Genomic DNA, 56,849 nt, shown 5'->3' with positions numbered 1-56,849 from the left:
GATGAGTGTTTCAGACAGCGGGGTTACCCAGAGGAACGGCTGGATGAGGGTTTCAGACAGCGGGGTTACCCAGAGGAACCGCTGGATGAGTGTTTCAGACAGCGGGGTTACCCAGAGGAATGGCTGGATGAGTGTTTCAGACAGCGGGGTTACCCAGAGGAATGGCTGGATGAGTGTTTCAGACAGCGGGGTTACCCAGAGGAATGGCTGGATGAGTGTTTCAGACAGCGGGGTTACCCAGAGGAACGGCTGGATGAGTGTTTCAGACAGCGGGGTTACCCAGAGGAATGGCTGGATGAGTGTTTCAGACAGCGGGGTTACCCAGAGGAATGGCTGGATGAGTGTTTCAGACAGCGGGGTTACCCAGAGGAACGGCTGGATGAGTGTTTCAGACAGCGGGGTTACCCAGAGGAATGGCTGGATGAGTGTTTCAGACAGCGGGGTTACCCAGAGGAACGGCTGGATGAGTGTTTCAGACAGCGGGGTTACCCAGAGGAATGGCTGGATGAGTGTTTCAGACAGCGGGGTTACCCAGAGGAACGGCTGGATGAGTGTTTCAGACAGCGGGGTTACCCAGAGGAACCGCTGGATGAGTGTTTCAGACAGCGGGGTTACCCAGAGGAATGGCTGGATGAGTGTTTCAGACAGCGGGGTTACCCAGAGGAATGGCTGGATAAGTGTTTCAGACAGCGGGGTTACCCAGAGGAACGTCTGGATGAGTGTTTCAGACAGCGGGGTCACCCAGAGGAATGGCTGGATGAGTGTTTCAGACAGCGGGGTTATCCAGAGGAATGGCTGGATGAGTGTTTCAGACAGCGGGGTTACCCAGAGGAATGGCTGGATGAGTGTTTCAGACAGCGGGGTTACCCAGATGAATGGCTGGATGAGTGTTTCAGACAGCGGGGTTACACAGAGGAATGGCTGGATGAGTGTTTCAGACAGCGGGGTTACCCAGAGGAATGGCTGGATGAGTGTTTCAGACAGCGGGGTTATCCAGAGGAATGGCTGGATGAGTGTTTCAGACAGCGGGGTTACCCAGAGGAATGGCTGGATGAGTGTTTCAGACAGCGGGGTTACCCAGAGGAATGCCTGGATGAGTGTTTCAGACAGCGGGGTTACCCAGAGGAATGGCTGGATGAGTGTTTCAGACAGCGGGGTTACCCAGAGGAACGGCTGGATGAGTGTTTCAGACAGCGGGGTTACCCAGAGGAATGGCTGGATGAGTGTTTCAGACAGCGGAGTTATCCAGAGGAACGGCTGGATGAGTGTTTCAGACAGCGGGGTTACCCAGCGGAACGGCTGGATGAGTGTTTCAGACAGCGGGGTTACCCAGAGGAATGGCTGGATGAGTGTTTCAGACAGCGGGGTTACCCAGAGGAATGGCTGGATGAGCGTTTCAGACAGCGGGGTTACCCAGAGGAATGGCTGGATGAGTGTTTCAGACAGCGGGGTTACCCAGAGGAATGGCTGGATGAGTGTTTCAGACAGCGGGGTTACCCAGAGGAATGGCTGGATGAGTGTTTCAGACAGCGGGGTTACCCAGAGGAATGGCTGGATGAGTGTTTCAGACAGCGGGGTCACCCAGAGGAATGGCTGGATGAGTGTTTCAGACAGCGGGGTTACCCAGAGGAATGGCTGGATGAGTGTTTCAGACAGCGGGGTTACCCAGAGGAATGGCTGGATGAGTGTTTCAGACAGCGGGGTTACCCAGAGGAATGGCTGGATGAGTGTTTCAGACAGCGGGGTTACCCAGAGGAATGGCTGGATGAGTGTTTCAGACAGCGGGGTTACCCAGAGGAACGGCTGGATGAGTGTTTCAGACAGCGGGGTTACCCAAAGGAATGGCTGGATGAGTGTTTCAGACAGCGGGGTTACCCAGAGGAATGACTGGATGAGTGTTTCAGACAGCGGGGTTACCCAGAGGAATGGCTGGATGAGTGTTTCAGACAGCGGGGTTACCCAGAGGAATGGCTGGATGAGTGTTTCAGACAGCGGGGTAACCCAGAGGAATGGCTGGATGAGTGTTTCAGACAGCGGGGTTACCCAGAGGAATGGCTGGATGAGTGTTTCAGACAGCGGGGTTACCCAGAGGAATGGCTGGATGAGTGTTTCAGACAGCGGGGTTACCCAGAGGAATGGCTGGATGAGTGTTTCAGACAGCGGGGTTACCCAGAGGAATGGCTGGATGAGTGTTTCAGACAGCGGGGTTACCCAGAGGAATGGCTGGATGAGTGTTTCAGACAGCGGGGTTACCCAGAGGAATGGCTGGATGAGTGTTTCAGACAGCGGGGTTACCCAGAGGAATGGCTGGATGAGTGTTTCAGACAGCGGGGTTACCCAGAGGAATGGCTGGATAAGTGTTTCAGACAGCGGGGTTACCCAGAGGAACGGCTGAATGAGGGTTTCAGACAGCGGGGTTACCCAGAGGAATGGCTGGATGAGTGTTTCAGACAGCGGGGTTACACAGAGGAACGGCTGGATGAGTGTTTCAGACAGCGGGGTTACCCAGAGGAATGGCTGGATGAGTGTTTCAGACAGCGGGGTTACCCAGAGGAACGGCTGGATGAGTGTTTCAGACAGCGGGGTTACACAGAGGAATGGCTGGATGAGTGTTTCAGACAGCGGGGTTACCCAGAGGAACGGCTGGATGAGTGTTTCAGACAGCGGGGTTACACAGAGGAATGGCTGGATGAGTGTTTCAGACAGCGGGGTTACACAGAGGAACGGCTGGATGAGTGTTTCAGACAGCGGGGTTACCCAGAGGAATGGCTGGATGAGTGTTTCAGACAGCGGGGTTACCCAGAGGAATGTCTGGATGAGTGTTTCAGACAGCGGGGTTACCCAGAGGAATGGCTGGATGAGTGTTTCAGACAGCGGGGTTACCCAGAGGAATGGCTGGATAAGTGTTTCAGACAGCGGGGTTACCCAGAGGAATGGCTGGATGAGTGTTTCAGACAGCGGGGTTACCCAGAGGAATGGCTGGATGAGTGTTTCAGACAGCGGGGTTACCCAGAGGAACGGCTGGATAAGTGTTTCAGACAGCGGGGTTACCCAGAGGAATGGCTGGATGAGTGTTTCAGACAGCGGGGTTACCCAGAGGAATGTCTGGATGAGTGTTTCAGACAGCGGGGTCACCCAGAGGAATGGCTGGATGAGTGTTTCAGACAGCGGGGTTATCCAGAGGAATGGCTGGATGAGTGTTTCAGACAGCGGGGTCACCCAGAGGAATGGCTGGATGAGTGTTTCAGACAGCGGGGTTACCCAGATGAATGGCTGGATGAGTGTTTCAGACAGCGGGGTTACACAGAGGAATGGCTGGATGAGTGTTTCAGACAGCGGGGTTACCCAGAGGAATGGCTGGATGAGTGTTTCAGACAGCGGGGTTATCCAGAGGAATGGCTGGATGAGTGTTTCAGACAGCGGGGTTACCCAGAGGAATGGCTGGATGAGTGTTTCAGACAGCGGGGTTACCCAGAGGAATGTCTGGATGAGTGTTTCAGACAGCGGGGTTACCCAGAGGAATGGCTGGATGAGTGTTTCAGACAGCGGGGTTACCCAGAGGAATGGCTGGATGAGTGTTTCAGACAGCGGGGTTACCCAGAGGAATGGCTGGATGAGTGTTTCAGACAGCGGGGTTACCCAGAGGAACGGCTGGATGAGTGTTTCAGACAGCGGGGTTACCCAGAGGAATGGCTGGATGAGTGTTTCAGACAGCGGAGTTATCCAGAGGAATGGCTGGATGAGTGTTTCAGACAGCGGGGTTACCCAGAGGAACGGCTGGATGAGTGTTTCAGACAGCGGGGTTACCCAGAGGAATGGCTGGATGAGTGTTTCAGACAGCGGGGTTACCCAGAGGAATGGCTGGATGAGCGTTTCAGACAGCGGGCTTACCCAGAGGAATGGCTGGATGAGTGTTTCAGACAGCGGGGTTACCCAGAGGAATGGCTGGATGAGCGTTTCAGACAGCGGGGTTACCCAGAGGAATGGCTGGATGAGTGTTTCAGACAGCGGGGTTACCCAGAGGAATGGCTGGATGAGTGTTTCAGACAGCGGGGTTACCCAGAGGAATGGCTGGATGAGTGTTTCAGACAGCGGGGTTACCCAGAGGAATGGCTGGATGAGTGTTTCAGACAGCGGGGTTACCCAGAGGAATGGCTGGATGAGTGTTTCAGACAGCGGGGTCACCCAGAGGAATGGCTGGATGAGTGTTTCAGACAGCGGGGTTACCCAGAGGAATGGCTGGATGAGTGTTTCAGACAGCGGGGTTACCCAGAGGAATGGCTGGATGAGTGTTTCAGACAGCGGGGTTACCCAGAGGAACGGCTGGATGAGTGTTTCAGACAGCGGGGTTACCCAGAGGAATGGCTGGATGAGTGTTTCAGACAGCGGGGTTACCCAGAGGAACGGCTGGATGAGTGTTTCAGACAGCGGGGTTACCCAGAGGAACCGCTGGATGAGTGTTTCAGACAGCGGGGTTACCCAGAGGAATGGCTGGATGAGTGTTTCAGACAGCGGGGTTACCCAGAGGAATGGCTGGATGAGTGTTTCAGACAGCGGGGTTACCCAGAGGAATGGCTGGATGAGTGTTTCAGACAGCGGGGTTACCCAGAGGAATGGCTGGATGAGTGTTTCAGACAGCGGGGTTACCCAGAGGAACGGCTGGATGAGTGTTTCAGACAGCGGGGTTACCCAGAGGAATGGCTGGATGAGTGTTTCAGACAGCGGGGTTACCCAGAGGAATGGCTGGATGAGTGTTTTCAGACAGCGGGGTTACCCAGAGGAATGGCTGGATGCGTGTTTCAGACAGCGGGGTTACCCAGAGGAACAGCTGGATGAGTGTTTCAGACAGCGGGGTTACCCAGAGGAATGTCTGGATGAGTGTTTCAGACAGCGGGGTTACACAGAGGATTGGCTGGATGAGTGTTTCAGACAGCGGGGTTACCCAGAGGAATGGCTGGATGAGTGTTTCAGACAGCGGGGTTACCCAGAGGAATGGCTGGATGAGTGTTTCAGACAGCGGGGTTACCCAGAGGAATGGCTGTCTGAGTGTTTCAGACAGCGGGGTTACCCAGAGGAATGGCTGGATGAGTGTTTCAGACAGCGGGGTTACCCAGAGGAACTGCTGGATGAGTGTTTCAGACAGCGGGGTTACCCAGAGGAATGGCTGGATGAGTGTTTCAGACAGCGGGGTTACCCAGAGGAACTGCTGGATGAGTGTTTCAGACAGCGGGGTTACCCAGAGGAATGGCTGGATGAGTGTTTCAGACAGCGGGGTTACCCAGAGGAATGGCTGGATGAGTGTTTCAGACAGCGGGGTTACCCAGAGGAATGGCTGGATGAGTGTTTCAGACAGCGGGGTTACCCAGAGGAATGGCTGGATGAGTGTTTCAGACAGCGGGGTTACCCAGAGGAATGACTGGATGAATGTTTCAGACAGCGGGGTTACACAGAGGATTGGCTGGATGAGTGTTTCAGACAGCGGGGTTACCCAGAGGAATGGCTGGATGAGTGTTTCAGACAGCGGGGTTACCCAGAGGAATGTCTGGATGAGTGTTTCAGACAGCGGGGTTACCCAGAGGAATGGCTGGATGAGTGTTTCAGACAACGGGGTTACCCAGAGGAATGGCTGGATGACGAAAGGGATCGTAATAAAAATACAGTGGTGTAAAAAGTACGCAATATACATTGTACTCAACTGCGTCCAGTCAGCAGATGTGACAAACTTTGCTGCCCTGTTTCCAGTTGTCCACATGGCTGGAAGAACCTATTCAAGTAAGTAAGTAAATAGATTTTGAAAATGTAAAAAAAACGATGTATTATTAGTTAACTAGCAGCATTGTCGAAACTAAATACGTTACAAAGGAACGTCTTGATTAGTGTTATGTTATGTTAGCTAGCTACAAAGTTGCTTTTGTATAATAGCCAACCTCTACCGACTAGCAGCAATGTAGAAACTATTACATTACAACGGAACGACTTGATTAGTGTAGTGTTGTGTTAGTTAGCTAGCATTTTCGTCACTTTAGTCAATAAGATTTTCGCAACGTAAGCTTAACTTTCTGAACATTCGAGACGTGTAGTCCACTTGTCATTCCAATCTCCTTTGCATTAGCGTAGCCTCTTCTGTAGCTTGTCAACTATGTGTCTGGCTATCCCTGTTCTCTCCTCTCTGCACAGGCCATACAAACGCTTCACACCGCGTGGCCGCTGCCACTCTAACCTGGTGGTCCCAGCGCGCACGACCCACGTGGAGTTCCAGGTCTCCGGCAGCCTCTGGAACTGCCGGTCTGCGGCCAACAAGGCTGAGTTCATCTCAGCCTATGCTACCCTCCAGTCCCTAGACTTCCTGGCGCTGACGGAAACATGGATTACCACAGATAACACTGCTACTCCTACTGCTTTCTCCTCGTCTCCCTACGTGTTCTCGCATACCCCTAGAGCATCGAGCCAGCGGGGTGGTGGCACTGGAATCCTCATCTCTCCCAAGTGGACATTCTCTCTTTCTCCCCTGACCCATCTGTCTATCTCCTCATTTGAATTCCATGCTGTCACAGTTACCAGCCCTTTCAAGCTTAACATCCTTATCATTTATCGCCCTCCAGGTTCCCTTGGAGAGTTCATTAATGAGCTTGACGCCTTGATAAGTTCCTTTCCTGAGGATGGCTCACCCCTCACAGTTCTGGGTGACTTTAACCTCCCCACGTCTACCTTTGACTCATTTCTCTCTGCCTCCTTCTTTCCACTCCTCTCCTCCTTTGACCTCACCCTCTCACCTTCCCCCCTACTCACAAGGCAGGCAATACGCTTGACCTCATCTTTACTAGATGCTGTTCTTCCACTAATCTCATTGCAACTCCCCTCCAAGTCTCCGACCACTACCTTGTATCCTTTTCCCTCTCGCTCTCATCCAACACTTCTCACTCTGCCCCTACTCGGATGGTATTGCGCCGTCCCAACCTTCGCTCTCTCTCTCCCGCTACTCTCTCCTCTTCCATCCTATCATCTCTTCCCTCTGCTCAAACCTTCTCCAACCTATCTCCTGATTCTGCCTCCTCAACCCTCCTCTCCTCCCTTTCTGCATCCTTCGATTTTCTCTGTCCCCTATCCTCCAGGCCGGCTCGGTCCTCCACTCCTGCGCCGTGGCTCGACGACTCACTGCGAGCTCACAGAACAGGGCTCCGGGCAGCCGAGCGGAAATGGAGGAAAACTCGCCTCCCTGCGGACCTGGCATCCTTTCACTCCCTCCTCTCTACATTTTCCTCTTCTGTCTCTGCTGCTAAAGCCACTTTCTACCACTCTAAATTCCAAGCATCTGCCTCTAACCCTAGGAAGCTCTTTGCCACCTTCTCCTCCCTCCTGAATCCTCCTCCCCCCCCCCCTCCTCCCTCTCTGCGGATGACTTCGTCAACCATTTTGAAAAGAAGGTTGACGACATCCGGTCCTCGTTTGCTAAGTAAAACGACACCGCTGGTCCTGCTCACACTGCCCTACCCTGTGCTTTGACCTCTTTCTCTGGTGTTCAACCTTCCCAAGTTCTCTCACGTCACCCCGCTCCTCCGCTCTCTCCACTGGCTTCCAGTTGAAGCTCGCATCCGCTACAAGACCATGGTGCTTGCCTACGGAGCTGTGAGGGGAACGGCACTTCAGTACCTTCAGGCTCTGATCAGGCCCTACACCCAAACAAGGGCACTGCGTTCATCCACCTCTGTCCTGCTCGCCTCCCTACCTCTGAGGAAGCACAGTTCCCACTCATCCCAGTCAAAACTGTTCGCTGCTCTGGCACCCCAATGGTGGAACAAGCTCCCTCACGACGCCAGGACGGCGGAGTCAATCACCACCTTCCGGAGACACCTGAAACCCCACCTCTTCAAGGAATACCTAGGATAGCATAAAGTAATCCTTCTAACCCCCCCCCCCTTAAAGGATTTAGATGCACTATTGTAAAGTGGTTGTTCCATTGGATATCATAAGGTGAATGTACCAATTTGTAAGTCGCTCTGGATAAGAGCGTCTGCTAAATGACTTAAATGTAATGTAAACAATAGCCCATAATGACATCACAATACCCCAGAATGACAAAGCAAAAACAGGTTTTTATAAATGTTTCAATTGTAACAAAAACAACAACTGAAATATCACATTTACATACAGTACCAGTCAAAAGTTTGGACACACCTACTCATTCAAGGGTTTTTATTTTTACTATTTTCTACATTGTAGAATAATAATGAAGACATCAAAACTATGACATAACACATATGGAATCATGTAGTAAGCAAAAAATTGTTATATAAATCAAAATATATTTTATATTTGAGATATTTTGAAGCAGTCACCCTTTGCCTTGATGACAGCTTTGCACACTCTTGGCATTCTCTCAACCAGCTTCATGAGGTAGTCACCTGGAATTAATTTCAATTAAATGTACATTTTTGGAATTTCTTTCCTTCTTAATGCATTTGAGCCTATCAGTTGTGTTGGGACAAGGTATGGGTGGCTCTCATGAGGATTGCCACAGGAAAGGAAGATCGAGAGTTACCTCTGCTGCAGAAGATACGTTCATTAGAGTTTTAACTGCACTTCAGATTGCAGCCCAAATAAATTCTTCATAGAGTTCAAGTAACAGACACATCTCAACATCAACTGTTCAGAGACTGCGTGAATCAGGCCTTCATGGTTGAACTGCTGCATGCAAAAAACACTGTTTACAAAAGCTTTGTTATTAAAGAACAAGAAAGCCAGCACACTGTTTACAAAAAAAAAAGTTTTTCTTTCAAAAACAAGGACATTTCTAAGTGACCCCAAACTTTTGAACGGTAGTATACATCTACATGATGTATTGTTACACCATATAGGAGCAGTATAGACCTAGTCTGTTCATTATATACACTTACATTATGTATTGTAACACCATGTAGGAGCAGTATGGACCTAGTCTGTTCATCATATACATCTACATGATGTATTGTTACACCATGTAGGAGCAGTATAGACCTAGTCTGTTCATCATATACATCTACATGATGTATTGTTTCACCATGTAGGAGCAGTATAGACCTAGTCTGTTCATTATATACATCTACATGATGTATTGTTACACCATGTAGGAGCAGTATAGACCTAGTCTGTTCATTATATACATCTACATGATGTATTGTTACACCATGTAGGAGCAGTATAGACCTAATCTGTTCATTATATACATCTACATGATGTATTGTTACACCATGTAGGAGCAGTATAGACCTAGTCTGTTCATTATATACATCTACATGATGTATTGTTACACCATGTAGGAGCAGTATAGACCTAGGCTGTTCATTATATACATCTACATGATGTATTGTTACACCATGTAGGAGCCGTATAGACCTAGTCTGTTCATTATATACATCTACATGATGTATTGTTACACCATGTAGGAGCAGTATAGACCTAGTCTGTTCATTATATACATCTACATGATGAATTGTTACACCATATAGGAGCAGTATAGACCTAGTCTGTTCATTATATACATCTACATGATGTATTGTTACACCATGTAGGAGCAGTATAGACCTAGTCTGTTCATTATATACATCTACATGATGTATTGTTACACCATGTAGCAGCAGTATAGACCTCGTCTGTTCATTATATACATCTACATGATGTATTGTTACACCATGTAGGAGCAGTATAGACCTATTCTGTTCATTATATACATCTACATGATGTATTGTTACACCATGTAGCAGCAGTATAGACCTAGTCTGTTCATTATATACATCTACATGATGTATTGTTACACCATGTAGGAGCAGAATAGACCTAGTCTGTTCATTATATACATCTACATGATGTATTGTTACACCATGTAGCAGCAGTATAGAGCTACAGTAGCTGGCTACTTATTTATATGTTGTTTGACTGAATGAAACTGCCTTAAATGTGCTGTAGTAAACATTATTTTTCTCACTAATCAATCACCACATTCCTGTCTTTGTATGTCTCAATAGTATTATTTAATTAAATCCATGTAAAATAATCTTAGTCTGAAAATAAAATGTGATCCTCAACTGCGTTTCCCTCCAGTCAGCAGACGGCGATGTGCGTCTTTCAGGCGATGCTGCAGCGTGACGTATAATCTAGTGGACGGTTCTTCATAAACAGCTCGTCAACCACCTCGGTAGCTTGCTAGCCAACATAGCCGAAAGATTCAACCTATTTATACACTTTCGGTCTATATTACCTACTGTGTTTTAGACACACTTCTGTCGTATCTACTTGTTAACCTATTTAATTTAATATTACGTTATTGTTTATTAGTCAGCTATAGTAGCTGGCTGGTTAAGTTAGCATTAGCCTAGCCGCTAATGATAGCTAGCTAGCTAACATCCCCGAACATGAGCTCCCTAAACTACTCCCCTCCTGTTAAAGAAGAGGAGGTCTGCTGGACGGAGAAAGAAGCTCTGGGACTGAACATTGTCGTGAAAGAGGAGAAGGAAGAGGAGGATGTTACAGTAAAACAAGAAGTAGAGGGTGAGGCTGTTACAGTGAAAGAAGAAGAGAAAGACGTTTCAGTGAAAGAAGAAGATGCGTTCAGAGTGAAAGAGGAGGAGGATGTTACAGTAAAAGAAGAGGAGGAAGGGGAGGATGTTACAGTAAAACAAGAAGTAGAGGGTGAGGCTGTTACAGTGAAAGAAGAAGAGAAAGACGTTTCAGTTAAACAAGAGGAAGAAGAGGATGATGCTGTTTTTGGAGTGAAGAAGGAAGGAGAGATTACTGTCACATTGGAAGATGAAGAAGAGGAGACAGGAGATCTGAGTAACACCAGTAAGTACCGCCTTCAATTAGTTTTTATCTTTGGATATTCGGAGTTGGCTCGTCAATACCTCTTCAACGGAGGGTCCTGGGATGATGACTGATATGTCTAGAATCAGACGACTTAGAGAACAAGCTACCCCTTGTTTTCTCCGTTCTGTTTCCAAAAAGTGACTTAACATATATATTTGAGAAGGGTCTATCTGCTGACCGCAGACTGGGGGCCACGGCATGTAGTGATTTTAATGTAGTGATGTTTTACTACACACCGTGACCCCCAATAGAGCCATGTGAGAGTTGGGTTGGCTACACCAAAGATTATGGATATACTGACAAGATGTCTCTCCGCCCTAACAAGGGGAGTCGTTGTCCACAAAGCTGCACTGTGGGTTGTCTATCTCCTGCCTATCCTGTCTTTGGATTGGTGGATACATTTTATTATTGTAATCTATTATTTATATTCTATGAGGGTTGTTGACGTCAACCTCCTGTATTCAATGGAGAGAGATGCTAAGCTACTAGCATGAATATGCATAGCAATCTGGAGACAAATCCTATAGTGTTTTTATCAAAGTTGTCAGTATGTCAAGTGTCCACAAAACAACTTAATCATTACGAAACTTCTGTTAGATCAAGTAAACCTCACGGAGCAAATAAGCCATTCATTTTGTTGTTGACCAAATTCAACACTTTCCACATTGGGTTGATAATTGTTTCCACTTGGATACAACCAACTGTAGCCTACTGGCATGACCTAGAGAGTTAAAACCTACTGTAATCTACTGGCATGTCCTAGAGAGATACAACCTACTGTAACCTACTGGCATGACCTAGAGAGTTACAACCTACTGTAACCTACTGGCATGACCCAGAGAGATACAACCTACTGTAGCCTACTGGCATGACCTAGAGAGTTACAACCTACTGTAACCTACTGGCATGACCTAGAGAGTTACAACCTACTGTAACCTACTGGCATGACCTAGAGAGTTACAACCTACTGTAGCCTACTGGCATGACCTAGAGAGATACAACCTACTGTATCCTACTGGCATGACCTAGAGAGATACAACCTACTGTAACCTACTGGCATGACCTAGAGAGTTACAACCTACTGTAACCTACAGGCATGACCTAGAGAGTTACAACCTACTGTAACCTACTGGCATGACCTAGAGAGATACAACCTACTGTAACCTACTGGCATGACCTAGAGAGATACAACCTACTGTAACCTACTGGCATGACCTAGAGAGTTATAACCTACTGTAACCTACTGGCATGACCTAGAGAGTTACAACCTACTGTAACCTACTGGCATGACCTAGAGAGATACAACCTACTGTAACCTACTGGCATGACCTACAGAGATACAACCTACTGTAACCTACTGGCATGACCTAGAGAGTTACAACCTATTGTAACCTACTGGCATGACCTAGAGAGATACAACCTACTGTAGCCTACTGGCATGACCTAGAGAGTTACAACATACTGGCATGACCTAGAGAGATACAACCTACTGTAGCCTACTGGTATGACCTAGAGTTACAACCTACTGTAACCTACTGGCATGACCTAGAGATTTACAACCTACTGTAACATACTGGCATGACCTAGAGAGATACAACCTACTGTAACCTACTGGCATGACCTAGAGAGTTACAACCTACTGTAACCTACTGGCATGACCTAGAGTTACAACCTACTGTAACCTACTGGCATAACCTAGAGAGTTACAACCTACTGTAACCTACTGGCATGACCTAGAGAGATACAACCTACTGTAACCTACTGGCATGACCTAGAGAGATACAACCTACTGTAGCCTACTGGCATGACCTAGAGAGTTACAACCTACTGTAACCTACTGGCATGACCTAGAGAGTTACAACCTACTGGCATGACCTAGAGAGTTACAACCTACTGTAGCCTACTAGCATGACCAAGAGAGATACAACCTACTGTAGCCTACTGGCATGACCTAGATATATCTATATGTGTGTGTGTATGTATATATATATCACAGGTGATGAGCGTATATATACAAGCATTTCTAAACTTTTTTTCTCACTTTTATGGGGTATTGTGATGTCTTTATGAGGTATTGTCTGAAAATTGATCATTGAAAAAAAAAAATCAATTTTATAATAACCAAATGTGTAAAAAGGGAAGGGGTCTGAATGCATGTATGTTGTATGTTCTAGGGCAGATTTTTTAAAAAAATAGTATTTTCTTTCTACCAATTGATTGGTTGAAATGTTATGACGTGTATTTGTTCATATAGACACACCCCGTGTGTTTAATAAAATCAACTGTATGTGCAGAACTTGAACTGAACTGATGCTTCAAGCGTTTGATTAAATAATTAACACACACAAATGACTTGAGGAAGCCAGAGGTCAATATAACCAGAAGAAAATAACCCCACCTGCTGCTGGCCTTCGTTAATTCTGACGTTATGCTCCTGGAGTTTCCGGTAAAATAGGCAAACTTTTTCCATTTCCGTTTGAAGTGCCAATTTATCTTACCATTTCTACCGATCTGCATGCCAGTTACGAACGAGGTACAACACCTGTTTGGCTCCGCCACTTCCTGGGTCGGTGAAGTGAGGTATTAAATTTAAGGATTAAATCATTTAAGGAATATATCCAAGTCTCATGCTCATCACCTGTGGAATGCGGGGCTTCCAGCGAGGTGTGGATTTAATAGTATTAATAGTATGTTGTACCTAGTTTCCCTCCTTCAGGGAACAGTAGTTATAGTCATAACATGTGGATTTAATAGTATGTTGTACCTAGTTTCCCTCCTTCAGGGAACAGTAGTTATAGTCATAACGTTAAGCTTGTCATATGATGAACTTTAACTTAAATACTGGATCTTGCTGTCGGACAGTTTTTTTGTATTCAGATCTCAGAAATGCTCTCTACCTACGTAACATTTATTGTCTCCTTATGTTACGCTGGGAAAACAGTTTTCATGGGCACAGAAATCCTAAATCATTTCAGAGTTTGTTAAATCCAATGGTTCTAACCGAGAGTCACCTTAACTTTATTGACAACTCCCAAATGGATACTGTCATTAACGCGGTTCTTAAATAATTACACATAATACTTAATACTGTAGCTGTTTAGTTACAGTCACATGTTCAACTATCATCAGCTGATCCAGGAAATCATTTTCTGCATGCCAGTCAAATGTAGTTCTTCATTCATTACACCGGTAAAGACAGTTATGCCGTGCTCCACGTTGGATCCAACATCCCAAACAAATCGATATTTATAATGTGTTATTGTCTACTTGATTTACAGTAGGTTTTCGTTAGTCCGTTTGGAAACGGAGATACTTAGCTCATAATGTGTAGAGAACTGTTCCTTGGTGGATAGGCTATTGTACAACACACAGAGCTATTTTCCTTTATTCAGGACATTTAGAATGACAACACATTACAGAGTAGGCTAGTGGGATTATTCACAAAATTATCTGGTGATCAGGTTATGAATTGTCATGACAAAGACATTTTAGTCTCCTTGTTTCACCCAAAATATTAAATGATTTATAGTCCTAGGTCTATGTTGTTGTTAGGTGAAGTTATGGGTCCTACAGTAGGTCTATGTTATTGTTAGGTGAGATTATAGACCATTTTGGCATGCACTTAGTGGACAAAACCTCATTGTTAGGCTGATGTCAGGCTGATGGAAACCTAGCCAATGATCATTTTACTGGTTGAAGTCGTTTTTAAATATAAAGTAGTACATTTTCGACAATAACACAAACATTATATTAAATCAGGACATTCAAACGAGCCTTACAATTATAATCCAAAGTAGTGTCAATAGATAATAATAATCATAATCAACCTGGAAATGGAGGCTTTATTTGCTGTCAGCCTAAGAGAACTCCCCTGAGTTTTCCCCCACGGTGGTGAATTAGTGAATAGACACAGAGCTTAATGTGAGTTTCCTTGAGTAGCACTCCTGATCTTGTGCTGTAATATTCAGAATACATTGTGAAAACTAATCTTTGCTCACCATTTTTTAAATATATATATTTTTTTCACCCCTTTTTTCTCCCCAATTGGTACTTACAGTCTTGTCTCATTGCTGCAACTCCCATACGGACTCTGGAGAGGCGAAGGTCGAGAGCCATGCGTCCTCTGAAACACAACCCAACTCAGAATCTCTAATGGCACAGCTTAGGCCACTTGCTCACCATTTTTGCTCCAGGCAGATATACTACATCCATAACTAGCGGTTTCTGCATTAGCAGGGAGGTGTTTCTGCAATCAAATTGTGTGCGCATCGCCCTTGTCGCATTTTTAGCAAACACAGAAAGGTGCCTATATTTGAGAACAAAAGTGGCCTGGCACACTGCTTAGGAGTTCAACACCTTTTACTTATTTCTAGTTACTACTAATGTGAAAACAAGACTAAATATGACTATTGTTGCTCACTTGACTGTCTTAAGACAATTGTCAAGTAATTTTAACATTCATTACAGACGTCAATTGTTGTACAGTATCATGGCTACGCTGTTGGCATCACCTTTTTCAGTGGATTTCTGCTGTTGTGAGCCTTTAACTATCTGTCTGACTTGTTCACACAGGAGAGAGACGTGACTATCATGGATCCTCTGGGGAGCCTCAACATCATGATGCTAACAAGTCAGAGAAGAGTCTGTCCAGATTCTATCACCTCAAGAAACACCAGCAGAGACCCACAGGGAAGAAATCTATCTGCTGCTCTGACTGTGGAAAACATTGCAAATCTTCATCAGAACTTAAAATACACCAGCGAACACACACAGGAGAGAAACCTTACAGCTGTGATCAATGTGGGAGGAGTTTTACTACATCTTTCTCTCTGACTCTACACCAGAGAATCCACACAGGAGAGAAACCTTTTAGCTGTACTCAATGTGGGAAGAGTTTTACTTCATCTAGCCATCTGACTCTACACCAGAGAAGACACACAGGAGAGAAACCTTATAGCTGTGATCAATGTGGGAAGAGTTTTGCTGTATCTGGCTCTCTGACTCGACACCAGAGAAGACACACAGGAGAGAAACCTTATAGCTGTCATCAATGTGGGAAGAGTTTTACTACATCTGGCTATCTTACTCGACACCAAAGAACACACACAGGAGACAAACTTTATAGCTGTGATCAATGTGGGAAGTGTTTTGCTGCATTTGGCTCTCTTACTCGACACCAGAGAAAACACACAGGAGAGAGACCTTATAGCTGTGGTCAATGTGGGAAGAGTTTTGCTGCATCCTGCTCTCTGACTCGACACCAGAGAAGACACACAGGAGAGAAACCTTATACCTGTGGACAATGTGGGAAGAGTTTTACTACATCTGGCTGTCTGACTCGACACCAGAGAACACACACAGGAGAGAAACCTTATAGCTGTGATCAGTGTGACAAGAGATTCTCCGGTAAAAGACATCTGATCAAACATCAGAAAATACATGAATGAGTTGTTTCATGATATCAATGAATTAATGTCACAATGTAGAATGTTTTAACATTGTAGAAGGAGTATTTTAATGATGTCACAATGTAGAACCCTAAACGTTTGTCCCCTGTTCTATTGATTTCAACATGATATGGATATTAGCCTCAGGGGGAAAATCCAGGCTCTGAAATGGAAGAGTTACTATTTATGTGATTTAATAAAAAGTGACAAACACAAAAAGAGTTGTGTTACACTTACCACGTTGGTGACCCACTTGAATCACAATGTATCTGGCTGTTTTCTACAAATTGTCCTCTAACCAGGGATGTACACATTATTCCCAGATTCCGTGTGGTTTTTGAGCTTTTAGTTTTAACAGGACGTGCAACCTCATCTCCCTCCTCTCGGCACAATTGATTTCAATATGATATCGATGAGTTATGACAAATAAGTGTTGTGTTCCTTTGTTTAGCGACCCCTAAATTGAAATGCATCACTCCAAAATGTAGCTGACTGTCTTCTGCAGGTTGTCCTCTAACCTGTGAGGTAAAATATATCTCCCATTTCCATGTGTCTGTTTTAGTTGTTAGTTTCAACAGCACGAACAACCTGATTTCCCCCCTAATGGATATCAGTGATTTATTGCTACTTGTCAAAACAACAGCGTTTCTGGTGCTTGTGCAGTTTATAAGGTGCTTGTTTAAAAAAATACAAGTAATATGATTATTGTGGCAGATGTTTGTGTATATAGCACATTTTATGTTTAGGTTTTTAATTTATCACAAACTTTCTGCATATTGGTTATTGATTTAGACACGATAAAACTGTGTTTTGACAGTGGGGCTATCCCACCTAGCAAAATGTAATTGAAAAGCCGTTGAAAATAAGACTATGCAACCAAATATTTCATATTTACATTTCATGTAAGATTTGGTAATGATTATTATTAATGCAACCAACTGACCATTTTTTGGTACAATTATATTGACATTGTTGCCCTGCTTTTAGAATATCAGGGTTAATTCTCAGGGTTAATTCTCATTCTCAAATGTCCTTGTTAAGGACAACTTGGTTTCTGATTGTCTCAAGGGTGGGCAGTCACAAAGTTTTTTGTGTTTTGTGTTTAGACAGTGAGTTGCCATGGATCACAATTTATTTTGACTGCACGTTTTTCAGTATTGGAGATGAGTTTTGTTTGGACTCGTTCCAAGGGGACGAGAGTTCTAGAAGCCAGTGAGTTTTAGGTAAGACGAGAGTTCTAGAAGCTAGTGAGTTTTAGGAAGACGAGAGTTCTAGAAGCTAGTGAGTTTTAATAAGACGAGAGTTCTAGAAGCTAGTGAGGGAAAAAAAATGTTTTTCTTGTTTTTAATTGTTGACAGCCAGTAGACCCCATGTTTATATTGGTGAAGTTGAAGCATTGTAGTTGATTATAATGTGAAATGGAAGTTTTCTGTTGGTGGTGAGCATTCTCTTTTAAGTTGTTATAGTCTTTGGTTTTTCCATTTCTGTTAGTCAGTATGTGTTACACCGGTTGTCCATCTCGTTAGTGGGAAGGTGTTTCACCTGAGCTGGTCCAGGTTCTATTTAAGAGTGTCTGGCCCAGTGCTCCAGTTGTCTTGATACATGTGGAGAGTCAACACCTTTAGTTGCTCCACCTTTTTGGTTTGCTTCCTGTCTTTAAGTTTGGTGTGGGTTTTTCTTTTGTTTGCCTCTTCTTGGGCAGATTTAGTGGGTCTCATGGTGGGTGTCTTTTAGGTCCCAGTTGTTGTTACTAGTCAACTTTCAGTGGACACTGTGAGAGCAAAACTGAAACATTATGTTATATTATTTTATTGCATCAAATGGTTGTTTTATGCAACATAATAGAGGGTTCTTAGAACTATTGTCTGTGTGTTCTACTGAGGATGGGCCTCTGGGAGAAAACACTGACAGGTGATTTACAATGTCTTTTGGGTGATAAAACCTAAAGAGACTGCATTCCAGAGCATGAGTTAATGTTTCTGTTCTATATGGTACCAGGGAGAGATGACCCCAGGGCTAGACCCTGGTCTCTACACAGATTACTGTTTTTACAGCAGATACTGTCTGCTGAGAATTATAAGTATCTTTCATACAAATCTTAACCTTGTGACCCGTTCTATACATCTGTTGTTGGTCATGTAGGTTGAAAGGGGTGTATCTTGGCTGTAAAAGACCTTTGTACTTTTGTCTCGTGGCTCTCAACGAATCATCTGGGGTGATTCATCTCTCAACGAATCATCTGGGGGTGATTTGTCGACCAGCCATCATTATCGTAGAGCACTCAATTGATTCACCCTATATTTGTGCGTTGTATTGACCTGCTCCCTTATTAAGTGATTAAAGATTTAGTTTAAGAATAACTCTGACTTGTGTGATAAGTTTGTCTCAATTGATATTAAAAAAATTAACAACCACATTTGGGGATGTGAATCTTGACTTGGTGACCGCTCCTGATGACCTGGGTAAATGGTGCACCAGGGATCCCTTTAACTTGGGATCTCAGTGAGACCACACTTGGGGAACGGAGCAGATGAACCCACCTTTGATCTGAGAGGCAGCGAGCCGAGTGGATACCACATCTCCAACGTAGTTTAAAAAAGAAAGAGTTAAGCGACGCACGCAAAGTGTAGTTTTTAGAAAATCCTCGTAGGCTCTGAGTGTGTATTCCTGTGTGGAGGTGTTAACAGGGCCCAGTCAGAATCTGAGGCTGAGTCGGCTATCTGTGCAAACTGGATGAAAACTAGAATCTGTGTTTACTAGTTAAGACCATTTATGATATAGTATAAGATAGTAAGGTGTATCTGTAATTATTCTAAACCTGTAATTGTTTTAAACCTGGACCCCATTTTAGAAGTATTGAAAGATGTAAATGTATGAGTTATATTATCCTAGGAACTAACCATGACATAGAAATGTGAAAATATTCCTGCAGGTTAAAATATTGTTGAAAAACAAGTAATTGATTAGGTATGTTTGGGAATAGCATTGTGTGACTGTGATATGAGAGTTGTGTGACTGTGATATGAGAGTTGTGTGACTGTGTCTTAATCTGAAGTTTGGATAGTAACAGAGATCTGTAGTTCCTCACAGAGATCTATAGTTCCTCCTAGAGGTCTATTGTTCCTCCTAGAGGTCTATAGTTCCTCCTGGAGATCTATAGTTCCTCCTAGAGATCTATAGTTCCTCCTAGAGATCTATAGTCCCTCACAGAGATCTATAGTCCCTCACAGAGATCTATAGTTCCTCCTAGAGATCTATAGTTCCTCTCAGAGATCTATAGTTCCTCTCAGAGTTCTATAGTTCCTCACAGAGATCTATAGTTCCTCACAGAGATCTATAGATCCTCACAGAGATCTATAGTTCCTCACAGAGATCTATAGTTCCTCCTAGAGATAGATCTATAGTTCCTCCTAGAGATAGATATATAGTTCCTCATAGAGATAGATATATAGTTCCTCATAGAGATAGATCTATAGTTCCTCATAGAGATAGATCTATAGTTCCTCATAGAGATAGATCTATAGCTCCTCACAGAGATAGAGCTATAGTTCCTCACAGAGATAGAGCTATAGTTCCTCACAGAGATCTATAGTTCCTCACAGAGATAGATCTATAGTTCCTCATATAGAAATATGCTTAATCAGATGATTGACATGTGGATAATAAGCTTTGATATATCGTTATCTTGGGGTTCCTTCACTGCCCATCATAGAAGATCACGGGGTGGTATTGAGAGCGGGATGATAATTTAGAAAGCAGCAGAAGGTCTATTGTTCCTGGGAGGCTTGATTTTGCCGTGGTCTCTGGGAGGTTAGAGAACCGTTGACGATCCGGTCATTGTCCGGGAAACAAAAGTTTATTTTTTTGGTTCCGCTGGGAGGATGTTTGGAGAGCTGCTTCGTAGCTGTGGAGAGTCATTGAAAAAGCAAATGTAATGGTTGTCGTGACTACCTGAGAATTTCTTACGTTTTATATGGATTCTGTGAATATATGAAAATATGATAAAATGTATGTGTGTATAATGATTACTAGAGATTTGATGAAGTAATACTGGGAATATAATTAGATACAATTTAAACAACCCATATGTAGACGAACGTAGGTTTTGAGTTGGTATCTTTAATGGATCATTTGATAAAGAAGAGGTTTAAGCATTATTAAACTGTCTACAAAGTCTGGCCAGTTGTCTCAGAAACTGATGGGAGTGTGTCCACTTTAGGGTAAGTTACCCTAACGATGTAACTATAAAACGCTAATTGGACTTTCTCCATCCGGGTACTACATTTCAAATAAAACTGCCCTTAAGGCCTGAAAATTCAGGGGGGTGTCTTCCCAATATGAGAGGAGTTGCTATTGTATCAGTCTTCCGTCCCTGACGCACATCGCCATCTACTGACTGGAGTTGGTATCGGAGTTGAGGAAATACTTTCAGACAAAAAGCTAAAAAGCGACTGCCCCTACAAACCAACGACTCCCTTTGAAAACGGGCGATGCGGCATCAGAAACATTTATTATAGTGTAAAAATGTACTACAAAGTGTAGATAAATAGAATAACTTTGGTCATACCCAGTCAGCACGTGACGTCCAAGGACGTTGAATTATGGTCGATATCAGGTCTGTCTGTTGTGGCCACTATTTCACCCTAAAATAGTCATCCCAAAATGGGCTGTGTATAACTATGTAAATGTCTCTCGGACAAGGTGACTTTTATCAATATACACTCTAAAAAGTAAAGGTTCCTGGAATATCCTGTAGGGGTTCTTCAAATTGAAACTGTGGGGGAACCCCTAAAAGTTATTTGAAGAAACCCTTATCATGGTTCCTCAAATAACCTTTTGGGGTTCATTTTTTAACTCCCTGTCCACCTTCCCTCCATTATAAAAACATTTTAATAATAATAACAATATTGATTTAAATAATTCATTGTTTATTTACTGGCACCACAAATGTGAATTAATATTTACAAAACAATTTACCAAACAAAACACATTACAAAATTGCAACATTTCTGCAGACATGTCAGACCATAATAAATAATACATTTACTTTGTATAGTGCTTTTCATGACATTTTAAAAAAATACAAATAATGATATACAATAAAAACAACATTAAAAATGAATCATAGGTAAACTAACAATATTGTAGACTTGATGCTAAATACAGATGTTTCAGCTTTAGTGTGTATATCATATCCACTTAGTTATGTTAGGAAGTTTTCCATCTTTATGACCGGCCCTGGTAACTTCACCCCAACTTCTCTGATCCCCAGAACACAGTAACTTAACAACATAAGTATTTTTCTGACATTTTGTGTACAACAATAATAATGATGTACAATAAAAACATAAAAAATGAATCATAGGTAAACTACCAATATTGTAGACTAGATGCTAAATACAGATGTTTCAGCTTTAGTTTTAGATTTAATGTGTATATCGTATCCACTTAGTTATATTAGGAAGTTTTCCATCTTTATGACTGGCCCTGGTAACTTCACCCCAACTCCTCTGATCCCCAGAACACAGGAACTTCACCCCAACTCCTCTGATCCCCAGAACACATGAACTTAACAACATAAGTGTTTTTCTGACATTTTGGGGAAATTTTACAGAAAATAAAAAATACAGCCGTAGCAGAGCCCCAAGTCCCATGGGGACGGTCCTCGAGGGCCTGGATGTTCTCCCCATCAAAGGCCAGCGGGATTTCACTCTCATGGTGAAATGGATTTACACCGATGTGCAGTAAAGGAGTGAAGAGCGGTGAAATCTGTGTCAACAAAAGTAAGAAAAGATTAATACACAAACAATTAACAAAGAACATAACAAATGTTCAGCTGTAGTTTTATATAAGCATGCACACCTATGTTTATGAAGAAACAGATGATTGGTGCATAGACATACCTTGTCATGGACATAAAGGCCAGTCGGGTCCTCATTGAAGAGGTAGGGCAAGAGCAGAATCGCTGCTGTGGTCTCCAGTCCTAGTAAAGTAAAGCAATGATCTTACTACACTTGCTAATTTTATTACAAAATACATTAGAGAAAAGGAAGGAATAAGAGCAAATCCCTCTTCTGTATTGTCCTTCAGGGACTGTTAAAATAGCAGGATGATGTCCTCACCCCTGCCTCGCCTCTCTACCTCCTAATAGTCCTTGAATTATCTTTTTGTCTATATCCATTCCATGGACCTGATTCATTTCTGAGAAGAACTGAAAAGATAATTTGCACACATTTGTACGCTAATAGATTTCAGTTTGTATTGACTGCTATGTAGGTTAAATGTACACTTCAAATGCAGCTGTCCTACAACATATCTGTACCTTCTTCTTGAAAATTTGTCAAAGTCTAACAAGCATTAATATATATATATATATATATATATATATATATATATATCTATATATATATATACTTTGTAATTTGTAAGTCACTCTGCATAAGAGCGTCTGCTAAATGATGTAAATGTACTACATCAATATTTAAAGATAAATGGCATTGACATACAATGGAATGTAAAATAGATGAACATATTGGAGAAAGCACTAGCCAATACAGTACTGCCATACAGTAACAGTACTGCCATACAGGCCTAATCACATTTCAAGATATCTTTGTACACAAATTGTTCAATATTTTATCAGGCTGACTTGAAAGATTATATGCAACATTTTGCTGCGTGGCAATACTGTGTTTGGATTCTGAAGGGCATTCATACAAAAGAGGTAGTCTAGACACTCTATTAATACCATTATGCATTTGAATCCCATCTACAGCTACCATCTAAGATATTAATTTCCCTCCACAAGGGGGCGGACATGTAATGTTTCCAAAATGGGATAGTATTGTCCATGTAATGTTTCCAAAATGGGATAGTATTGTACATGTAACGTTTCCAAAATGGGATAGTATTGTCCATGTAACGTTTCCAAAATGGGATAGTATTGTACATGTAACGTTTCCAAAATGGGATAGTATTGTACATGTAACGTTATGCCCCCTTGTGAGTTAATAGTATTGCATGCTGTAGCAGGCTATATAAAGAGGAAGACCTCCATTGACGATTCAGTTTGTTGTAACATCTCGTCTGGACAGGTCACCGTCCTTAGTTAGTTAGTTAGTTAGTTAGTTAGTTAACGAAGCTAACGTTAGCTAGTTCATTATCACAAAAGTGAGAACTGCTCTAGATTGGAAACTTACGTTAATGAGTGTAAAGCCATGTTGGCTTAATGGACACGATATACAATATATGGGAAAGAATATAGTTGAGGAAATAATCCAAACCTAGTTGTGCCTAGTTAGGACATAACGTTAACTAGCTAACGGTACTGTACTGTAGCTCATACAAAGCCGACGGTCAAACCCGGCTTTCTAATATTTACCTTCATTAACTATAGTAACGTTATGGAAGATATTCACAGAAAACCATCATTGTCTTCGTTATTCATTATTAGTATGTTAAATTATTTCGAGACATATTCAGAGCCAAACATCAACCCAACTTAACCTTTTTAACTGTTGTCGCATCCAAACTTGTCACCATCGTTTTCAGTTGTAATTGCGAAGTTCCCGGAAGAAGTCCAGCAACAACGGAGGTTCCTCGATGAACCCACCTTCTAACAAGTTCTTTGAAGAACCTTTTGGGGCTGTTTTTCATTGACCAAGAACCCTACGGTTCTTAGGGGATCTGAGAACAACTCCAGTTGAACCCTTCATTTTTCGAGTGTAGTCGGCTCTATTTACTCTCAGATTCAAACATGATGATTAGCATCAACGATCAAGTCAGCTGCTGCTCCAATACAGTATGAGGTGAGACGGTGAACTGATGTTGAACTGGGCAGTCAGCTGCTGCTGCTCCAATACAGTATGAGGTGAGACGGTGAACTGATGTTGAACTGGGCAGTCAGCTGCTGCTGCTCCAATACAGTATGAGGTGAGACGGTGAACTTATGTTGAACCGGGCAGTCAGCTGCTGCTGCTCCAATACAGTATGAGGTGAGACGGTGAACTGATGTTGAACCGGGCAGTCAGCTGCTGCTGCTCCAATACAGTATGTGGTGAGGCGGTGAACTGATGTTGAACCGGGCAGTCAGCTGCTGCTGCTCCAATACAGTATGAGGTGAGACGGTGAACTGATGTTGAACCGGACAGTCAGCTGCTGCTGCTCCAATACAGTATGAGGTGAGGCGGTGAACTGATGTTGAACCGGGCAGTCAGCTGCTCCAATACAGTATGAGGTGAGACGGTGAACTGATGTTGAACCGGGCAGTCAGCTGCTCCAATACAGTATGAGGTGAGACGGTGAACTGATGTTGAACTGGGCAGTCAGCTGCTGCTGCTCCAATACAGTATGAGGTGAGACGGTGAACTGATGTTGAATTACACCTCTGTTGCTAGGCAGAACTTTAGTCACATGAGTTCTTCCTCACTTCACCTGACCTGACCTCGGCCTAAATTCCTCACTCCTCCCCACCTCACGGCTGTCCTGTTGACTTGTTCCAGACTGTGGCCCTTCTCCTCCCCACCTCACGGCTGTCCTGTTGACTTGTTCCAGACTGTGGCCCTTCTCCTCCCCACCTCACGGCTGTCCTGTTGACTTGTTCCAGACTGTGGCCCTTCTCCTCCCCACCTCACGGCTGTCCTGTTGACTTGTTCCAGACTGTGGCCCTTCTCCTTCCAGAGGATCCCTGACGTCTAACAATAACACATTCTGACAGAATGTAAACGTTCTACATTCCCCTCAAACAGTGACATGAATAAGGATATTTCATATTTTCAAGTTCAGAACCCATCACCTGCTATGTAAAAGAGAGAAGAATGCACAATGGTCAGTGCTATCTGGGATCCTTGGGACATCCCTACCCTAAACCCTAACCTTAACCCCTACCTTAACCATTTTAAATGTCAACTTCAACGGGCTAGGGACGTCCCAAGAATGTATCTCTACCTGAAATTACATGATCTAAGTGATTGATAGTTGGTATTCAGCAGTCATAAAGCCTTATTTACTTTAATGAACTACTAAAATAGTGATTTTGTCACAGCAGCTCCAAACTTTATTGACTGACTGATCCATCCCTCCTCAGCCTTCCTCTCCTCTGAAGGCCCAGTGAGGGTGGAGCTCAGTCAGAGAGCTGTTGAGGGACTGGTTAGGAAGAACACTTCTACAGCCAGAGAGGTGAGAGGTCACACATGGTTTAGATGGTAAATATTTATGTCCCCTTAGTGGTTCATCACGTCAGCAAAAGGGAATATGTTCCATCATCTATGTTTATTTACATTAGTGCAAATTGTCCACTGATATTGGTGTAATTTCTCACCCCTTTTGGCTGTATGAAAGTTAATTTCCCCTCATGCACACACATTTGTTCTTTGATATTATGAAGGTCATTTGTGTCAAATGTACCTTTCCCCACTCATTCACCCCATCTCTTTACATTGCTGATGCATATTTGGTGGCCTGACTGCATCCAGACTGTCAAAGGCCCATCCTGGTAGATCTGAACCTAATTCAGATTGGAGTGATCAGATGACAGAAGTCACATTTAGGTGCCAGGTGTAACTGAGGCCATAGATGCTCCATATCCATTACTTTGAGTGTTTTTATATAATATGACTAAATGTGTTTCTGTGTTGCAGGGACAGTCAAGAAATGGAACAACAAGGCCACAGAACATGGCATAAGCAGAGCTGTGGGAGACCACCTCAAGCCCCTGGTAGAGCCGGGGGTGGTGTTTACCACTCCACCACGCCTTCAGCAGGCTGGAAAAGTGGGATCGATCTGTTTGATCCATTTGTTTGTTTCTGTTTTCAGTAGTTGAATCCTTTGACATGGGATTGATACTGATTTTCATACTACCAGCGACCAAGAGTCTGTTGATTGGTCGGTCATAGGGTTCATTAGTTTTGCAATAGGATCAAATCAAGCTTTATTTATACAGCACATTTCAGACATGGATGCAACACAATGGCTTCACAGGAAAAAACAATGAAAATAAACAGAAATATTTAGTACACAAACATAAGAGGATAAAAAAAACTGAAGACTAACAACTGAAATACTAATGAGCATTCTAAGGAAATGCCATTGATTAAAATAATAATTGGATGCAATATCCAACCCAAAATATAAGCATGTTTTTTAGGAGGGGCTCTGAAAGACACTATGGGGGTGTCCACTGAAAGTTGACTAGTAACAACAACTGGGACCTAAAAGACACCCACCATGAGACCCACTAAATCTGCCCAAGAAGAGGAAAACAAAAGAAAAACCCACACCAAACTTAAATACAGGAAGCAAACCAAAAAGGTGGAGCAACTAAAGGTGTTGACTCTCCACATGTATCAAGACAACTGGAGCACTGGGCCAGACACTCTTAAATAGAACCTGGACCAGCTCAGGTGAAACACCTTCCCACTAACGAGATGGACAAGCCAGCACAGGTGTAACACATACTGACTAACTAGGTGACACCAATCAGTGCGTCCTACGGGCTAACGAGCTAGACGCGCTAACGAGCTAGACGGGCTAACGAGCTAGACGGGCTGACGGAGCTAGACGTGCTAACGAGCTAGACGCGCTAACGAGCTAGACGGGCTAACGAGCTAGACGGGCTGACGGAGCTAGACGTGCTAACGAGCTAGACGTGCTAACGAGCTAGACGGGCTAACGAGCTAGACGGGCTGACGAGCTAGACGGGCTAACGAGCTAGACGTGCTAAAGTCCAACCTCAAAACATAAATGGAAAAACGAAAGCCTGTAACACCTTAAGACAACCAATATATCCTATATTTTTGATGGACAAGTTTGCTCACCACCAACAGAAAACAACTTCCATTTCACATTATGATCATCTACAATGCTTCACCTTCACCAATATAAACATGGTGTCTACTGGCTGTCAACAATTAAAAACAAGAAAAACTCATATTTCTAAACAATAATATACCATCGTTTTATTTTCTCTCCTTTTTCTTTCGATAGAATCCTAAATCCCACTAGCTTCTAGAACTCTCGTCCTCCTAAAACTCACTACATTCTAGAACTCTCCTCTTTCTAAATCCCACTAGCTTCTAGAACTCTCATCCCCTTGGAACTAGCCCAAACAAAACTCATCTCCAATACAGAAAAACATGTAGTCAAAATAAATTGTGATCCATGGCAACTCACTGGCTAAACGCAAAACACAAATCTTTTTGACTGCCCACCCTTGAGACAATTAGCAACCAAGTTGTCCTTACCACGGACATGTCTGATTTCAAGAGGAAACTCCTGCAATATCCGTAGTAACTTTCCACCTCACTGCAGAGCTTCTCTCTCTTTTCAGGGTTCACTAGATAGGCATGTTGTTGGATCGGGGACCAGTCTCCAATGTCATGCTCTAGAACATTTGGGTTGGCACATGTGAGAATAAACCCTGATATTCATAAAAACGCGGCAACAATGTGAATATAATTGTACCAAAAAAATTGTCAGTTGGTTGGATAAATATATATCATTACTAAATGTTACATGAATTGTAAATATGAAATATTTGATTGCATAGTCTTATTTTCGACGTCTTTTCAATGACATTTTGCTAGGTGGGACAGCCCCAATGTCAAAACAAAGTTTTAACGTGTCCAAATCAATAACCAATATGCAGAAACAGTTTGTGATAAATTGAAAACCTAAACATAACATGTGCTATGTACACAAACATCTGCCACAATAATAATATTACTTGTATTTTTTAAAACAAGCTCCTTATAAACTGCAGAAGCACCAAAAACGCTGTTGTTTTGACAAGTAGCAATAAATCACTGATATCGATTAGGGGGGAAATCAGGTTGTACGTGATGTTGAAACTAACAACTAAACAAAAACACATGGAAATGGGAGATATATTTCACCTCACTGGTTAGAGGACAACCTGCAGAAGACAGTCAGCTACATTTTGGAGAGATGCATTTAAATGTAGGGGTCGCTAAACAAAGGAACACAACACTTATTCATCGATATCATGCTAAAATCATTTGTGTGACAGGAGGGAGATGAAGTTGCACGTCCTGTTAAAACAAACAGCTCAAAAACCACATGGAATCTGGGAATAATGTGTACATCACTGGTTAGAGGACAATTTGTAGAAAGCAGCTCGCTACATTTTGAAGTGTTGCATTTTGATTCAAGTGTGTCACCAACGTGGTAAGTGTAACACAGCTCTTTTTTTGTTAATCACTTTTTGTTAAATCTCATATATAGTAACTCTCTCAATTCAGAGCCTGGATTTTCCCCCTGAGGCTAATATCCATATCATGTTGAAATCAATAGAACAGGGGACAAACGTTTAGGGTTCTACATTATGACATCATTAAAATACTCCTACTACAATGTTAAAACATTCTACATTGTGACATTAATTCATTGATATCATGAAACAACTCCTTCATGTACTTTCTGATGTTTAATCAGAGATCTTTTATCAGAGTATCTCTTCCCACATTGATCACAGCTAGGAGGTTTCTCTCCTGTGTGTGTTCTCTGATGTGATACTAGGCTGGTTAGCCAAGCAAATCTTATCCCACATTGACTACAGCTATATTGTTTCTCTCCTGTGTGTGTTCTCTGGTGTAATTTTAGGCTGTCTGGCCGAGTAAAACTCTTCCCACATTGATTACAGCTATAAGGTTTCTCTCCTGTGTGTGTTTTCTCGTGCTTCTTCATATTCTGTGAAGATGAGAATCTTTTTCCACAATCTGAACAGTGGAATGGCTTCTCTCCTGTGTGTACTCGCTGGTGTCTAGTCAGATGGCAAGATGAAATATAAGTCTTCCCACATTGATCACAGCAATAAGGTTTCTCTCCTATGTGTGTTCTCTGGTGTACAGTCAGTTCACTAGATGTATTAAAACTTTTCACACATTGATTACAACTAAAATATTTCTCTCCTGTGTGTGTCCTCTGGTGTGATAACAGGTTGCTTGACTGAGTAAAACTCTTCCCACATTCAGTACAGCTGTACGGTTTCTCTCCTGTATGTGTTCTCTGGTGTATAATCAGATAGCTAGATGTAGTAAAACTCTTCCCACATTGATCACAGCTGTAAGGTTTCTCTCCAGTGTGAATTCTCAGGTGTACTTTTAGTGATTTTAATCTTAAGTAACTCTTCCCACAATCAAAACAGTGGTGAGATTTCTCTCCTGTGTGTACTCGCTGGTGTATTTTAAATTCTGATGAAGATTTGCAACGTATTCCACAGTCAGAGCAGCAGATATATTTCTTCCCTGTGGGTCTCTGCTGGTGTTTCTTGAGGTGATAGAATCTGGACAGACTTGTCTCTGCCTCGTTAGCATCATGATGTTGAGGCTCCCCAGAGGATCCATGATAGTCACGTCTCTCTCCTGTGTGAACAAGTCAGATAGATAGTTATAGGCTCACAACAGCAGAAATCCACTGAAAAAGGTGATGCAAACAGCGTAGCCATGATACTGTACAACAATTGACGTCTGTAATGAATGTTAAAATTACTTGACAATTGTCTTAAGACAGTCAAGTGAGCAACAATAGTCATATTTAGTCTTGTTTTCACATTAGTAGTAACTAGAAATAAGTAAAAGGTGTTGAACTCCTAAGCAGTGTGCTAGGCGACTTTTGTTCTCAAATATAGGCACCTTTCTGTGTTTGCTAAAATTGCGACAAGGGCGATGCACACACAATTTGATTGCAGAAACACCTCCCTGCTAATGCAGAAACCGCTAGTTATGGATGTAGTATATCTGCCTGGAGCAAAAATGGTGAGCAAGTGGCCTAAGCTGTGCCATTAGAGATTCTGGGTTCGAGTCCAAGCTCTGTTGCAGCCGGCCGCGACCGGGAGGCCCATGGGGCGACGCACAATTGGCCCACCGTCGTCCGGGTTAGGGGAGGGTTTGGCCGGCAGGGATATCCTTGTCTCATCGCGCATTAGCGACTCCTGTGGCGGGCCGGGCGCAGTGCACGCTGACCAGGTTGCCAGGTGTACAGTGTTTTCTCCGACACATTGGTGCTGCTGGCTTCCGGGTTGGATAGGCATTGTGTCAAGAAGCATCGCGGCTAGGTTGGGTTGTGTTTCGGAGGACGCATGGCTCTCGACCTTCGCCTCTCCAGAGTCCGTATGGGAGTTGCAGCGATGAGACAAGACTGTAAGTACCAATTGGGGAGAAAAAAGGGGTGAATTTTTTATTTATTTAACAAATGGTGAGCAAAGATTAGTTTTCACAATGTATTCTGAATATTACAGCACTAGATCAGGAGTGATACTCAAGGAAACTCACATTAAGCTCTGTGTCTATTCACTAATTCACCACCGTGAGGGAAACTCAGGGGAGTTCTCATAGGCGGACAGCAAATATAGCCTCCATTTCCAGGTTGATTATGATTATTATTATCATTTGACACTACTTTGGATTATAATTGTAAGGCTCGTTTGAATGTCCTGATTTAATATAATGTTTGTGTTATTGTCAAATGTACTACTTTATATTTAAAAACGACTTCAACCAGTAAAATGCTCATTGGCTAGTTTTCCATCAGCCTGACAATGAGGTTTTGTCCATTAAGTGTATGCCAAAATGGTCTATAATCTCACCTAACAATAACATAGACCTAGGACTATAAATCATTTAATATTTCAGGTGAAACATGGAAACTAAAATGTCTTTGTCATGACATTTCATAACCTGATCACCAGATAATTTTGTAATTATTGAAGAACCGCATTAATGACAGTATCCATTTGGGAGTTGTCAATAAAGTTAAGGTGACTCTCGGTTAGAACCATTGGATTTAGTAAACTGAAATGATTTAGGATTTCTGTGCCCATGAAAACTGTTTCCCAGCGTAACATAAGGAGACAATAAATGTTACGTAGTTAGAGAGCATTTCAGAGATCTGAATACAAAAAAACTGTCCGACAGCAAGATCCAGTATTTAAGTTAAAGTTCCTCATATGACAAGCTTAACGTTATGACTATAACTACTGTTCCCTGAAGGAGGGAAACTAGGTATTACATTACATTACATTTAAGTCATTTAGCAGACGCTCTTATCCAGAGCGACTTACAAATTGGTGCATTCACCTTATGATATCCAGTGGAACAACCACTTTACAATAGTGCATCTAAATCTTTTAGGGGGGGGGGTTAGAAGGATTACTTTATCCTATCCTAGGTATTCCTTAAAGAGGTGGGGTTTCAGGTGTCTCCGGAAGGTGGTGATTGACTCCGCTGTCCTGGCGTCGTGAGGGAGCTTGTTCCACCATAGGGGTGCCAGAGCAGCGAACAGTTTTGACTGGGCTGAGCGGGAACTGTGCTTCCTCAGAGGTAGGGGGGCCAGCAGGCCAGCGGTAGATGAGCGCAGTGCCCTTGTTTGGGTGTAGGGCCTGATCAGAGCCTGAAGGTACGGAGGTGCCGTTCCCCTCACGGCTCCGTAGGCAAGCACCATGGTCTTGTAGCGGATGCGAGCTTCAACTGGAAGCCAGTGGAGAGAGCGGAGGAGCGGGGTGACGTGAGAGAACTTGGGAAGGTTGAACACCAGACGGGCTGCGGCTTTCTGAATGAGTTGTAGGGGTTTAATGGCACAGGCAGGGAGCCCAGCCAACAGCGAGATGCAGTAATCCAGACGGGAGATGACAAGTGCCTGGATTAGGACCTGCGCCGCTTCCTGTGTGAGGCAGGGTCGTACTCTGCGAATGTTGTAGAGCATGAACCTACAGGATCGGGTCACCGCCTTGATGTTAGTGGAGAACAACAGGGTGTTGTCCAGGGTCACGCCAAGGTTCTTAGCACTCTGGGAGGAGGACACAATGGAGTTGTCAACCGTGATGGCGAGATCATGGAACGGGCAGTCCTTCCCTGGGAGGAAAAGCAGCTCCGTCTTGCCGAGGTTCAGCTTGAGGTGGTGATCCGTCATCCACACTGATATGTCTGCCAGACATGCAGAGATGCGATTCGCCACCTGGTTATCAGAAGGGGGAAAGGAGAAGATTAATTGTGTGTCGTCTGCATAGCAATGATAGGAGAGACCATGTGAGGATATGACAGAGCCAAGTGACTTGGTGTATAGCGAGAATAGGAGAGGGCCTAGAACAGAGCCCTGGGGGACACCAGTGGTAAGATTCTCGCCACGCCACCTGGTAGGAGCGACCTGTCAGGTAGGACGCAATCCAAGCGTGGGCCGCGCCGGAGATGCCCAACTCGGAGAGGGTGGAGAGGAGGATCTGGTGGTTCACAGTATCAAAGGCAGCAGATAGGTCTAGAAGGATGAGAGCAGAGGAGAGAGAGTTAGCTTTAGCAGTGCGGAGAGCCTCCGTGACACAGAGAAGAGCAGTCTCAGTTGAGTGACCAGTCTTGAAACCTGACTGATTTGGATCAAGAAGGTCATTCTGAGAGAGATAGCAAGAGAGCTGGCCAAGGACGGCACGTTCAAGAGTTTTGGAGAGAAAAGAAAGAAGGGATACTGGTCTGTAGTTGTTGACATTGGTGGGATCGAGTGTAGGTTTTTTCAGAAGGGGTGCAACTCTCGCCCTCTTGAAGACAGAAGGGACGTAGCCAGCGGTCAAGGATGAGTATATGAGCGAGGTGAGGTAAGGGAGAAGATCTCCGGAAATGGTCTGGAGAAGAGAGGAGGGGATAGGGTCAAGCGGGCAGGTTGTTGGGCGGCCGGCCATCACAAGACGCGAGATTTCATCTGGAGAGAGAGGGGAGAAAGAGGTCAAAGCACAGGGTAGGGCAGTGTGAGCAGGACCAGCGGTGTCGTTTGACTTAACAAATGATGATCGGATGTCGTCGACCTTCTTTTCAAAATGGTTGATGAAGTCATCCGCAGAGAGGGGGGGGGGGGAGGAGGATTCAGGAGGGAGGAGAAGGTGGCAAAGAGCTTCCTAGGGTTAGAGGCAGATGCTTGGAATTTAGAGTGGTAGAAAGTGGCTTTAACAGCAGAAACAGAAGAGGAAAATGTAGAGAGGGAGTGAAAGGATGCCAGGTCCGCAGGGAGGCGAGTTTTCCTCCATTTCCGCTCGGCTACCCGGAGCCCTGTTCTGTGAGCTCGCAATGAGTCGTCGAGCCATGGAGCAGGAGGGGAGGGCCGAGCCGTCCTGGAGGATAGGGGACAGAGAGAGTCAAAGGATGCAGAAAGGGAGGAGAGGAGGGTTGAGGAGGCAGAATCAGGAGATAGGTTGGAGAAGGTTTGAGCAGAGGGAAGAGATGATAGGATGGAAGAGGAGAGAGTAGCGGGAGAGAGAGAACGAAGGTTGCAACGGCGCAATACCATCCGAGTAGGGGCAGAGTGAGAAGTGTTGGAGGAGAGCGAGAGGGAAAAGGATACAAGGTAGTGGTCGGAGATTTGGAGGGGAGTTGCAATGAGATTAGTGGAAGAACAGCATCTAGTAAAGATGAGGTCAAACATATTGCCTGCCTTGTGAGTAGGGGGGGAAGGTGAGAGGGTGAGGTCAAAGGAGGAGAGGAGTGGAAAGAAGGAGGCAGAGAGGAATGAGTCAAAGATAGACGTGGGGAGGTTAAAGTCACCCAGAACTGTGAGAGGTGAGCCATCCTCAGGAAAGGAACTTATCAAGGCGTCAAGCTCATTGATGAACTCTCCAAGGGAACCTGGAGGGCGATAAATGATAAGGATGTTAAGCTTGAAAGGGCTGGTAACCGTGACAGCATGGAATTCAAAGGAGGCGATAGACAGATGGGTCAGGGGAGAGAGAGAGAAAGTCCACTTGGGAGAGATGAGGATTCCAGTGCCACCACCCTGCTGGCCAGATGCTCTCGGGGTATGCGAGAACACGTGGGCAGACGAGGAGAGAGCAGTAGGAGTAGCAGTGTTATCTGTGGTAATCCATGTTTCCGTCAGCGCCAGGAAGTCGAGGGACTGGAGGGTAGCATAGGCTGAGATGAACTCTGCCTTGTTGGCCGCAGACCGGCAGTTCCAGAGGCTGCCGGAGACCTGGAACTCCACGTGGGTCGTGCGAGCTGGGACCACCAGGTTAGAGTGGCAGCAGCCACGCGGTGTGAAGCGTTTGTATGGCCTGTGCAGAGGGGAGAGAACAGGGATAGACAGACACATAGTTGACAGGCTACAGAAGAGGCAACGCTAATGCAAAGGAGATTGGAATGACAAGTGGACTACACGTCTCGAATGTTCAGAAAGTTAAGCTTACGTTGCAAAAACCTTAGACTAAAATGATACAGTACTGCTGGCTGGTGAATTAGGCTAGCTAGCAGTGGCTGCGTTGTTGACTTTGTTTGAAAGTGTAGCTGGCTAGGTAACCTCGATAGTTTCAGTACTACACCTTATCATGATACAAAGGCAACTATGTAGCTAGCTAACATAACACTAATCAAGACGTTCCTTTGTAATGTATTTAGTTTCTACAATGCTGCTCGTCGGTAATAGTTGGCTAGGTTTGGAAAGTGGCGTCGCGGGGGACGAAAATAGCTGGCTAGCTAACCTCGATAATTACTCTAAACTACACAATTGAATCCTACAGACGAAGAACCGTATATGTGACATTTTTCAAAAAAAAGAGATATACATGAAAAATCCTTATTGGACATCCTTTTTCTATAGTGAACCGGTTTCACAAGCTTTTCACGCGCTAATTAACAATATTTTTTATATTTAAAGATAGGCTCTTGTGGAATAACCGTTTATGTGCACCACTCAGAATGGACGGACAAGCGCACAACTTTTCTGTTGCTGATGAAAATCGCCGAAACGTAAAACAAAACTAAAAGAATGGAAAGACAGGCAAAGGAAGATCTTACGGGATGTGGGAAAACCCTATACAAATCATAAGGCTCAAGAAAAAACTGGGAAAAGCTGTCCAAAAGAGGTTTGTGGAAGAACCGTATATCAAACAATCAAGCTAGCTAGCTATAGAGTACAGTAACTAACATGTATGTTCTGGGTTGTCTAATTTGTAACTATAGAGAAAACATATTAGCTAAAGTTCGTTGGCTACTAATTTATACACTATCGTTACAAATGTTATTGCTCGATTATAGAAGAAACATAGCTAGCTACTTTTTGTCCATCCACCGGATGATTCGACATGGCTACAGTAGCTAGCTAGTTATATGTAACGTTACACTGTATCCTGCAGGGAAGAGCGTGTTCCACGACGTGCAGAAGGATTGTGGAAAGTTGACTGATGAGCGCAAGCTGCATCTGTTCAACAGTTTCTACACTGTCCCATACGAGAAACAACAAGCGTTGATTCTCTCCGGCTTAGAACAGGTTAGAAATAGGACAAAACTCCTATTATAATAGCTATATTGAACACTTGCATAGTTTAACTTTGACAGTAATGATACGTACATTAACGTTAACTCTAAAAGTGCAGTGTTACACAATGGTGCAACACAAACTCATTCTGTGTATAGGTTGGGAGTGTGTGAAAGATGGAGGTCCTGATCAAGCAATACCCTGAATGTGCTACAGTATATTAAATTCTGAATTTATCATTGTCAATTTTTATTGCAGCATGAGGTGAAACGGAGACGTAAACCTGAGGATACAAAGGAGAACAAACGATGGAAACAAACCTTCAAATACCATGTACAGCAAGCAGGCCAGAGATTGAATGTGTGCAAGGTCACTTTCATGTCTGTGTTCCAGCTAACCAACAGCCGTCTTCAGGCAAGTGAAAATATGAATTAATGTCTATATGAATGTCAATTACAAACATATTGTATTCTTTGTACTAGTTTTTTTAGAACCTGCTAATTGAAATGTAATTGTTTTGGTCAGGTTGTTCAGGAAAAGTTAGGAGTTCAAGCTGAGGCAGGTGAGGTTGCAGGGTCTCCAGATCAGGCTACTGAGGCTAGGTCTCCTTTAGAAGATGGAAGAGGGAAGCATAGCAATAGGTAATGCGCTATGGATTCCAGCCTGGATTATTTCACTATAGCAGTGCTCTAAACAATCTTCTAAACATTAACATAGAGTATCGAATGGATGAATAGCGAATTCTGAAACAAAAATATAAAAATGTTTATTACTTTTAAACAAAATGATGGAAATTAAGCTGTCCAACTACAACCTGAGCATTGAGGACTGAGTGCCGATTACCTTCCCCCTCCCACCGAACGGCACTGGCCTAATTCTCGCCGCCCTACAGGACCCCCCGGCCACAAACGGCAATGGCGTGACCGGGATTTGTACCCCGGTTATAGCGACACAGTTGCACTCTAAGGCAGGTCCCTAGACCATTGAGAGAATACAAGTTCAACAACATCTTGTTGTCTCCTTACAGGCCACATCGGATACATGCTACAGTGAAAGAGGGCATCAAGGAGCACATTTTATCTTTCCCAAGAACCCAGAACCACTACTCTCGGATGAAGGGGGATGTACACAGAGAATACCTCAGCCCTGATCTGTATTTGTTGCGAATGTACCGACTCTACAAAGAGAAGAATACCACATCATCTGCAAAATTCTGGGTTTATAGGGACATTTCCAAACAGCAGAGTCTCAATTTCGGCCAACCCAGGAGTGACACCTGTGGCAAATGTGACGCATTCTTCACTAAGATGTCAGCAGCAACATCTGAAGAGGAGAAGAGGAAGATTGCAGTTGAAAGTGAGTTGCACCATCGAAAAGCCGAAAAGGCCTCTACACACAGCTTCAAAGTGACACTGAGTGGGCTAAAGCCAATGCTGACTGCCATGTCATTTCTGTGGATCTACAGGGGGTGATGTACAGGACATTTCTTGCCTTTAGCATGGGTTTAACGCAATTCAAAACTTAATTGCTGATCATAGTGTTAAACGCAAAGAGAATGGTTTTCTGAACGTTTTGTAATATTGACCTTAGGGACCTACCTGCATATTGGCACATCACATTGATCCATATTTGATATGTAGAAGTTGTGCTTCTTTTGATTGAATTCTATTTTTGTAGTTATTCTATGGTATGTTCACATTGAGGGCTTCATTTTAAATGAGACTAAGATTTCATGACTCAACTTTTAAGAAAAGTCATCAGTGCTAAAGTTGATAGACCACCTTTAAATGAACCTCCATACAAATTAATTAACTACATATTGCATTTAAGTTATTTACATGAAGGGCATCTGCACTTGAAAGTACTTAAAACATCATATCAGGTGTTAAAAAAGGACATCTTACAAGTGTCATGGAAAATGTCACATATACTGTTCTTCCACAAACTGAAATCATCACTAGAGATATACTGTTCTTCCACATTCTAAAAATTAAAACAGCAATAAAAAAAGTATTTTTTGAAATAACAAAAAAATATCAATTGTTGTTGGAAGATATGAGTATGGTGAATTATTTGTCAACCATAAAACACCTAATGTGGTGGAGAGGTGTCTTATGATGCGCGTACACGTGAAGTCATCGTTTTTTTATTTTCCTCTGGGATGAATAGCTATTGCCCAGTTGTAAAATGATCGCAATTTTATGTAAAAAAAAACCCTAAAGGATTGATTGTAAACATCGTTTGACGTGTTTCTACAAACGGTAATGGAACTTTGAACATTTCGTCTACGGATTTGCGTCCACGCCACATGGCATTGTAAAGTGTTGTGAATGGGTCAACAAAACGGACATAAATGATGGACTTTGCAGAACAAATGAACATTTTTCTTGTGGAAGTGGGAGCCCATCCGAGTGCATTTCGCCAGAAGATCAGCAAAAGGTCAGTAAATATTTCCAACATATTGTTAGAGATTTGTCGACGCCGTGGTTGAAGGCTAACTGTATAGCTTAGCATTGAAGGCTAAATTCTGGACTCACAATATTGAACAATGTTGCTTTTTCCGTAACGTTATTTTTGAAATCTGACAAAGTGGTTGCATAAAGGAGTAGATTATCTCTAATTCTTTAAATAATTGTTCTATTTTTCAACGTTTATGAGTTCTTCCGTAAATTAAATGTGCCTATTCATCGGAAGTTTTGGGGAGAGAACATTTTCTGAACTTCACACGCCAATGTAAAAATTGGGTTTTTGGATATAAATATAAACTTGATCGAACAAAGGCATGTATTGTCTGACATGATGTCCTAGGAGTGCCATCTGATTAAGATCGTCAAAGGTTGGTGCATCATTTTAGCTGGTTTTGTGCTTTTGGACGGCAAGCCTTGCTAAGAAAATGGCTGTATTGTTTTTTTTTTTTTACTGTGGTTGTATCCTAACATAATCTAATCTTTTGCTTTCTCAGTAAAACCTTTTTGAAATCGGACAATGTGGTTAGATTAACGAGAGTCATATTTAAAATGGTGTAAAAAAGTCATATGTTTGAGAAATTGAAGTAATAGCATTTCTAAGGTATTTGAATAACGCTGTCCGATTTCAAAAAGGCTTTACAACGAAAGCAAAACATTAGATTATGTCAGCAGAGTACCCAGCCAGAAATAATCAGACACCCATTTTTCAAGCTAGCATATAATGTCACAAAAAACAAAACCACAGCTAAATGCAGCACTATGTTATACAATACATGCATGTTTTGTTCAATCAAGTTCATATTTATATCAAAAACCAGCTTTTTACATTAGCATGTGGCGTTCAGAACTAGCATACCCCGCAAACTTCCGGTGAATTTACTAAATTACTCACGATAAACGTTGACAAAAAACACAACAATTATTTTAAGAATTATAGATACAGAACTCCTCTATGCACTCGCTATGTCCGATTTTAAAATAGCTTTTCGGTGAAAGCACATTTTGCAATATTCTAAGTAGATAGCCCGGCATCACAGGGCTAGCTATTTAGACACCCACCCAAAGTCAGATTTACTATAAGAAAAATGTTATTACCTTTGCTGTTCTTTGTCAGAATGCACTCCCAGGACTTCTACTTCAATAACAAATGTTGGTTTGGTCCCAAATAATCCATAGTTATGTTCAAATATCCTCTGTTTTTGTTTGTGCGTTCAAGACACTATTTCGTGACAAAAAAAATCTAAATATTCCATTACCGTACTTCGAAGCATGTCAACCGCTGTTTAAAATCAATTTTTATGCAATTTTTCTCGTAAAAAACGATAATATTCCGACCGGGAAAGCGTGTTTAGGTTCAAAGAGAGAGAAAATAAAAACATGGGGTCGACTCGTGCACGCGCCTCCGTCCCATTGTCCTCTGATAGAGCACTTACCAAAAGCGCTAATGTTTTTTAGTCAGTAGCTGGAATTATATCATTCAGCTTTTTCCCGCCTTCTGAGAGCCTATGGGAGCTTAAACGTTACAGCAGTTTAAGTAACAGCACCAACATCATATTCTGTAACATTTTGACAAACAGTGTCCATTTTGACCAATACTGCAACAAGTTAGACAAAAAGTTGGAGTTTATGGGATAGCGCCACTGTACATATAAATACAAGGGGGATGTACACAGAGCTCTCTCTCTCTCTCTCTGTCTGGGACATCCAGGTGTGATCCCCAGCTCTCTCTCTCTCTCTCTGTCTGGGACATCCAGGTGTGATCCCCAGCTCTCTCTCTCTCTGTCTGGGACATCCAGGTGTGATCCCCAGCTCTCTCTCTCTCTCTCTCTCTCTCTCTCTCTGTCTGGGACATCCAGGTGTGATCCCCAGCTCTCTCTCTCTCTCTCTCTCTCTCTCTCTCTCTCTGTCTGGGACATCCAGGTGTGATCCCCAGCTCTCTCTCTCTCTCTCTCTCTCTGTCTGGGACATCCAGGTGTGTTCCCCAGCTCTCTCTCTCTCTCTCTGTCTGGGACATCCAGGTGTGATCCCCAGCTCTCTCTCTCTCTCTCTCTCTCTCTCTCTCTCTGTCTGGGACATCCAGGTGTGATCCCCAGCTCTCTCTCTCTCTCTCTCTCTGTCTGGGACATCCAGGTGTGATCCCCAGCTCTCTCTCTCGCTCTCTGTCTGCGACATCCAGGTGTGATCCCCAGCTCTCTCTCTCTCTCTCTGTCTGGGACATCCAGGTGTGATCCCCAGCTCTCTCTCTCTCTCTCTGTCTGGGACATCCAGGTGTGATCCCCAGCTCTCTCTCTCTCTCTCTGTCTGGGACATCCAGGTGTGATCCCCAGCTCTCTCTCTCTCTCTCTCTGTCTGGGACATCCAGGTGTGATCCCCAGCTCTCTCTCTCTCTCTCTCTGTCTGGGACATCCAGGTGTGATCCCCAGCTCTCTCTCTCTCTGTCTGGACTTCCAGGTGTGATCCCCAGCTCTCTCTCTCTCTCTTCTGGGACATCCAGGTGTGATCCCCAGCTCTCTCTCTCTCTGTCTGGGACATCCAGGTGTGATCCCCAGCTCTCTCTCTCTCTGTCTGGGACATCCAGGTGTGATCCCCAGCTCTCTCTCTCTCTGTCTGGGACATCCAGGTGTGATCCCCAGCTCTCTCTCTCTCTGTCTGGGACATCCAGGTGTGATCCCCAGCTCTCCTCATCTTCATATCTCGATCTCTCGTCTCTCCTCATCTCTCTCCTCTCCTCTCTCTCTCTCTCTCTCTCTGTCTGGGAATCCATGTGTGATCCCCAGCTCTCTCTCTCTCTCTCCTCTCCTCTCTCTGTCTGGGACCATCCAGGTGTGATCCCCGCTCTTCTCCTCTCTCTCCTCTCTACTCTGTCTGGGACATCCCTCTGTCTTCCCTCTCTCTCTCTCCTCTCTGTCTGGTACTCCAGTGTGATCCCAGCTCTCTCTCTCTCTCTCTCTGTCTTCTGGGACAATCCAGGTGTGATCCCCAGCTCTCTCTCTCCTCTCTCTCTGTCACCCCTGCCCTCCTCTCTCTCCTGTCTCTCTCTCTGTCTGTCGGACATCCAGTGTGATCCCCAGCTCTCTCTCTCTCTCTCTCGTCTCTATCTCTGTCTGTCTGGAATCCAGGTGTGATCCCCAGCTCTCTCTCTCTCTCTCTGTCTGGGACATCCAGGTGTGATCCCAGCTCTCTCTCTCTCTCTCTGTCTGGGACATCCAGGTGTGATCCCCAGCTCTCTCTCTCTCTCTCTGTCTGGGACATCCAGGTGTGATCCCCAGCTCTCTCTCTCTCTCTCTGTCTGGGACATCCAGGTGTGATCCCCAGCTCTCTCTCTCTCTCTCTCTCTGTCTGGGACATCCAGGTGTGATCCCCAACTCTCTCTCTCTCTCTCTCTCTCTCTCTGTCTGGGACATCCAGGTGTGATCCCCAGCTCTCTCTCTCTCTCTCTGTCTGGGACATCCAGGTGTGTTCCCCAGCTCTCTCTCTCTCTCTCTGTCTGGGACATCCAGGTGTGATCCCCAGCTCTCTCTCTCTCTCTCTCTCCGTATGGGACAACATGGACATGGACACAGCTTTAACATTTAGTTCCTCCACTGACCGCTTTATTGAGCTATTAGATATTAGAGCCATCAATCCAATCCCCCCTCCACTCTCCACTTGGCTTGCCCAAACCCCATCTATATAGATAAGTTAAAATCTACTCCCAAAATCCAATTTCCATAGCTCAAAGATGATGACAATTAAGGATTTGAAAGTCTGTTTAAATGTGTGGCACCTTTTTGAAGAAGGTCAAATACAAGGTAGTTATACTACATAGCACACATACTGTACCTCATTTTATATACATACAGTTGAAGTCGGAAGTTTACATACACTTAGGTTAGAGTCATTAAAACTCGTTTTACAACCACTCCACAAATTTCTTGTTAACAAACTATAGTTTCGTCAAGTCGGTTAGGACATCTACTTTCTGCATGACACAAGTCATTTTTCCAACAATTGTTTACAGACAGATTATTTCACTTATAACTCACTGTATCACAATTCCAGTGGGTCAGAAGTTTACATACACTAAGTTGACTGTGCCTTTAAAAAGCTTGGAAAATTTCAGAAAATTATATCATGGCTTTAGAAGCTTCTGATAGGCTAATAGACATCATTTGAGTCAATTGGAGGTGTACCTGTGGATGTATTTCACGGCCTACTTTCAAACTCAGTGCCTCTTTGCTTGACATCATTGGAAAATCAAAAGAAATCAGCCAAGACACAACTCTGGTTCATCCTTGGGAGCAATTTCCAAATGCCTGAAGGTACCTCGTTCATCTGTACAAACAATAGTACGCAAGTATAAACATCATGGGACCACGCAGCCGTCATACCGCTCAGGAAGGAGACGCGTTCTGTCTCCTAGAGATGAACGTACTTTGGTGCTAAAAGTGCAAAACAATCCCAGAACAACAGCAAAGGTCCTTGTGAAGATGCTGGAGGAAACAGGTACAAAAGTATCTATATCCACAGTAAAACGAGTGCTATATCGACATAACCTGAAAGGCTGCTCAGCGAGGAAGAAGGCACTGCTCCAATACCGCCATAAAAAAGCCAGACTGTAGTTTGCAACTGCACATGGGGACAAAGATCGTACTTTTTGGAGAAATGTCCTATGGTCTGATGAAACAAAAATAGAACTGTTTGGCCATAATGATCACCGTTATGTTTGAGGGAAAAGGGGGAGGCTTGCAAGCCAAAGAACACCATCCCAACCGTGAAGCACGGGGGTGGCAGCATCATGTTGTGGGGGTGCTTTGCTGCAGGAGGGACTGGTGCACTTCACAAAATAGATGGCATCATGAGGATGGGAAATGATGTGGATACAGTATATTGAAGCAACATCTCAAGATATCAGTCAGGAAGTTAAAGCTTGGTCGCAAATGGGTCTTCCAAATGGACGTTGACCCCAAGCATACTTCCAAAGTTGTGGCAAAATGGCTTAAGGACAACAAAGTCAAGGTATTGGAGTGGCCATTACAAAGCCCTGACCTCAATCCCATAGAAAATGTGTGGGCTGAAAAGCATGTGTGAGCAAGGAGGCCTGATGAAAAGCATGTGCGAGCAAGGAGGCCTACACACCTGACTCAGTTACACCAGCTCTGTCAGGAGGAATGGGCCAACATTCACCCAATTTATTGTGGGAATGTTGTGGAAGGTTTCCCGAAATGTTTGACCCAAGTTAAACAATTTAAAGGCAAGGCTCCCAAATACTAATTGAGTGTTTGTAAACTTCTGACCCACTGGGAATGTGATGAAAGAAATAAAAGCTGAAATAAATCATTCTCTCTACTATTATTGATATTTCACATTCTTGAAACAAAGTGGTGATCCTAACTGTCCTAAGACGGGGAATTTTTACTATGATTAAATGTCAGAAACTGAGTTTAAATGTATGTAAACTTCTGACTTCAACGGGACGTATATACAGTACCAGTCAAAAGTTTGGACACACCTACTCATTCAAGGGTTTTTCTTTATTTTTACTATTTCCTACATTGTAAAATAATAGTGAAGACATCAGAACTATGAAGCATATGTGTTAAACAAATCAAAATATATTTTACATATAAGATTCTTCAAAGTAGCCACCCTTGCCTTGATGACAGCTTTGCACACTTTTGGCATTCTCTCAACCAGCTTCATGAGCTAGTCACCTGGAATGCATTTCAATTAACAGGTGTGCCTTGTTCAAAATTAATTAGTGGAATTTCTTTCTTTCGTAATGTGTTTGAGCCAATCAGTTGTGTTGTGAGAAGGTAGGGGTGGTATACAGAAGACAGCCCTATTTGGTAAAAGACCAAGTCCATATTATGTCAAGAACAGCTCAAATAAGCAAAGAGAAACGACAGTCCATCATTACTTTAAGACATGAAGGTCAGTCAATCCGGAAAATGTTTCATTAAGAGCAGTCGCAAAAAACCTCAAGCGCTATGATGAAACTGGCTCTCATGAGGACCGCCACAGGAAAGGAAGACCCAGAGTTACCTCTGCTGCAGAGGATAAGTTCATTAGAGTTACCAGCCTCAGATATCGGCAATTAACTTCACCTCAGATTGCAGCCCAAATAAATGCGTCACAGAGTTCAAGTAGCAGACACATCTCAACATCAACTGTTCAGAGGGGGCTGTGTGAATCAAGCCTTCATGGTCGAATTGTTGCAAAGAAACCACTACTAAAGGACACCAATAAGAAGAAGAGACTTGCTTGGGCCAAGAAACACAAGCAATGGACATTAGACGGGTGGAAATCTGTCCTTTGGTCTGATGAGTCCAAATGTGAGATTTTTGGTTCCAACCGCCGTGTCTTTGTGAGACGCAGAGTAGGTAAATGGATGATCTCTGCATGTGTGGTTCCCACCGTAAAGCATGGAGGAGAAGGTGTTATGGTGTAGGGTTGATTTGCTGGTGACACTGTCAGTGATTTATTTAGAATTCAAGGCACACCACAGCATTCTGCAGCGAAACGCTATCCCATCTGGTTTGCGCTTAGTGGGACTATCATTTGTTTTTCAACCGGACAATAACCTACATGATTCCATATGTGTTATTTCATAGTTTTGATGTCTTTACTATTATTCTACAATGTAGAAAATAGTATAAAAATAAAGATAACCCCTGGAATGAGTAGGTGTGTCCAAACTTTTGACTGGTACTGTATATATTCCCCTACGTATTTATTTGGACAGTGCTAAAGCTATTAATTTGGCTCTATTCTCCTGCATTTGGATTTGAGGTCAAATGTTTTATATGAGGCCACAGTACAGAATGTCACCTTTTATTTGAGGGTATTTTCATAAATATCTGTTTTACCGTTTAGAAATGAATGCACTTTATGTATCTAGTCTCCCCATGTGATGGTGTCATAAGTATTTGGACAAATTCACTTATAGTGTATTTAATTTAGTCAAAAGTGTTGTATTTGGTCCCATATTCCAAGCACACAACTACATCCAAATACATCAACCTTGTGACTCTACAAACTTGTTGGATCTGATGCATCTACATTTTGTTTTGGTTGAGTTTCAGATCATTTTGTGCCCAATAGAAAGGAATGATAAATGATGTATTGTGTCATTTTAGAGTCACTTTTATTGTAAATATAATATTTTTCTGAACACTTCTACATTAATCTGAATGCTACCATGATTACGGATACTCATAAATGAATTGTGAATAATGATGAGTGAGAAAGTGATAGATGCACAAATATCATTCCCTTAAAAACATGCTAACTTCACACCATTACCAATAACAGCATAGGTTTGTTCATAGCTATAATATTTTATCTAAGCGTACACACATCACCCCATCACCATATTGGAAACTCTTGCTAGTGGGAACATGATAGGAAATTCTTTCAATAATATTTTATGTAGCCTATACACTGAGTGTACAAAACATTAGGAGCACCTTTATAATATTGAGTTGCACACCCTTTTGCCCTCAGAACAGCCTCAATTTGTCGGGGCATGGACTCTACAAGGTGTTGAAAGCGTTCCACAGGGATGCTGGCCCATGTTGACTCCAATGCTTCTCACAGTTGTGTCAAGTTGTCTGGATGTCCGTTGGGTGGTGGACCATTCATGATACACACGGGAAACTTTGAATGTGAAAAACCCAGCAGCGTTGCAGTTCTTGACACAAACCGGTGAGCCTGGCACCTACTACCATACCACGTTCAAAGGCACTTAAATATTTTGTCTTGCCCATTCACCCTCTGAATGACACACATACACAATCCATGTCTCAATTGTCTCAAGGCTCAAAAATCCATCTTTAACCTGTCTCCTCCCATTCATCTACACTGATTGAAGTGGATTTAACAAATGACATCAGTAAGCGATCATAGCTTTTACCTGGATTCACCAGGTCAGTCTATGTCCTGGGTCTTGCTTTTGTTACGTTTGCATTTTGGTGGGTTTGCTAGGTTTTTGCTGGGTTTGCTAAGTGATGGTGGGTTTGCTAGGTGTTGCTGGGTTTGCTAAGTTTGGTGGGTTTGCTAAGTGATGGTGGGTTTGCTAAGTGTTGGTGGGTTTGCTAAGTGTTGGTGGGTTTGCTAAGTGTTGGTGGGTTTGCTAAGTGTTGGTGGGTTTGCTAAGTGTTGGTGGGTTTGCTAAGTGTTGGTGGGTTTGCTAAGTGTTGGTGGGTTTGCTAAGTGTTGGTGGGTTTGCTATTTTATTATGATCGCCATTAGCTGTTGCAAAGACAGCCACTACTCTTCCTGGGGTCAAACATAATACAGAATGACATAGTACAGAACATCATTAGTCAAGGACAGAACTACATACATTTTGAAAAAGGCACACGTAGCCTACATATCAATGCATACACACAAACTATCTAGGTCAAATAGGGGAGAGCCGTTGTGCTGCAAGGTGTTGCTTTATCTGTTTTTTGAAACCAGGTTTGCTGTTTATTTGAGCAATATGAGATGGAAGGAAGTTCCATGCAATAAGGGCTCTATTTAATACTGTATGTCATCTTGAATTTGTTCTGGATTTGGGGACTATGAAAAGACCCCTGGTGGCATGTCTGTTGGGATAAGTGTGTGTGTGTCAGAGCTGTGTGTAAATTAACTATGTAAACAATTTGGGATTTTCAACACATTAATGTTTATTATAAAAAGAAGAAGTCATGCAGTCAGATTACAGATTACAATTTAAGAGCAAAATGTGTCGCTCTGTTCTGGGCCAGCTGCAGCATAACTAGGACTTTCCTTGCAGCACTGGACCACACGACTGGACAATAATCAAGATTAGACAAAACTAGAGCCTGCAGGACTTGCTTTGTGGAATGTGGTGTCAAAAAAGCAGCGTAAATCTTTATTACGGACAGACCTCTCCCCATCTTTACAACCATTGAATCTATATGTTTTGACCATGACAGTTTACAATCTAAGGTAATGCCAAGTAATTTAGTCTCCTCAACTTGTTCAACAGCCACACCATTCATTACCAGATTCAGCTGAGGTCTAGTACTTAAGGAATTATTTGTACCAAATACAATGCTCTTAGTTTTAGAGATGTTCAGGACCAGTTTATTACTGGCAACCCTTTCCAAAACAGACTGCAACTCTTTGTTAAGGGTTTCAGTGACTTCATTAGCTGTGGTTGCTGATGTGTATATGGTTGAATCATCAGCATACCTGGATAAGGTGTTTCTGTTATTTTGTAATCATTTTATCCATTTTAGAATAAGGCTGTAATGTAACAAAATGTGGAAAAAGTCACGTTTTCAGAATACTTTCCGAATGCACTGTATATGGGGAAGATGGAGCAGCACTGATTTAGGAGCATGGCCTTCCAGTCACACATCTATCTGTATGTTATCTTTAGCTCTACAGTGCTGTAGCCTATCTGTATGTTATCTTTAGCTCTACAGTGCTGTAGCCTATCTGTATGTTATCTTTAGCTCTACAGTGCTGTAGCCTATCTGTATGTTATCTTTAGCTCTACAGTGCTGTAGCCTATCTGTATGTTATCTTTAGCTCTACAGTGCTGTAGCCTATCTGTTATCTCTAGCTCTACAGTGCTGTAGCCTATCTGTATGTTATCTTTAGCTCTACAATGCTGTATGTGCCGTTATGTGGTTAGTCATACACAATATTTAGCTGTGACTCTTATGTGGATGATGTTACAAATATTTGTTGTTCTGATGTGAATAATAAGGAGAATCCAGAAGCTCCATTGAAATTGCTTCTTCCAATTATTGATAAACATGCACGTGTAAGAACCGTTAAAGCTTCATGGATTAATGAGGAATTGAAAACACATCTGACTGGCTGACTTACTGCAAATTAAGAAATGATGTGACGAAACTGTATTATGAAGCCAAGATCAATGATATAAAGAATGATGGAATAAAAACTTTGGAGTACTTTAAATTAAATTATGGGCAGAAAGACCAATTCAACTCCATCTTTCATTGAATCAGATGGCTTATTCATCACAAAACCATTTAATGTTGCCAATTATTTTAATGAAAACTTAATGCCAACAACGAACAGTGAGCCATCTATTCATGCATAAAAAATCTCATTATGAAAGAAAAGCATCGCAAATTTGAATTTTGTAAAGTTAGTGTGGGAGAGGTGGAAAAATGATTGTTATCGATCAATAATGACAAACCTCCTGGCATTGACAACTTAGATGGAAAGCTACTGAGGATGGTAGCTGACTCTATAGCCACTCCTATCTGTCATATCTTTACTCTGAGCCTGGAGGAAAGTCTTTGTCCTCAGGCCTGGAGGGAAGCCAAAGTCATTCCGCTACTCAAGAGTGGTAAAGCGGACTTTACTGGTTCTAACAGTAGACCTATAAGCTGTTTTTTTTTTTTTTTTTTTTTTACATTTTAAGCAGTGGATCAGCTTAAAATGCGGAAAGATTGTTGCTTCCATCAATGTAATTGTCTGCATCATTTCCTATCCCCCATATATTTTTTGGGGTAAATATATATATTCATATACATATACACATATATACATACACATACCTATATAGACATACTGTAACGGCTGTCGTATAGAGGGGACCAAGGCACAGCGTGTTGAGTGCTCATAATTACTGTTTATTAAACTCAGAACACTAAAGAAAATAAAGAGAAAACAATCAGCTAACAGTTCTGTCAGGTACTGAAGACTACACTAAACAGAATACAACTGCCCACAAACACAATAGGAAAAAAAAACTTAAATATGATCTCCAATTAGAGACAACGCGAACCAGCTGCCTCTAATTGGAGATCATACCAAAAAACTCCAACATAGAAATAGAAAACAAGAACTAAACAGAAATAGAAAAACCACCCAAAACACCCCCTGTCACGCCCTGACCCACTGAAATATAGAAAATGACATCTTACTAGGGTCAGGACGTGACACATACTTTTTTAAGAATATACATTCCTTTATTATTCCCCCTGCAAACCCTACCACTCCTCCCCCAATTGGAGTAAACTAATAAACAATAACACTTAGGCTTCTACCTTCAGTTTATACATCTTATACACGTTTTACAGACACAATCTATTTTACAATAATTATATTTTGTTTGTTTTTAGTCCTTCCTCTATTTCTGATGTCCATCCAGTTTGTAACTGTGCTATTTCACAAAATATCTGAACCTATATACATTTTACAGACCCCGTATGTTTTACATTGGCTATCTTGTTATTAGTCCCACCCTTCAGCTCCGTTCAACCCCTCCCATCTATCTCTCAACACCATCCATTTAGGATTTCTATTTGCCATATATTTTTCAACTGTGCTGTGATGCTTCACAAAAGTACTGAACCTGTCTATTTTCATTGCTTCTACAGATTGTAAATTAAAGATAAAAAATGTTGCTAAAATAATTATTATATTATTGATTGATTGATTGACTATGGCTTTTCAAATTACCCATTATTGCTATCTGCAGCATTAGTTCTAGGCAAATGTTGCAATTCTTCAGCCATTCCTGGACCTGTGACCAAAAACGAGCTACATATGGACAGTACCAAAATAAATGATCTAATGACTCTGCCTCCTCACAGCAAAATCTGCAGAGCTGGGAATATTGTATCCCCCATATATATATAACATTCTATTGGTTGCAAGAATTTTGTATAATAATTTAAATTGAAAAATTCAAAGTTTTGAATCCGGCGTTGTTTTGCGTATCATTTCATAAACCATGTGCCATGGAATGGGTACATCGAATATCTCTTCCCAACTATTTTGCAATTTATATGGCACAGCTGTCAGTTTTTTGGTCCTTAAATGATATTGGTATAAGTTTTTATTTATCACACTTTTCTTTAACCATTTATGCTCTTTAATACAGGGCCGACAGACAAGTTCCTTACTTTTTTCCCCTTCTACTTGACTCTTCCATTTTTGTAGTAATGCTGCAATTAGTTGGTTGTAATTTTGGGTAGAGCAGACATTTCCATATGTCTGTGTTAGCTGCATGTGTGACATAACTCCACCACTCCTACTTACATCATTCACAACAATTATACCTTTTTTAAAAAATGTCTTCGAAAAATGTTTTTTTTAGTATATTAGTATATTTCAAGTTTAACCACAATATTTGTTGTATTATTTGTCCTGTCTTTTCAGGTGGATTAAACTGAAATTGCAACCAAGTTTCTAAGGCTTGTTTAAAAAATAACGATATTTTGGAGATTATTTCCTTTTCAAACAACCGAAAGTGAGCAGGTGTAATCTGAATAAAGGGAAAAAAGCCATTCTTGAACATAGGATGAGATATTCCTACCAATTTACTAGAGAACCAGTTTGGATTTAAGTATAACTTTTGTATGAGTAATGCGTTAGTGCGAGTTCTAATGCATTAATATTTAATAATCTCTGCCCTCTGAATTCATATTCGTTATATAAATAGGCCCTTTTAATTTTGTCTGGCTTGCCATTCGAAATAAAATGGAACATTTTTTGTTCATATAATTTAAAAAGCATGTTACTAGGTGTAGGCAAAACCATAAGCAAAAAGGTTAACTGTGATATGACTAAAGAGTTAATCAGGCTGATTTTCCCACAAATAGACAGGTATTTTCCTTTCCATGGTAGTAAGATCTTATCTATTTTTGCTAACTTTCTATAAAAATTATTTGGAGTGAGATCATTTCTTTCTTTTGGGATTTGTATACCGAGTATGTCCACATCTCCGTCAGACCATTTAATTGGTAAACTACACAGTAATGTAAAATTAGCATTTTTTTTGTGATCCAATACGTAAAATCACTTATCATAAATTGTTTTTAATCCAGAGTAGATAGCAAATGTATCTAGATCCTCTGAGGCCGTGGAGAGATTCTAATTGTGGTTTTAAAAGAAAATATGAATCATCAGCGTACAATGACACCTTAGTTTTTAAGCCACAGATTTCTAATCCCTTAATATTATTGTTTGATCTAATTTTAACAGCTAACACTTCGACGGCAATAATAAATAGATATGCCGATAGTGGACAACCTTGTTTTACTCCTCTAGATAGTTTAAAACTTTCTGAGATGTAGCCATTATTTACTATTTTACACCTAGGGTTACTATAAATAACTTTAACCCATTTTTTAAGAGATTCCCCAAAATTGAAATATTCTAGGCATTTATATATAAACTTTATCAAAAGCTTTTTCAAAATCAGCTATGAAAACCAGGCCTGGTGTCCCCGATATTTCATAGTGTTCTATTGTTTCCAGTACTTGTCTTATATTATCTCCAATGTATCGTCCATGTAAAAAACCTGTCTGATTAGGATGAACAATATCCGACAATACTTTTTTAATTCTATGAGCCAAGCATTTTGCTAGGATTTTTGCATCATGACACTGAATTGTAAGAGGTCTCCAATTTTTTAAATGGACTGGATCTTTATACACTTGGGTCCTGTTTCAGTAATAATGATATCAGACCTTCTTGTTGCGTGTCTGATAATCTACCGTTTATATAGGAGTGGTTAAAACATGCTAATAATGGTCCTCTGAGTACACCAAAAAAAGTTTGGTATACTTCCACTGGTATGCCATCCAGCCCTGGAGTTTTCCCAGTCTTAAAGGCTTTAATTGCATCAAGCAGTTCCTCCTCTGTAATTTGGCCTTCACATGAGTCTTTCTGTACATATGTTCACTTTACATTATTATTAGGAAACAAATTCATACAGTTAGTTTCAGTTAGTGGAGATGGAGGAGACTGAAAATATAACTCTGTGAATCATGCGTGACTCCATCATGAAGTTTACCAGACTTCATGAGCCGAAAGAACACCGACTACCTTATTCCTGTCCTGAAACACGGCATGCTGTTCTCCCCCACAGAGAAAGGGGAGACCATGATGAACATTTACCTGGACAACTTTGAGAACTGGAACTGCTCGGACGGTGTCACCACCATCACGGGGATTGAGTTCGGTATCAAACATAACCTGTTCCAGGACTACCTACTGACGGATACCGTGTATCCGGCCATAGCCATAGTGATTGTGCTGTTTGTCATGTGTGTGTGTACACCCGCTCTGTGTTCATTACCCTGATGACCATGATCGCCATCATCAGCTCCCTGATTGTGTCCTACGTCTTGTACCGCATGGTGTTCCATTTTGAATTCTTCCCCTTCATGAACCTCACGGCCCTCATCATCCTGGTGGGCATCGGGGCAGACGACGCCTTTGTCCTCTGTGACGTGTGGAACTACACCAAGTTCGACAAGCCCAACGCTGAGCTGTCGGAGACGGTGAGCATCACTCTGCAGCACGCCGCCCTCTCCATGTTCGTCACCAGCTTTACCACGGCTGCCGCCTTCTATGCCGACTACGTTAGCAACATCACCGCAATCTATTGTTTTGGCATTTACGCCGGCACGGCCATCTTGGTTAACTACATACTGATGGTGACCTGGCTGCCGGTCGTGGTGGTGCTCCATGAGCGTTACCTGCCCAACATCTTCACCTGCTCTCAACCTCCCCCACAGCAGAGTGGGTTCTGCACTCTCTGGGCCAACCTGTGCCAGAAGGCCAGCAAGTGCCTGTTCACCGTCTCCGAGGCCTCCCGAATCTTCTTTGAGAAGGTGCTGCCCTGCATCGTGATCAAGTTGCGCTACCTCTGGCTCTTCTGGTTCCTGGCCTTCACAGTGGGAGGGGCGTATGTGGTGTGTGTCAACCCCAAGATGAAGCTGCCCTCCCTGGAGCTCTCAGAGTTCAAAGTGTTCCGCTCCTCCCACCCCTTTGAGCGCTATGACGCAGAGTACAAGAAACTGTTCATGTTTGAGAGAGTCCACCATGGGGAGGACTTGCACATGCCCATCACCATCATCTGGGGGGTCACCCCTGTGGACAATGGGGACCCCCTCAACCCTAAGAACAAAGGCAAGCTTATGCTGGACAACACCTTCAACATCGCCAGCCCAGCCTCCCAGCAGTGGATCCTCAACTTCTGCCAGAGGCTAAGGAACCAGAGCTTTGTGTTCCAGTCGGAGGAGCAGGACTTCACCAGCTGCTTCATTGAGACCTTTAAGCAGTGGATGGAGAACCGGGACTGTGAAGAGGCCTCGGTCTACCCTTGCTGCAGCCAGTCAACATTCCCCTACAAGCAGGAAATCTTTGAGCTGCGCATCAAGAGGGCCATCATGGAGCTGGACCGCAGCACCAGCATCCACCTGGACAGTAAGACCCCCGGGCCTCGCTTCGACATCAACGACACCATCCGGGCCATCGTCCTGGAGTTCCAGAGCACCTACCTGTTCACACTGGCCTACGAGAAGATGCACCAGTTCTACCATGAGGTGGACACCTGGATCCAGGAGGAGCTGAAGAACGCCCCGGCCGGGCTGAATTACGGCTGGTTCGTCAGCAACCTGGAGTTCTACGACCTGCAGGACAGCCTATCGGATGGCACTCTTATCGCCATGGCATTGTCCGTGGTGGTTGCCTTCGTGGTCATGCTCCTCACCAACTGGAACATCATCATCAGCCTCTACGCCATCCTCTCCATCGCGGGCACCATCTTCGTCACGGTGGGCTCGCTGGTTCTATTGGGCTGGGAGCTCAACGTGCTGGAGTCAGTCACCATCTCAGTGGCGGTGGGTCTGTCGGTGGACTTCGCCGTGCACTACGGAGTTGCTTATCGCCTCGCCCCTAACCCCGACCGTGAGGGGAAAGTCGTCTTCTCCCTCGGCCGGATGGGTTCCGCTATTGCCATGGCGGCGCTCACCACGTTTGTCGCCGGGGCGATGATGATGCCGTCCACGGTGCTGGCCTACACCCAGCTGGGCACATTCATGATGCTCATCATGTGCATCAGTTGGGCCTTCGCCACCTTCTTCTTCCAGTGCATGTGCCGTTGTCTGGGCCCCCAGGGCACCTGTGGACAGATCCCCCTGCCCAAGAGGTTTCAGTGCCAGGCTTTCAAAGAGGGCACCACCAACGTCCCCTCGCCCCAGGGCAAGCATGGCACCAAGTACCAACTGGACAGTCGAGGAGGGGAGGTGGAGCATGAGCATTACGAGTTGGAACCATTAGCTTCAAACCCTAGGAATGAGGAGAAACCTGCAGAGGAACAGGGGGCGTGCACCCAGCTCTATAATGGAATAGCCCCCCACTCTGCCCTCTGCACACACATCCCCTTTAAGAGCAAGGCAGAGCCCGGCAGAGAGCCCTGCTCTGAAAAGGGACTGGGCACACTGGTTACCAAACCCAGATCCAAATGCCAGTACTCTCATAACACAACCTGCACATGTGGGGACCCCCCTCCTCCTCAGCAGTCTATGGGTATGCAGTGGACCTCCCACCCATGCACCCAAACAACCCAGGACTCCCCATGCCCCACTCCTCAGTTCCCCCTCACAGGCAGCCATGCCAACAAAGGCCAGAACTTCCTTTCCACTCTGGACGCCGTCTACAAACCCATAGATTGCCGTATGAACTATGTACACTGTCCCCCAGCCCACTTCCACCACTGCACCCCGGGCAGGATGCCCAGACAGGGCCCTCACAGCTGCCACCTCAGAAGCTACTGTGTTCACACTGTCCACGTCCTGGGTGGCCTCCCCAGGGACCAGAGCTCTGCCCCAGACCCATCTGGGCTGGAGGAGTCACACCGGACTGGAGGGTCCTCTGGCCCTGGTGACAGTCCTAACACCCCAGCTCAGACTCAGACTTAATGTCCTCCTGCCTCCCCTCTGGGCTGCACGTTAGCCCACACACACCAAGGCTGCTGCAGGACCAACCATGGAACAGTAAACGCTCCAAGCGTGGATAATCATGTGTCCACCGCAATGCAAAAGGGCGCTTGGGTTGCCCAGCAACCAGGAGAAGCTTGAAACTAGTACTACTCCCATCACACAGGAACAAAGTGTTGAAAAGTGCAAACAGAACCCCAAAAAGGAGAGGGCATCCTCAGCCTCTCCTAAGAAACTCTACTGTTTTAACAGAACTTTGAAGGTAAAGTGCAATTCTGTCGAGTTTAATGTGCCAAAAGCTGAAGCCAATGTGCCTGCTCTTGCAATAAATTCAAAACCCTTATCTGAAAGTTTATGTTGACAGCAAATAAACTTATAAGATAATTCTGAAAGACTATATCTAAAGAGTAAACATTTGTCATATCAAGCTATAATGTGCAGTGTTCCTGTGCAATTAAAGTACTTGGTATATTTCATAGACCAAGTGCCTCATGTCTTTCATCTAAAAGTATGGTCCTATATGTTCTGTGATTACTGTATCTACTGTGCAGATAAAATTGGTTTGATCAGTCAGATGTACTGTTTTTGAGTACACAGTAAATATGTGGTGTGTTTATGGAGCTCTAACATGTCTAAGGAAAGGTGAACCATTTACTTTAGTCTCTAAGAACCACAGGCCTTCTTAGTTAGACGTCTGTTTCACGTTGCCACATGCCTCTCGGTCCAATATGAAAGATGTACTGTATGATTATAAAGTCATTTTAACCCGATTGTCTGTTTTTTCCCACTGCTCCTATAGTATGAAATGAAAGCATCTCAAGGTTTTGTTCAAAGGGCATGGTTTGGAATAACAAATGGTACACCTGTTTCATTGTCTCACTCCCGCTGGCGCCTTTAGAAGATTTGCTCTGTCTGTCCTGAGGCCACAGTGCTATGCTGGGCTCTTATACATCACACAGACATTTGATTTCTCCCCACTCCCCAAGAGCCTGCATCACATTCCAAGCTGGTCATACACTGTAAGTCTATGAGAAATGCTGACGTCCTACAGCAGGGATCCTCAACTAGATAAAAAAGAAAATATTGAGCGGATGGTAAGGGGACCGGAACATAATTACAAATTATTTGTAGACTGCAAATTGACTGCAAGAAGCCCAAACAGATATATATTTGACTAAAACACAATAATTTGAAACCTTGCTTACATTTGGATATAATCACATCTCTATTATGCGTGGGAATACTTGGGAACAGATTTCCTAAAATAAAATCACTTGGAGCTGATTTTCTGGTGTGGGCGGGGGGATAAAACTATCCGCATGCCAAATTCCCAGTTGGGGAAGCCTGTTATAGACCCTCATCCACAGAGTCATTTTCTAACAGTGACCAAGGACGTATGTGAAAAGGGCATGAATATCAAAGATAAACTCTGAAACTCAACAATAGTATAACACATATGGGTCCTATCATTTCATTTTGTAACATATCAATTACATGCTATTTTATTATCTTTCTCAGAATCTTTGGCTGCCCTTTGTTAACTCCATCCAATAAAAAGTATCCTATTCATTTACAAATTCCATTCATTCACTAATCCTGTGTTTTATTTGCTCTTCTGGCTCCTGCCATCCATCCCCCCTTCTAACAGGTTTCCCTGGTGGTCCAAGATCCTGGCCAAACCTTCTGCTACAGAGCAAACATATACATTAGACCGGGTTCTGCAGGCCGTATGACTCACTACAGCACAGCATACAGATTTATAATTACACTTTCAGTCTTGAATTAGTGTCAGATGTGCAGCTCTGAACTTGTATCATAGGCTACCAGACGCCTGTAATTATCTGTGAGAGAGACACCAAGCTGGCACTGTAGTCCATCTCCCCTTAGTCTCTGACACCATCACCCCCTCAAAAACAAAGATCAGCAGCAACTCTTGACTTTGATCAGGGGTACAATAAAACTATGACATATTGTGAGCGAGGAGAAATTCCTCTAGTGACTGCTAAGTCCTCTCTAATTACTCCCTCACTCCCTCTCTCTTGCACACTCTCAGGCAAGGGTCATACAGGAACTAGGCACGGACATTTCTTAGCTCTAGTTCCAGCTAATACATATCCCTATCCCTGTTCAGCCTTGCCAATTAC

General features: G+C 43.3%; 1 pseudogene; it reads left to right on the top strand.

The window, feature by feature from the left end:
* The first annotated feature begins 36,442 nt into the window (after positions 1 to 36,442).
* On the top strand, positions 36,443 to 54,687 carry LOC115186409 (protein dispatched homolog 1-like; annotated as a pseudogene).
* The last annotated feature ends 2,162 nt before the right edge of the window (positions 54,688 to 56,849 follow it).

Source organism: Salmo trutta, unplaced genomic scaffold (assembly GCF_901001165.1).
Source record: "Salmo trutta unplaced genomic scaffold, fSalTru1.1, whole genome shotgun sequence".
In the NCBI taxonomy this organism is placed as follows: Eukaryota; Metazoa; Chordata; class Actinopteri; order Salmoniformes; family Salmonidae; genus Salmo; species Salmo trutta.
The sequence above is the reverse complement of the archived record's forward strand: the minus strand, read 5'-3'. Positions and strand labels throughout refer to the sequence as shown.